The following is a 72,089-nucleotide window of genomic DNA, read 5'->3' as shown; positions in this document are numbered from 1 at the left end:
ATTTAAACCATTTTGTAAGATTTAGTCCAGTACAACAAATTGCAGTACAAAACAATCAAATTAAGCACATCATCAAAACTCAAGTAAGCTTCATTTAAAATATTAAAAATGGGTCAACCGATCAACATAAAAAATAAGCTTTAGATATGCGCTTCAATTGTCTCCTATTTTGGCGTTTTGGCGTTTCCTCTGTTTGTTGGAATGAAATTAAACAAATTAAATCCCTGGTAAATAATTTCGGCACTTAAATTAAAAGAAAGTATTTTGCAAACCAAAATAGCCTTTAGGAATAAAAATAATAGTCTGGTCAAACTTTTTGAAATTACCTACCACTCTGCTGATTTAGTCGTAGGTTTAAAGTTCTGCAGCCATTTTTTAGCATTACATCAGTTAATTCTATCATCTTCATCCATAGGAGGATTGCAAGGGGCCCAGATCCAACCCCTGTTGACATTTATTCCATCACAAGCTGACGCATGCAGGGAGCGAGGAGATTTCACGAAGAAAAGCTCATCGCAACAGTGATGGCCACAGCACCGCAATATTGCCCACAGTGGTGCCAGTGAAAGAAAAATAAGTAAGAGCTCTCTTTTTGAAGACCAGTTTAATTCTTGCTGTGAAAGCAAATAGAAGACAAAGACGATGGAACGAGGACAGCTTCTTGGCTGCATGCTTGTTTTTTGGCTTAAGATTAATCATGATGTTCAAAAAGACTAAATGATGAGCAGCAGAAGGAAATACAGCAGTGAGTTCTGCATCCCACCGGCATACATTATATATATGCTGCTCTAATTTAGCTCTATATTACTTAGCTGAGTTGTACACAGCACTTGCAAACTCATTTAATATTTTGTCATGTTACAACCCCAACCATCTTATCATGCTGTTATATGAGAGAACAACAGAGAAGTGCCTAATTGCGAAGTGGAAGGAAATTGATACAGAGTTTCCTAAATTTATTACAGGTCAAAATTTGAAACGTTTGGTGTTCATTTCTATCTATTTACTATAAGCACTACATAACATCCAATGCAATCAATAGCCTTCAGATGTCACATAATTAGTCTAGAGAGTCATTTTCCTGAGTTTTCTGCAACATTCTATGGAACGTTGGTGCCAGAAACTGGTCAAAGTCATTATCTGATGGGTCTAACTGTGATATGTATAAAGCTTTGTAGAAATCTCAGAAGGTGTTGTTTATACTTTCAGGATCATATAATGTATTCCCAGTTGAGTCTATAACTGCAAATATAGTTGTTTTTTTCCTTGTTTATTTTTAGCTGATTAGCTAAGAAGCTTCCTGACTTATTGCCATGTTCGAAAATTTCTATTCGAATTCCTTGTATTACAATTTATTTTGCTATTCAATATATTTGTTTGGATTTTACCCAGGTTTGCCTCTTCCTGGGAGGCTTCTAGTAACTTAATTTTTTTCTTCTAATCTTTTTGTTTTCTGTCTTGTTTTTATGAGATGAGAAATAAATTATTTTACCTCTCATCACTGCTTTCTTTCCCTGCCTCCCAGAGGATAAATGCTGATGTCCATGGTAGATCATTGTGCTCCATGTATGATGCCCACTCGTCTTTAAAATATTTGATAAATTCCTCATCCTTAAGCAATGATGTATTAAATGCCCAGCTTTTGTTTTGTGGGTTACTTTTTCATTTATTAGGATAAAAGAAATAGGAGCATGATCCCTGACAGCGGTATGATGTATTACAGCGTCTGAAATGTCAGACAGCACAGGCTGCTGATTAAGAAATAGTCCAAACGAGAGTAAGAATGATGGCCGTTTGAAAAGAAAGTATATTCTGTACTGTTAGGATGAAGAGATCGCCATGCATCACAAAGACCATAATCACTCATGTACTGTTTGACTACATTTAATGATTGCCGACTGCACTGAGCCCCTGCTGTATTAAACCTGTCTATTTCTTCATTTAGACCAAAGTTGAGAGTAATCCAGGTGATATGAAAATGCCTGGAATAGTTTGTAAAAGAATTAGGGGTCATCACCATTTGGGCCATATGTACTGACAATACATAACTTTTGGTTTTAAATAGATATATTTATTATTATGAATATTCCCTCAGGGATCCATAATTTTGTCTAATATTGTCAAACTAATGTTTGTGTGGATTAACATTCTTACTCCTCTTTGTATAGAGCTATAGCTGGTGGAAAAAATGTTAGGGAACTCAGGTGAGTTAAAATCATTTATAGTTGTAGCTGATTTATAAATTTCTTGCAATAAGACAACATAAATTAATTATCATGTCTGTTTTCTTATAAAATGTGCCTGACTTTTGATATTTCAGCATTTCCATTCCATTTTGAGTATTTGGGAGTTAGTTTTTGTCTATGCATAATTTTAATGGAAATGTGTAATTTTAATGGAAATGTGTAATGGCCAGATGAGTTTGTGTGCTTGTTTTTTTTTTTTACTTTTGGCTTCCATGTGACTTCATGCTGGTCTCTATTTGATTACTTAGAGATCAACCAACAAATGTTTGTGTATATTTTTAACTTAATCTGATTAATTCATGATGCCTGTTGATCAAAACCCTGGCAGCTCACGCCCAAAGGCGTAAATGTCGGTCACACATGACGCAAACAGAGAAGTCTGACTACAACAAGAAGACTTAAGAGAATGGCACAGTAAAATATTATCTGATCATTTATTCACCAAATAATGTTTTCACAAGGTGCTTGCTGAAAAACAAAATTTGGATAAAGTATTTTGGACCAGGCCAACCAGAAATAAAAATCAAGACATCCAGAATGAAACTGTGGATGGAAGCCGGTGCTGAGCCAAACACAGTTGACTTGCCAGATTTTATGTAAGAAATGCTTTTTAGTGTTGCCACTGATGTTTTGTGGACCACAGCAGGGTTTAGAGTAGTGTTGTGCTGATGCCATTTTTTGGCTCCGATACCGATACCCGATACCTGACTGTGGAGTATTGGCCGATACCGATACCATCTGTTTGAAATTAATGTATGTGTGTATATATGAAGAACTGCATACTACATAGGGTAGTAGAACTTTTTATTGCCTATCTGGAATAGGTGACAATAGTTGAATAAACTATTGGCTCTCAAAGGCCAAAATAGTGCAACATTTGTGAAATTATAACATGTATAATAGTAGTGCAACAGTAAGACAGTAAAATCACATTAATAATTGAATAATCTCTTTTAAACCCTGAGTTTTGGCTCTCAAATGCCAAAATAGTGCAACTTTCATGAACTTATATAACATATATAATACTAGTCGAGAGAGAGAAGGCTGCGTTCAAGTGACATACAAACATCAAAAGGGTATCCGTGCCTATTTGTTGGTACTCGCTGATACCGATACCACCATTTTAGTGCTGGATCAGAGCCCCGTCCGATACTGGTATCGGTATCGGTGCAACACTAGTTTAGAGACCTTAAACATCTCTTTGAAAAAGGCAAACTTGACCCTGCTGCATGAACATCGGGACTTTAAGTTCTTTCTTGAACTTTTTCTCCACATCTGGCTACATGTGGGCCTCCTCTATGCCAAGCTCCAGATGAAGAACGTAGACTCAGTCCACAACGAGGGAGCAACCAGAAGGTCAAACAGGACATACCAAATATCAGTGATAAGTGTCCCTGTTAGTAATCTGATGTTTTTCATCATCATCTCTTTCACCTTTGTGATTATTATTATGACTTCTCTTCATCTTTCACAGAAATTCTCTCCATCCCAAGGGTGAGCAAAGCAGTTGATGGTATCGTCAAAGTGTTGCAGAACAGGCGCCTTTATGTTGCAGAAGTCTGTCACTGTCCATGTTTTCCACGTTGTGGCTGTAACACAAAAAGTTCATATGATAGGAACAGTTTTGCCTGGTGCTGCATGTTAAAGAGTAATTAAGGCAAGGAAAGTTACAGCATCACATTTATAAATATAAGGCAGGATTATTAGAGAGTATGTGGGAGTTTATGGTTACAAATAATGTCTGTCAGCATGAAACATCTGCTCTTGCAGGCAAGTGAGAATACAATTCGTGACTTATGATGGAGCATGATAAACATGCAGAGATTAGAGTCACACAAGGTTACTGAGGACAGCTGTCAAGCCATAGGAGGAAAGATTATGAGGTGGCTCCCATGTGACCAATCTGCAGCAGGTAAGATCTGACAACATGAACACTGTGTGCTGTCTCCAAGGAAGCATTTAATCACAAGTGATTGGAATAATTAGATGTGCACCGTTATGAACATATGAACACATAGTCCGTGTTTTCTTTCCCCCAATTGTATTATCCCATTTTAGCGTCCCCTTGACAACTGGAAGTGCTGTGATTGTGGCTCTATTAAAAACATTTCACCAATTCACGCTCTGGATCAGATCATCCTAGGACACATCATAGGGAGAGACAGCTGAGGATTTATGGAAATGGCACTGCATGAGTTAATTTAATCAAACCATTCAAAATATCAAAAGTCTGAAAAACACAGAAATTCAGTTATGACTCCAATCTCCCTGAAACTCATAACCTTTCAGAGCTTTCGTTCGCCACCTGTTGCGAAATGTCTGACAGGCCTTCTCTTATTTTGCTTGTCAAAATCCTCCTGAAATAAAGTTAATGCTCCCTTAAATTTTATTGTTGGATAAATCTGTCAGCATCCTTGCATGGCCTCCCAAGCACAGATTTATTTTGCAGCCTGCTGAGTATTAAATAAATGGGAAACATTTTTTTTTAAATGGTATTGTGTGTTGGCATTGTGCCAGCAAATAAAATTCAGCCCTGTGGAAGAACAGCTGCATCTCTTACAACAGCCAAGCTGTTTTAGCATGCATGTTGGAAATAAAGGAGCACATCACTATAGCGTGCTTCTACTTAGGTTTATCCCCATAATAAACCGGGCTTACAGTGCAGTAGTCTTTAAGGAAAAAAAAACAATTAGAGGAGCTGAGGGACAATAAGAACCTCTAAAATAAATGGTTTTCTGGTATTTAACAAGGCAGACTCTGAAAACTGACTGAAACTGTGAAGCTTTTTATTGTTAATTGCTCACATTGCTGCATGTGATGACTCACTGGTGCTGCTGCAAGGAGGTTCAAACTGTGAGTGGTACAGAAACATCTTCTGAACAAGTCCTCTCTGCAAACTAAACAACAAAGATTCCTTCACCGCATCATTAAGGAAAATATTCAGGAGTTTAGAGCAACAGATAGCTTTGAAATGTGTATCTCTATCGGAAATCAATATAAAGCCCATTGTTGTGTTTCAAACCAGCTCCAGAGATGAGCAGAAAAGCACAGCGGTGGCTGCAAATTACCTGAGCTGCTGTACCTGCAGCGTTAGAAAATGTGGAGTCTGGTGGTTAGAGAAAGCCATCAAAAAACAAAGTTGCCTTACTGTGCCTCTGTGAAGCGACCTTTGAGAAGAGGATTATAGTTTTGTTTGGGGGGGGGGTTGGCTGTTGGCTAACTTTTTATTCTTAGGTTTTGCTTACCACACGGTTACAACTATTGGGTTTTAACTTAGGCTTTGACTGACTGCTCACTGTAACCTTATTTTAAAGGAAATTAACTATGGGAATATCATATCATTCTCAGCTATTAATGAATTGTTTTCTACTGTGTAAAAGACCTGCATTGATGTTTGGTTTGAATTATTCACAAATTTCTTCCCAAATTCACTCAGGACGAAAATTTTACATAGAGGCTCAAATCTGCACATATGCCCACACTAATCTTTGAGTCAATGTGCCTCATCAAGTAGCAGAGAAACCACGCGTTTTTGCAGCCATCTACAAGCCCCTAACATTTCTGGCTTGACATTTGACCACTCTCTTGGCTGAGTTTGAAGAGCTCGTATAAGTTGACTGGTTTTCTGGCGCAGACCAGGTTTTTAAGCACAGTCCATAATTTTTCAATAGGGTTGTGGGCCATTCCAGAAGCTGAATTTCAGCCTGCTTGGATATGCGTGGGATCATTGTCCCAATGGGAAACTCAGTGGCCGCTAAGGTTCAATCATCTGACCTAAACCACAGAAGTAAGGAAATGGGTTAGGATATTCAAAAACAATCAGGACTTAAGCCTTTCAAAGACTGAATAATGCTATAATATAATAATAAAAAACACCTAGCGTTATAGTGGAGAGGGCAACACTTGGCTAATTTTCTGGAATAACTTATTGGGACATACGTCACAATTTTTGTCACCAAATCCAAACCTTACTTTAGATATCTACATTAGCATAACATAGACCTACTGTTAGAAGTTGACAACACAAATGCTACACCAGTGTTTTATTGTCAGATTTAGGAAAATTAGGATTATGTTTTATTCACAAAGGCTGCACAGAGGGGCACTCGCGTAAACGTCTTGATCTCGCTGGCTGAGTAAATGGCTGCACCATTAAAGAAAGTCTGTTCCTAAAATAAGTACGGTCTGCTGTATGTGTACCCGGTAGCTGTTCCTATGCCGAGAATGACATTAGCCACTTGAAACATACTGTCACAGCAGAAAGGAATCCTGAAGAATTATAGATTTCCGAAGAAGACTCTCCATAATTACGTCAACGAAGCATCCCCCCCCCCCCCGCCATCTTGCTACTACATCACTCCATTCACTTTGGTCACTGTGATAGCGAGTTCAGAAAACATTGAAAATCAATTGTCTAAATGCCTACTGATATATAATGCTGCAAATTAGTCTTGAAACAATTCTTAAAACAGTGTTTTATTTTCCCCTCTGCTTTACATTATGAACTGGTTGTTTGAATACATACCATATGTTCTTAATTAGTGTTAAAGCTAATTTATTCTCTCTCCCCCCCCCCCCCCCCCCCACTTGTCATGTCCAGCTTCATGTCAAGAAAAATGGTGCTCTGGTTTTCCATAGTTATGCCACATGTTTGCTTTACCGAGGGAGGCTTCACGCATATAAATCCTCCTTTGATATCCATATTTTGATGATTTATTTTATTGCTGCTAAGGTTTTAGGTACTAACTGATGGTAAAATTACAGGGGAGATGGGAGGAGGACTAATAAGAATATTGTAAAAGCAAAAAAGAAAGGACAGAGACACAAATAAATCATATAGACACAAATTACAAAACCTAACAACCAGCTGCTACACAAAATCAGAGCACAGAGGTCAGACAGACCACCACAAGGACACCATGTATCCATCCAGAGGACATCAGAGGAGAGCCCAGGACAGAGCCATGGATCAGAGGCCCCCCAGGAACCGGGGCCGACAGCCTACCAACCCGGGCCAGGCCCAGGTCACCCAAGCCCGAGTCAAGGGGGAAAATCCGGGGCCCTGCAAGGGTGCATTTTAACTTGAGGGTGAAGTATTCTCTTAATAAATTCTTGTATTTGGAGAAAAGTTGGTTATTTATGCTGCATATGTGTGCAGGGCCTGTTGTTTGAGAATGCCAGTGCGCAAATTCATTCCATCAATTAATAACAGCACACCTCACCTGGGAGGTATTCATAAAACAATAACTGACAAAGAGCTCTTTGGCTATTATTTTCACATAATTAGGCGGCGACCCCACTTGATAATTACTAACTTTGCTTTTAATTGCCTTTGGCACTTATTAATTCATAGGCAAACCACAATATTGTTGCACAGCACATAAAACATGCATTGATTTAATGTTATCATTTTACACAGTCGCCGGCAGCTGTATCTGAAGGAGAAATGTACAGCTGGTATTGAGTGGTGCCTGCATAGCATTTTACTCTTGCTTTTAAGTGATCCCTTGTGTTTATTATATCATTGAGAAAATGGCAAGATCAATGTTTTCTGCTGCAGGTAAGCTCGCAAACATTCTTTAATTTTAACAAGGGCAAAAACTACATATTTTAGAAATAAAATCAGTAGGTTTTGCCTAAAAACGGTATTATGAATCTCAGTGTTTCAAAGCAGTTAAAACCTTTTGATCGCTCAGGTTTATTATTTAGGTCTATTGAACAGTAGGCCTGAACTGTGGTTTGATTTTAGGGCAAAACAGTTTTGCTGTTACTAGTTTTACAGTATTGATGATTAACTTTAATTTTATTTTACACACATACTGAAATATATACACACATTTTCTTTTTCGGGGCTCCCTGTCAGTCAGGGGCCCTTGAAATTGTCCAATTTATACGTTGCCCCAATGACAATAAACAATATACCTATGAAAAGCCACATGGTAGAGCAGGCTAACATCAGCTTTTAATAGGGCTCCCAATCTGATTCCAAGCAAAAATGATGTGCTTGGCCTAAAAGACAGGTCTGTACACAGGTACCAACCAATTGAAATTACCGTTTTAAATTCTTATAAGATGGTTAAAGAATTAACCAGTTAAAAGTATGTTAATTTATCATTTATCATTATTTCAGTGGCTACAAATTACATCTGGCAAATGTGTACATTTTAACAGAAGAGCTATATGTGTTGAGTACAATTTCATATTTTTTTATAAACACATAGAGATGTTGCACAATTCCAAATACCCGTTTAGGAAATAGTCATTATATAGCAAAAAAAAAAAAAAAACCTAAAGCGGATGCATGCAATGTAAAATATTAAAAATAAATGAAATGCAAAATAATCAGCCAATGTCTTTATCATAAAAGGAGGGATGTTAAGTTTTCAGCAACAATATTTTGCAGACCTTCTTTTTGCTCTCTTGTGGATTCTCTTTTGTACATCTGTAGATGTCACTGTAACGTTGTAAGCTAATCCCATTACCCCTGGCAATGGGGGCTTTACCCCTTGAGAGTACACATGCCCAGTCTCCTGTGATTTTCAATTTCCTGCTGAGTTTCTCGATATTTACTTTAATCTAACCTCTATTTCAACACAACCTTTGTGTAATACCAGACAAAACATTAAGGAGATGTTCTGACAATCACAAAAGAAGCAAAATAGTCAGAGCGGATGCAAGAAAGGGGGAAAAAGAGGAATGACACAAGTGAAAAATGGTCACATCTCACAGGAAATGTTTAGGACTTTGAAGGAATAGATGGAAAAAGAAAATGTGCACTCCCTCGGTCAGACTGAATTCATTTCTGTCTTTGCAGTAAGCCGGAGCTGAGAGTGGTCGGGAAGCATTTTACCGAGACGTAAGTCTGATGTGATTTGTAATGATGGGATACTTTCTAGCGTCAGCGACGGGAACATTAGCGTTGAATCTAGATTCTCAGAAAAACACTCAGAATAAAATGCGGACTGTAATAGCCATTTCATTTTAACCGCTTGTCAGTCTGTATCTAGATTACAGTTCAGGCAAGATGTTTTAGGCAGCATTTGAGCAGATTACAAAAATGTGTACAAACTCAAAGCAGCGTGGTGGAAATCCACTTTGTTCGCTCGCCTTGGTTTTTGTTTTTCTTACACAACCGTCCATACAGATTTGTAAGAACTGTGCTCGTAATGTGATCAACTGTGTGCACAGGTTTGCAAACAGACTTCATTCTGTTACAGAGCAATGCCTGGAGCAGGTTTAGCAGCCAAAGCCTCACTGATTCTTACCTCCTGGAAAGAATCACAATTACACTTCCTTGTATGCTTAGTTTTAGAAATCACTGTACCGACTAGCCAAAACAGCCGTAAAGCAAAGTGAAACCACTTAATAGTTATGATATCACCCAAGTTACCTCAAATATTGCGGATCACCCGTTCATGTATCACCAGCCCTGAACAGGGTCACTGACAATTTTATAATTTTGGAGAACCTTTCTTCTCGGGTATTGCACTTCTAGGCAGCTACATACGAGTCTAAATTGTGCTTTTCAAAGTACATGTTTAGACTACATCAAGGTTTCGTCTCATTGGCTTTCAGCGTGTGCAGCAAAATTAAATCTGTTATCTGATTATGGTTTGTTTCGTGGCTATTTAGCTTAAAACTGAGAATGCAGCATGTCTAATTGTCCCACATCACTGAATTGGAAGTCCTTGATTTCTGCAACAGATTAAGTTAAAATGTAGTATTGTAAGATATTTCACCAGAGCATCAATTCAGAATAAATCCTCCCTGTTTTATTTTATGTAAACATCTCAAATCTAAATGCACAAATTTATCATTGTTGGTGAAGTTAATTACCCTTCTAAACATTTTGGAAAAAAACTGTACATTTAGGTAATTACTTTTTTTTTTTTTCAAATTAAGATAACATGAAGACATTTGCAGAGAGACATTTATTCCAATTTTTATTTATTTAGCCTTCATTTATACAGGTTTTACATTGAGATTCAAGATCTAATTTTCAAGAAAGACCTGTTTGATAAAACAAAACAACAACAAGAAACAATTTCACAAACACAATAAAAAAAAAAAAAGTTATTTAAACATTTGACTCAATCAAATAAGCGAATGAAATATGACCTAAAAATGTCAGCCTCCATTTTTAACCATCAAATTACAGATGAATAGAAATGGCACCAATTATGAATGAATATAAATCCCAAATTCTATAGACAACCCTGAACAAAACAAGAAATTTGTATTTTTTTAACAAAATAATTACTTTAAAACAGAATACACTGTGTTACACTGACTGTAGAGATAATTTTCATCCTAATTAGCACATTTAGGTCATAAATATATATTTAAACAAAGAAATTAGAAACATTTTTTTAAAATTAATCTTTAATTTAACCATGATATAGTTCCACTGAGAATAAAAACCTCTTTTTCAAAGAAGTCCTGGCCTAGAGGCAGCAACAAATAGACACACAAAAAGTAACATGGTAAAAAGAAAACAACAAGCTATGAAAAACAGGTACATGTTATTGGATCAGCCTGAACAGGACATATAGTGACAGAAACAGAAAACAAATAATAGATCAATCCACCTCTCACAAATAATAAAATCACAAGGTTGCAGCGAGGTGGAGACCCAGCTCTTCCTCCAGTTAACCTTCTTTATGGGGCTTTATCTCCCGCTCTGTGAGATAAGACCACAGGAATTTAACACGGGAGATACTGCGCGGCTGCTTCCCTGCCTTCTATGGTTATCTTCACACCACCTCCAATAACAGGCTCAAATTGCTTAAACGAGCTTTGGCCTCAGGCAGATGAAACGGTGCGGGAGCCTTTTCCCACCATATCTGAAAACAGAACGAACATTATAATGAAATAACATTTTTACAGGTGATGGCTGAGAGACAACGCTATCGTGAAGCCAGTCCTGATGACGTTGTTGTAAATGTTGTTGCTAAGAGACATCTCTGAAAACACACACTATAAGCAGACCCTCATTATATGCATTTTAACATCAGCATTTCAGTATTGAAAGCGTTTATGCTTTATCGGTGGTAAAAAAAAAAAAAAAAAAAAAAAAAAAGAGCAGTACATGAAGAAGTTGATTTTTATAGTCTTGAGTTTGTGCTCTGTGACAGTGCTAAAATGAGTTTAGCTTGCCATAATAGCTGAAACTAAAATAAAAAGGATACTGGGAAAGCTGTGCACTAATCAACAGAGAATGAAATTATGAGGTTGCTGGAGAACACCAGCAGTGGTACAAATTACAAATTTGTAATGTTCCCCCCGCAGGCGGAGACGGGGGAGAGCATATTTAGTTTGTTTTGTTTTGTTTCACTTCATTTTCAATGCTAATTTAAATTTGTGTTTGGCAAATCTAGTTCAAATCGTGATCTCTTATTTTCCACTAGCTTACGGCCCAGGCAGAGTATCCTTTAATATACTCTGTAATGCTTTATAGAAACTGAACACATGCAAAAGCAGTACCATGCAAATGTACTGTTTCCCTTTAAGCTTTCCATATTTCGTTGTGATTCAACCACAAACTGTATTGTGTCTATATGGAAGTTTAATGGGACAGAAGAAAAATGATACATAGTACAAGATACAAGATAAAAAAAAATAAAAAAAATACAAACAAAAGTTAAAAAAGTGTAGCAGACATTCGTATTCAGCCCCCTGAGTCAATACTTTGTCGGGCCTAAATCTGCAATCACAGCTGCAGGTCTTTGGCAGTATGAACCGTCTCTTCAAAATAAATCAACGTTTGTCAGATTGGCTGAATGAACATCCATTTTTAAAGTTGTTGCAGAGATTCTTGATTGAATGTAGGTCTGAACTCTGACATTTGGAACACATGAAGGCACCTTAATCTAAACCAGCCCTGCATCTTTAGTGGTTGTTGTCCTGCTGGAAGGTGAACTTCAGCCCAAGTCTCGTCTTTGCAGGCTTCCTTCCAGGACTGACCCGTGTTTAGCTCTATCCATCTTGCCATGAACTTTAACCAGTTCGCCTGCATATCATGAAAAACAACCTACCCACATCACGATGCTGCCACCACCATGTTTCGCTGGGATGCCGTCTTCAGGGTGTGGAGGGTTTGCCTCCATACGCAACATCCAAAAAAGTTCAGTTTTGGTCTCATGTGATCAAAACACCCAGTTCCACATATTTTCCATTTCCTGTATGGCTTGTGGAAAACTTTAGACAATACTTCTTCTGACTTTGTTTTAACAACGTCCTCTTCTTAAAGGCCAGATTTGCAGAGTGCAGCAATAGTTGTCCTGTCAACAGATTCTCCCACCTGAGCTGTGGATCTCTTAACACCTCCAGAGTTACCATGGGGGTCCTCTTGGCTGCTTCTCTGATTGACGTTCCTCTTGCTCCCAGTCAGTTCAAACAGACCGGCATGTCTTGGTAGGCTTGCAGTTTGCACCGGCTGGCGTGTTGTTAAAGCCTTTGCAGAACAGCTGCATTTATACTGGGACTGAATTATATATAGGAGGACTCTACTAGCTACTTCTATACGTCTTCTGCCAGTTGTACTGCAATTTATTTATGGGTATAAGAGTGAAAGCGTATCATTGTGAATTTATAACACACCTTTTGTGATTCTGTTTGTAAAGAAAGTTGTGGGCCGTGATGCATTCCCCTTCAGCTTCACAATTCCTCACTATTTTGTGCTGACCTGTCACATGACAACCTAAAAAGAAAAAAAAATCATAGTTTTATGGTTGTAATATTATAAAATGTCAAAAGCTTAAAATGGCATGAATACTTTTGCAAAGCTGTCTTTATAATAAGGAACAGGAAACTAACACTATGATTTAAATCCATATTTGCATTCGATTATTCTCTATATACAAAAAAAAAATGAAAACATAAATAATAGCAACAAAAATATAAATATTTTTTTTCATTTGTGGTGCCAGAGGACATTATTGATTGGCAGCTTGACAGGAAGAACGACAGAGAGGGAAGGAGATGAAAAGCAGTAAATAACCTGAGATCAGAAATCGAACCCGGGGCAGCCGTGTGGAGGACTGCAGCCTCCATATATGGTATGCCTGCTCTACAACTCAGCCACAGGCTGCCTGTATATTAAGTTTTTGAGGCTGACCTGTATTATTGACAGAGGAGAGTGAAAAGAATAGATTTATAGCCTGCACTATTTACCTGTGACTAAATGTGCATACAATAATGGATGTAGCAGCGGTGTATGTTCGGTTACATTTGCAGTAAACAAAGAGACTAGTTAGTGTAAACTGACTTGTGTCAAATCTGGTTCCAGAAACGTTATCAATAGTTTGTTATGAGTCGAGGCGGAAGGATTTGCCACATTTGTATGTTTTCAAATTTCAAATGCAGTCATTGGTAATAGGTAAGATTTCAACTTGTCTTAAGATTGACATTTAAAAAAGAAATTATTTGTAGTTTAAACCTCCCAACCATGTAAAATGGATCAATATGTGAGGATTACACTACCTCAGTCCAGCAGAAATAAATATGCCTGTAAGGAAGCCGGTCCCATTTTGATGTCGTAAATTTGGCCGGAGGACAGAAGAAGCGATGCAGAGGGGTTTTACGTATCTGGGTAATGGTACATGGGTGCTGCAAGCCGTTTGTTTTTAATTTTGCAGACAAAAGGTCTCTCAAGTCATTACAGCAAGCCGTTCAGGGACTCATTCTCAATTCTTCAAGTTAAAGAGGCTATTAAAAAGAATTGGATTTTGTAATTCAGTTTTGAAATCTGAATTAGACGCAGGGTACTTTGTGGGCAGACTTGAATATCCTATTGCCTCTGAAAGAGCTTGTCACAGAAAAAGAATAATCCCTTACTTGCCAAAGTAGATGAAAACCTGTGATTTCAGTGCTCACAAAAAAAGAACAATAGTTTGTGAAATATCATTAGTAGTTTGAATTTGGCATACAGTAATCAATTCCAGCTCCAAGTGCTTTGTTTGAAATGCGAAATGCCATCACTTCAGCAGGAAGACGCTCATTCAAAATATAATCACGTCCGATGTTAAATAAATAAGTTTCAGACAGCCACTGCTCAGTCAACACAGCTGTCTGACAAGTTATTTCAAAGGGGTAAAGCACAACTGTGCTAGATTTGTGTACCAACAACAAGCAAACAGAAAATATAACTTTATTCCTCTATGCTTGGGTAAATATCTTCAGAGGAGGCCACAGGCTTTGTCTTGTGACAGGATGAATGTTGAACATTAAACTGGCTGGAGATGCAGAAAAGTAATGAGCTGATCCGCTCAAACCTGCAAACAGCAGTCTGAATATTAAACAGGACTAAATGTCTCCACGCTGGTAAGTGTCTCTACTCTGTTTCATTTCACCTAAATAGCAGGTTTTAATCACTCTGGGGTTTTTCGGCTAACGAGGGACATTTAACAAAACTCGGTTCCTCTCAAAGCTCCAACTGCAGAAAATGAGTCTGATGAGCGAATTGCATATTTGAACCCAGCATCTGTCGCTCGGCACTGAATCCTCATAAACATACCTGATGTCTTTCTTCTTTTACCTAACATATAATTAAATGAGCTATTTTTAGCATTTTAAGTTGCAAAAACATAATACCAATTACAATTACTATTTTTAGAGGGAACAAGCAGACCTTACAGCTGTGTGAAAGTAAATTAGTTGCAGCGTTATGTAACGATATTAGATCTTTTGTCAGATAAATTGTTCACTAATATCTGAAGATTTTATTATAATTTTTTTCAAACAATATTTTTATTAGAACCAGTTGAGCAAAATACAACGTAGAATATGTAATTCTTATTGAACATATTCACCTTTTGATACACATAGCATGTGATACTGACAAGACAAAAGAATATGCAGAGAATAGAAATACAATACACAAGTTTATGGTTATTTTTTTAAAACAAAACCAAACACCCTCCACATCTCAGCTCACTAAGGTCAACACAAAAACCTTATCAGACATATGCAAACATATGCATAACCAATGAGAGAGATAATGACAGTGACAGACAAAACCACTGAATTTGAAAAAGAAGAAATAAAACATTGTAATTTTTTGTAAAGCTTTCACAGCAAAAAGGGAACTAAATTAAGTAAAATGTACTTGAACTTAGTGTATGTGTCCTTGATTTTAGTTGGCAAGTGTAAAATAGGAACAATTTATATCCAACTTATTTCTAGTGCAGTATATCTAATTATCTTATTTTAGGGTTCAAAATACTCATTCCATTGGCAGATGATCTTATTTAGCTGCTCAAATCAAAAACAAATACAGTCATTAAAAAAAATACCTTCTGTTCCCTTTTTGCAGTGTTTGTGTACCTCCTGGTAAAATGTAATTTTGTCAAGTTTTATAAAAAACATCACGTCTTTAAAGCCACAATGATATTTTGGGGGCATTTTTCAGACTTCCAATGTAACAATGAAGAACATCTGGCAATTAAAAAGTAAACGTGATAATATCCTTTTCAGCAGAATTAAATGCTAAAGAGAAGTCAGGGATAAGAATGTATTATTTATTTTTCAGCAAAAGTCGAATTTCTCTTATCAAAGCTGCTCAGTACAAAAAAACAAACAAACACAACAAAACAACCCTCCAGTCAAAGAGGTATCAACTAAAATGCAAAACATATATTTGGATAATTAGTCGCTTTCCCAATTCTCAATTATCTGATAATGCTGCTGAAATGGTAAAGGGCTTTGGGGTCGTCCGACTTGTTAAAGCGCTATAACAGTACAAGCCATTTACCATGTGAAAAGACGGGTTTGTAGTTGGTGGCAGTGTTGCATTGCAGCAAGAAGGCCCAGGGTTTAGATTGCAGCCTGGGGTCTTTCTGCGTGGATGCTTGGTCATCCTGTGAGTTTCTACGTTGCCCTGTGATGGACTGGAAACCTGTCCAGGGTGTTCCCTACCGGTATAGACGATGGATGGATGGATTTTTGTTTACTCCAATGATCTTTGCCTGATATCAACATTTATTTAAACAGACAGGTTTAAGTATGCCAAAAAAAGGATAAAAAAATGTAAGGGTGTGAATACTTTTGGAGAGCAGTGTAGCAATACTTGTAAGTCCTGAGGAGGAGCCCAGCAAAAACATTTCACCTGATCTGAATGTTTTTGTGAAATCAGCTAATTTGGCGTCTGTTTCAAGCAATCTGTTGAGCATCAAGTAATAACAGGAAAAAGCCCAGAGTGTGGGTGATTACTTCTTGCCAAATAACTGGGAGTCCTGATTTATCCTGCATTATTGCATCCAATAAATCATCCTGCCATCCAGCACCCGTTCGGGTTGAACCCACAAAACCACGGCTTTGTTATTGTTCATATTTTGTGGAAAACGAGAATGACACACCCAGCACGGACAAGCGGGTATGGAAAATGGATGGATGGATGAGAATAGCACTCGCAAAATCTTGCTTTTTGAGTAACATATCCTTGCTGTTTGAGTCACAAAATGTAATCCTGTAAATGGCTGTAATTCAATCTGTACAATTTTACTCTTTCCTTACTGCCTGCTAATTTTTTTTTATCTCGTAGAAGGTGAAGGTGTGAACAGACAGATTGCTCTTTCCAAAAAAAAAAAAAAAAAAAAAAATCTTTGGAAGAGTTTTCCTTTATTCAATTAGTTTTTTCTATGTGACCTGTGAGCATTTCAGGCTTCAGGGGACAGACCAGACTGCAAGAGTCTGGCTAAAAGAAAAATGAAACGAATAAATGAGGAACGTTAACTGATATGCGAGAATATATTCCTTATATGCTGTCGTACGGTTGATGGTTGTGACTTATCGGCGTTAGCTGCCTGTTATCTGTGTCCTTTATGCCTCTGCCTCATGTCATTGTCATGGTTGCTAGGATTTCTTCGGTATTTTATTGCATTGATTTGGCAGAGGTCTCCTTTTTTACTTTAAGGAAGAAAACCAATGCAGTTCTGGTTGTTGAAATCGTCTGCTTCATCTCAGCAATGCAAATGAAAGTGTTATTCATACTGAAGCGAAGGCTGATTATGTAACCAAAGTTCAGTGAAGTTCAGAAGAAAAGAAAAGAAAAAAAAACGGATCCTCTGTAAAATGTCGCTCTTCACATTGATCCGATTTGGTCTGTCAAAAGAGCTCGAACGGTTGACGCAACCAATAACCAGAAGAGAAGTGGAAAATAAATATTTCAGTGTAAGATGGGGTAATGGAAACATTTCAGTCACTCATATTACTTTTGTGGATTTTTAGATGTGGATGCTTGAGAACTAAAATAGACAAAAGACCAGAGGACTTCCAGTTTATACATGGCTCATTTGCATTGGTAGTTAAGCATATGTATCTATTATGGTGCATTGTATTTAGCAATTAAAATGAAATCATCATTTGAAAACCCTAACTTAGCATTCCCACATTTACTGGTAAATTATTTTTTAATATAATTACAAATTACTTTTAGTGACACGGCAATAGTTCAATTAACAGAAACCATAATCATTTAAGCACTTGTTTTTATTTTCTGAAAAGTTTCTGCAATGTCTTTTAACAATGTTGACACAAACAGTGTTTGATTTTTTTCATATTTTGTCATGTATCAATCATGAACATCATCTGATTTAATTCAGATACAATTTTGCATCAGATCAATACAGAGTAGAGCTTGATTATGAATCCTCAAAGGTTTTTACCAAAAAAAATCTGAAATGGGAACGCAACTTTATTCATTCTTTTTCTGTCTTTTACCCCTAAGTAAAATCCAATGCATACAACCATTTTTAAAATCTGTGTGCAGTTTATTCTCAGTATAAATCCAGTTCTGCGTTGGTTGGAGAACATTAGAGAACAAACAGCATCATGAAGGCCAAGGAGCACAGCAACAATTTAAATTCAGAAGATAATTTATCAAACTCTATTTATTTCTAGATTTTTTTTTTTTTTTTGTAAAATTGGGAGTCACTGAGTGGACTTACAGACAAAACTTCTGTAAATGCTCTTTACTGGTAGCAGTTTTTATCTTATTTTGGTGCCTTTTCACTTTCCATGCCTGTCCTTCAAACAGCTGGTGGCATCGAACTAATAGATCAATGGAGTTTATAGGTTTATTATTTCGTTGAGCCAGTGCAGTCGCCTGCAGTTCACTCCAAGCTGTGTGAGGGCCACACAAAACACGAAAGAAGGTGTTCTGACCAAAATTGCTTTTTTTTTAACTTAGATACAAAATGCCATGTGGTTAAAAACACGCTTTGAAAAGACGAGTGAGAAAGAAATTTCAGATATGCCCCAAAAGAATGGCAGCTGTAATTGCTGGTAAAGGTGTGATCACGAACCGCTAAGTCGCGGGGGCGGAGTACATCTTTTCATCAAACTTTTAGGTTTTTGTTTGTTAACACTATGAAAACCGCAAATCATTTTCCTTCAGCTTCACCACTAGGCAGTGCTTTGTGCTGATCGGTCACATACAATCCCAGTAAAATTCAGAGGTTTGGGGTTAGGGAAAGTAACAAAAGCTCACAGTTGAGAGTGTTGTTGCAAGGTTCTGTGTGGCACAAAGAAATTACCATGCTATAGATTCCCACAGCCCTCTTCATACGTTCATGCAGCGTCTGCTTCAGCTTCCGTCTCTTGATGGATGGACATACAACGTGTAATTATGGGCTGCCTCCGTGACCAAGATGACTGTCATCAAACCCAGAGACGGACGCCTTTGGTTGCATTGTGAGTGAAGTTCAAAGGCCGCTGCAGGGACCATGCATGTCTACCAAACAAGGAGCATGAAGGTAGCATGAAGTCGCCCACTGACACAACCCAACACTAGTGCTTCAGGGGGAAAGAAAAAAAAACTGTAACAGGAATAATATATAAATCCAAACAGACTAGAATGTGCAGAAAGCAAGCAAAGTTAAATGTTTTGCTGAAAATAATGTTGTTCAGACAAATTGCCCTGCAGCTGTTAGAAATTGTGATTGGGCCGCACCAAGAAACACTGAGCAAATTATAACAGATTGTCCCATAATCAAACACTATAGATACACTGTGTTTTACCTATGTTTACCGAATGCTTGTAGTCTGCACACCGCCCCACTCCGCACTCCATAGATTACAAGTCAGCACTGATTAGCCAGCTGATTGGTTAGAAACGGAGGCCTGTGTGTGAGACAGATGCTCGGTCTTGTTGTGAGATATGCCAAACACGCAACAAGGCAAACATTATGCAAATGTGTTTAATGGTGATGAGGAAAAATTAGAGAAGCCAAGGCTGGACATTCCTGCAGTCTTTCTTTTTGGCGGTGAAAACGCTCTATCTTCAGGATGGACTGTGAGTTTTAACTACATCTAACTGTTCCACGCACAACAGATAAAACACAAGGCAAGTTTTAAGGTTAGCATTTTATTTCTACACCACTGAGAGATTAGGGGGCTGTTTTTTGTGCATTTTCTTTCATTTTCTGTGAACTTTGTTCTTTGCATACGGGAATTCCCAGGAAAAGAAGATTTACCGTTTAAAATAATTATTGTGTCATTACTCATAAATGTTTTGTTTTTGTTTTTTTCTTTTCTATCAGATGTCAGGCAGTACTGCAGTGTGGACGTTTGGGACATTTCCCTGTATTACTAAAAATGGTCTTGACCTTATTATTTGAACATTTATTTCATGGTTTATTTAAAAACATGAGATGAACAGATAGTTTTACTTTTGAGAAGAAAGGTCTCATATCTTTGCATTTGACATGGTTTTCATGACCTTAACAATTGTCTTTCAATAGCTGGTCCAGGATGACGACCAAACAATGTAAACTTTGATAACATGAGTCTCCAAGCTTGAACCGATACAGGTCCTGTTTCAACAAATCCTCTATTTTCACTTTGCTGCAATGGGCATTTGTCATGGCAAACATACAATTACAGTGCTTAAATCTTCATGTTTATGTTTAGAGAAGCCAGAAGAGTTACTTAATGCCACATATTTTGGTTTTGGACAGAAGAAAATGCCAAAGAAGAGCCCCTTTCGATTAATATCAAGAATATTATTGTGCCGCGTTACTTTTTCCGGTCTTTAAGGATTCATTTAAGCTGTTCTTTTTCCAAGACGGGATGATTTTACAACATTCAAATGCTATGATTCTTCAAAAACAAGAACTAGGTGAACAAGTTTTATTTTATTATGAATATCTTTAATCTGCACCTCCACACTTAGATATACAAGGTGAAATATAGAACTATAGAACATAGATCTTTCCTGATACATTACCTGAAATGTCTATTACTAAGCTGCACCTCAACCACAAATTGTCGCCATCAACAAAATGTTGGAATATTCTGGCTGGACATTTGACCATACTTCGTAGCAGAATAGGTAGCTTTTATTGTTTTGTTTGGTTCCTTGCCACAAACTCTTTCTAATCTCAGTCCACAAATGCTGGTGGTACCTGCCTCAGTCTGGCCACCAGTAGCAGGATGTTGCCTGCCACACAAACAAAGCAGAGGGCTGGATGCCTGCTGGGGGTTCTGGGAGGTTTACTCCTACTCTTGAGTGTTGCAAATATCTACCTCTCTCATCTTTCTAGAAACTTTTTACCTTCGGTGACACAACCAGACGATCTCTCACGCACCCATACAGATAATCCAAAAGGCTGAAACTCATACAAACACAAGTTCATATTTAATTGATGTGTCCGGCCTACTTTAAGGCCAGATGCAGAATTTACAGAAATAGTTTTTTTTTTTTTTTTGTAGAGCTAAACTGCACATGTAGACAACCAGCTCTCTCCATGTGGTATCCCTGAAATGCCAAGACAGGACATGTAGCGTGTGAATTTAGTTGAGGTTGGTGTCATTCCAGAAGCCTAAACTTAGCCTGCTTTATCCCGTCCAAAAAACAGCTTTGATGTGTGTTTGAGATCATAATGCTGCTGGAACACCCAGTTGTGTCCACGATTTAGCAACCCGGTGGTGTTGGAGATGTTTGAGGTACCACTCCTGCGTCAGTATTCTGTTTCCTGTGTGAGGGTTTCGGAGCCACTGACAGTGAAACAGCCCCACAGCATACCTCTACCACCACCATGCTCAAAATGGAACACTGTTTTTAGGTTTTAAAGCCTCACTGTTTTACTTCCAAACCTAGATCCTGTCATGTGGCTTGTCCATTTGGGGTAACTACAACCTCTAGTTGAGCTTGAAGGTGTTGGTTTAGGATCAGAAACCTCTCAGTCCTCTGCAACATTAAACTGGTTTCACTGTGGAAAGTGACACTGGTGTTGTACCATCTTCCAATTTATGGCAAACATGAATGCGGGTGGTTTCTGAAACTCCTCACAAATTTCCTTATATCTGAAAGTGACGAGTTTCGGTCCACGTGTTCCAGCTGGACAATTATCACAAACACACATCAAATGGTTTCGGACTGGATAAAGCAGGCAGACGTTAAGCTGTTGGACAGGCCCAACTTCAACCATAACATACCAAAGGATTATGGAGTTTGCTCAAAAGCTGCGCTCAAGCCAGGAAACCAACCAGCTTAATTGACAGTAATAGATGTCAGGCGGCCAAGATTATGCCAGAAACCTGTTGAAGCCTAACCAAGAACAGGACAGAGCTCTATCAGGGACAATTAACCAAATATCAGTGAGGCTTTATGTGTTTTAGCTAGAGAGGATGAAGTAAAAAACAGTAATTATGAAATGTCTTTAAACTTGTAAAAAAAAAAAAAAAAAAAAAAAGAGCAAATCAAATAAGTTTTACCTACAGATGAAAAATAGCCTTTGGGCTAATTCTGGCTTTTTTAACCTATGAATTGTGTTTTTTTTAAATGCACTGTCTCCTTTCAAATAAATAAATCAAATCAAAATCAAATAATAGCCCCTAATTAATTATATTCATGCCCATGATGAATGGATTTAAATGTCTCTGCAGCTTTGAGTTAAGAATTCATATTGAAGGGTTCATTGGGGTCGTCATGAGAAATATTTTCCTTTTCCAACTATTTTTATGAGTAGAGTAAAGCTAGATATTCCTGTTTTTCTCAAAGCTGTCAACCCTATGTATATACAAATTTGGACAGCATGCAATATAATTTATGGTAGGTTTGATTTCAAATTTCAAGCCAAAGTAAATATTATCTAAAAGCGAAGATGTCTAATAAAATGGCACAACAAAGAAAACACCTACGTCATTCTTGATTCCAGAGGGGAAACATCTTCACTCATTTCCAGCTGAAGCAAAAACTACTTTGCAGGGGTCTTTTTTTTAACAGCATCACAATTTCCTTCCTTTTACCCTTGGCCCAAGGAAATTATGAACCTGTAAACCACATTAACCTAATGCTGGAAGCAGCTGTTTGGTTAGCGGGCAATACACGGGAAATTACACAAAAAAAGGAGGAAAAAACAGAAGTGTTTACAGAAGTCCTGCCTGTAGGAACAAACACTACCTCCCAATTTAAAGAAAATATTTAAAAAGATTTCTTTAGAATTTAGATGTTTACGCTGACCATATATTTTCTAAGAAAGGTATTCCTGACATGTGAATTTTTGCACATTTGTCAAGTTACAATCACAAAGAGAAATATTTGCCCATCCTTTGCCAAAAAGCTCAAGCCCAGTCAGATGGGATGTATAGCATCTGTGAACAATAATTTTCAAGTGTTGCCACTGATTCTCATGTGGATTTACGTCTTGACTTTGACTAGGCCATTTAAACCATGAAGATGCTTTGATCTAAGCTATGCAGCTGTAGCTCTGGCTAAGTGTTTCGGGCTGTAGGTCCTACTGGAAGGTGAAACTCTGTCCCAGACAGTTTAGGTGGATGTCAATGTCTTAAAAGGTTTCCAGAACTACTATAACTTTCATTTGAACTGAACAGTGCCCTTTGAGATGTTCAGAGCAAGAGATGTTTTATCAACCTAACCCAGGTTTACTAGGCATGTTTTTAGCGCCGTTTCTTTCTGCAAATTTAGGTTAGGATTATTACAGCTAAGGGAGGGTGACTACAAATGCTCGCCAGTTTCAACACAGTTTCACTTTCAAAATGATGTACTACTTTGTGCTGATGTATCACAAAATGTGATTTGGGCTTTTAAATGTATAAAAAAAGTAACAAGATGTATCAAAGTTCAAGGGTAATGATTTTTATACTTAAAAACTACAAATTGCAATATATTTGGCTTATTTCATTATCTTTCAACTGTGAGGAATCGCTCACAGATGTTTCAGATCATCAACCACATTTAAATATTAGACAAAGATCACTCAAGTAAACACAAGTTGCAGTTTTTAAATGAGTGACTTTATTACGACAGAGAAAAATCCAAACATATCGGTCCTGTGTGAAAAGGCCAAACCTGGACCAGTGGTGAACCTTCCCAGGCGCCGTCAGCTGACCAGAATTACTCACCAACGACTTTTCTCAGAGGTCACAAAAGACCCCAGAGTATAATCCAAACCGATTTAGGCCTCTCTTACCTCATTTAGGGTTAGAGTTCACAGTTTTTCCAGAACACATCGTGATGACCCACAACACTTGCAGGGAAATATTGTGGACTGAAGAGACAAAAGTGGAAGTTTTTTAACGGTGTGGCCCATTACATCCAATGTAATGGGCCACATTATATTAGATGTGGCCCATTTTTTTGCTGTACTGTGAAATCACTGTTGCACTTTATCCTGTAATTTACTTTATTCTGAAATCTACTGCAATTCACTGACATTTTCAAGCTGTATGCAAACAAAATTTCGTTCTTTACGCACTCTGTGCATACAAAATGACAAATAAAGTTGTCTAAGTCTGAAATGAGCAGCAAAATAGGGTGGTGTTGTGATGGTCTGGGACTGTTTAGCTGCTGCAGGACCTGGAAGGCTTGCTGTGATAAACAGAACCATAAATCCTCCTGAATTCAACCAGAACATCCTGAGGGAGACGGCTTGGCTGTCTGCTTGGAACCTCAAGCTGAAACACACTTAGGTTCTGCAACAGGGCAACAAACCTAAAAACACCAGCAAGTCCACCTCTGAAAGGCTGAAAAAACACCAACAACAAAATGACTCTGGAGTGGCCTAGTCAAAGTAACCATCCGAGTCTGATTAAGATGCAGTCGAATGATCTTAAAAAGGCCGTTCCTGCTGGAAAACACACTAATGTGGCTGAATAATAACATTTCCACAAAGACGAGTAGGCCATAATTCCTCCACAGCGCTTTAAAAGACTCATTGCAAGTTATCGCTTACACTTGATTACAGTTGTTAGTGCTAATAGTTATTAGGTTTTTAGGGCAATCTCTTTTTCTTAAAGGGCCAAGTAGCTTTGGAATTGTCCCCCTTTGTAACAAATACCTCCATTTTAACACTGCATTGTGTGTTTACTTGTGTGATATTTGTCTAACATTAACATTTATTTGATGATCTGAAACAGGCAACAAACATGTCAAAAAATAAGAAATCACAAAGGGGTGAAACATTTTTTGCTCACCACTGTTTATAGTCTGAGCTCAAAGGCAGATCTTGCAGATTAGTCCAAGAACACAAAGTTGTGAGCATTAATGATCCTCTGTATCACACTGATCCCTCACCGAGACATAAAGATCGGTCGCCCTTTCTTTGAAGCAGTGAATGGGGGTCAAGGTTCCCACAAAAGGCTGAAGTTTGTGTGGATATAAGGTATGTTTAGGTACAGTAGACCAGAGATTCATGAGATTTACTCTGGACGGGTGATAAGATGTCCTGTTCACCAGTACCACCCAGACACAGACAGATAAGGTGACTTTGAGTCAGACGCACTCAATGGATCGCTCCCAAACAGTGGGCTATGCTGGATTGATGAGGTCTCCCTCTGCTTCACTGCTGGGCAAATCGAAGCTTTCATCGAAAGCAATTTAGTCTTGTCTTTGGGTTTCACTGAAGAGTTACAGTGCAGCTTAAAACGGCAAAGACAAAATGTACTACAGTGCAGGAGGAACAGACTCGCTGGCAATAGGAATGAGGGGTGTGTGGCTCGTTCCCTGTTCATATTAGACTCTACTGATATTTGTGTGTCTGCTTTATCTGAGGAGAATCGCGGCAGACAGACCCGCCATGCGTCTGACTGCAGGCCAGCTCTGTTTTCAATCAGGGTCGGCTCCCAGAAGGGTTTCTGCCAGCTCTCCTGAGCACGCACACATAAACACTCCCTCCTGTTCCAAAGAGTTTACACTCTGCCTTGTCCTAACTTGGGGTTTCCACGAGTGCCGCGTTTATTGAATTAAACCGAGCCCGGTCTCTTCTCGTTCAATGAAAACAATCAATTTGAAAGGCGCAAATTTGCTGTAAACTTTTAAATTGCAAATGGCACCGGAGCTGCGTGCAGCACAGCTCCTCGGCAGAGTTTTTAAAACATGTGGCAGACTTTTTAAGATGGAGGTCAGAGATTAGCAAACAGACTGACATCCAGCAATTTGATGTAAGAAAGAAAAATGGAAATGTGCCTTTTGGAAAAATACTCAGTGTTCATGCCGTTTTATTTCGGTTTAGGCTGCAATTTACAGTGGTATAAACGATGGATTAAGAGGGGGAAGAAAGACAACTTCAGTGGAATAAAACGGCAACAGAAAAAGTTGTGAGCTGAAACATAATTCAAATTAGCTCGAGTTTAATTTTTAACCCGTTTGCTTCTGGTTAAAACTCTACAAACAAAACCTCCAGCATCAAACGTCCATTTCCATGTAAACTACTGATTTTACAGCCTTTCCTGTTTTGAATAAAAACAGTAAAAAAACAACAGTAACAAAAAAAATCAGCTCAATACTGAACACATGACAATGACTTATTATAAAGTGCTATAAAATTTATTTCAACTTCAATACAAAAGTAACAGCAATATCTGAAAAACAAACAAAAGCTCTCGTCCCTTTAAACGAAGGAAAACTTTACTAACATCTCCACACGCCTCCTTATGATTTACGCCGTCGCTTTCCCGCAACAGGTGACATTTCTGCACTACTGCCTCTGGGGCTGGGCGGTCGCTTCTGCATTGAAGACTTCCCCGTGTCTCTGTGAAGGAACACAGTCAGAGAGGGATTTTATTTATTTATTTATTTTTACAAAGGACAAAGATGAAACAATAAATACCATCCTAAACTTTAACGTAATCAAATGGGATTATGGATGACTAACACAAAGTCATTCATAATTGTCAAGTGAAATAAAAATCATACAGTTTTCAAAATGTTTGATGAATTAAAAAGTAGAAAAAAGTGTGTTGTGGGTTTGTAACTCAAGTCCCTGAGAAAATGTTTTGTAGAACCCTCCCCCGGCTACAATAAGAGGTGCAAGTCTCGACAAGCTTTGGCTTTCTGTCCATAGGTCAAGCTCAGTCGGACTGGAGGGAGGGCATTACTTATTGAAAATCATCATTCAAGTTTCAAGTCTTGCCACAGATTAAGCAGTTTTAGGCCTGGAGTAGACAGTGGTAATAAAACAAAAACGCTTCAATCCATCCCTTTGTAGCTCTGGCGGTATGTTTGGGCACGTTGTCTTGCCGACCAGAGTCCCTCCCCCCCACCAATAGTCCTGCATTTAGCTCCATCCATCTTCCCATCAGTTCTGACCAGCTTTACTAAGAAACGGATGCCCACCACCATATTTCGCCATTGGGATGGTTCCCACAGAAATCACAGAATTTGGTATTTTCTTACCACGTGTCTGCTCACAGAGAGAGCTTCTGAACATACAACTAAATGACAGAAACCCAGTTCTGTAAGATTAGGTGTGTGCTTTGCAAAACTGCTGGTTCAATAGCACTAAGAAATTTTTAAATCAACAGCTTCTGGACCGTAAGTTTTGGATAAATCACCGCATAAAAGTCACAACATTACAGGTTCTACTAAACTGAGGAAGAAACTGGTGTACATGATTAAAATACCAATTGTCTAATTATTGATTCAGTCACTGACAAAATGTATTGGAATTGAAAAACCCTGCTAATTGCTGCTTCATAAAAATTTATTAACTAACTCTAACCTGGTTGATTAATTAAATTAATCTTTTATTGCGTCCCACCACTATATTAAACCATTTCTGATTTGCCACTTTAGACCCAACATTTAATTGAAGGGAACCAGATGATAAATGTACAGAAAAGTGTACTGACTTTACAAAACACATTTTGCTCTATTTTTTTAATGGTGAGACATCTTCCCTGTTCACTAATTGCGTTCTCTGCAATTGCGGTGCATTGTTCCCTGCTGTTGTGCCTTCAGCCATGTGGGATCAAATCAGACAGTAAGTTTAAAGCCACTGAAATGTGAGACTTTTTACAGACACCAAGGGACTGCCCATCACAGAAGGGGTGCAAACACTGCTCAGTACCAAGCCCCCTCGGATTTATCTTCCTCTTTATCTGTCAGGGTGCCTAAACATTGGGACACCCCCCTCCACACTGGAGCCCACAGCTTTGCAGGAAGCCATGTTGCCACTTCCCCAGCCCGAGCGCAACCCCCCACGTACAGCTCGTCCACGCCTGGTTTCCCAAGCTACGGCTGTTCTCCTGTTTGAACCGGATGCCCAAAAGAGCTTTTGCAGAAAATTAGCAGGGAAAGTTTAAAATGGTTTGCTTTTAATGTGTTTTGGCTAAGCTACCCGTTAGTGATCTTTGAAACAATGCTATGCTGATATGTTTGGATGTGTTTTACAGTTATAACAACTTTATTTCCATAAGGGATATATACAACGATGGGACATTAATGTTTGTGTGTTTCGGTCTGCTCATTACAACAAAATATAACCATATTACCCAGGACTTCCCATATTTTGGCCAAATGTCCCAGATTTGACACTCATTTTCCGGTACTTTCACTGTTGCCTGCAAATTGTATGTACAAAGACTATATTGCACTTCACGCTTTCCTATACCTACATAAGGAAGTCAGATCGAATCAGGCAAGGCCCCCAACCCAGCTTACAGATAATTTACTTCTACTCGAGTCCTAATTATTTCCTGGAGAAATAATTGCATTAATAGAAATCAAGTGTCCTAAAGGTTATAGATTTTCACTGAACAAATCATCCTCTAAAATGTTATTTCCCCAAATAGTGTTATATGTAACTCAAATTTGCATTTTGGATGGGTTGAACATACCAAATGTTCTAAATTAGTTAAACTACTTTCATCTCATTCCATATTTTTAAAGATAAACTTTGGTTCTCTAACTTGGATCTGCAGTGAACCAGGATTCACTGAATTATTCTGATGATGGTTTTCAACCATTTTAATTGTCTTTTTGTTTCTTTAGTGTGTACATAGTTCCTTAGCTTATTTTTATCTTAAGTTTGCTTAGTAATTTAGTTAAGCTTCACTAGCCTTGTAGAGAGGATTTGTTGACTGAAATGTAGTGTTAATTCAGAAAAACAGCATTCTATAGTGATGTTCTCTGGATGTTCATTCTATTTCTATTGATACATGAACTTGAAGAGAAGTTGTCACTGATTTATTCTATATGTGTGCAGTGTTTGCTGTTAAAAGAATGCCAGTGCTCGGATCACCCTTTCAACTAGTGTGCTGAGATCAGCTGTTTGAGCTTTTATTCACCGGACAACACCTAACAGACAAGAGTTATTTATTAAACATTAAGTAATTTAAAACATGCTTTATAGCACAACACTGTACACCTGCTTCCTGGTTCCTGCACCAACACAGCAAAAAATATCCTGGTATCCTTTCACATCAGCTGTGCAGAGCCGGAGCCGTGTCCTAAAGCCTTAATGGCTCGGATTTAAGTTAGTTCTCAATTAGAAATGCATAACCAGACTTCCGGAAATTGCTTGTTTTTTTCCCCCCTCACATTTTAATCACTTCTGAGAATCAATTATTCTCTGCACACATGATTAATTTAACCATTACTATTTCAATAGATTGAGTTTAACAAGCATTTAACATAATTGGGATGCACAGCGCAAACGGAAGACAAAAATAGGTTTTGCCTCAGCCTCTTCTAAGAAACTTCATGTAGTTAATTACCACTAAAAGCTCATTTACTTTGACAAAATATAGTACAAATTCTGCAGAGTATTTGCCACACAGGAGAAAGAAGGGGCCACGCAAGAGATGTTCAACAAATCATTCAGCTGCAAGAGAGATGAAAATTAAGTTTTCTTTGGCAACAGACAACTTTCCAATAGTTACAACATGGCCGACGCTAAAGCAGCTGTTACACTGTTTCCTTATCCTAACATTGTTGAACGGCCAAATAAAATGATTGATATGGGTCTAAACCAGAAGAAATGAAGCGTAGTTGGTGGATTATGAAATCCTGTTAAATATATGATAGGTCTGTGTTGCCTATGATATACCCGTTATACTTAATGTATAGTGTAAAATCTGTCATGTGTTCGTGCTTCAAGACAGAACAACTTAATTTTTGCCAGGAGTCATTATTTTTTCAACGTATAAGTAATGATTGACAAACCACGCTAAGAAAGAACCAAACTAAGACTGGCAAACACAGAGTATATAAGACGCTATTTTCCTGAGAAACAAAAAGATGATGACTGCGCCCACTTTGAAAACAACACAGAACTTGTCAAGGTGCAAAGTCAGCTTGGGGCTATCGTGTGAGCGCACGCTGAAACTCATGGAGGTAAACCACTCTCAGTTCTGGTGACTGAATACAAAAAAGAAATTAAAAAAAAAAACTTCCTTGACTTGGTTCACAGCTTTTCAGTAAAAGCCAAGTCTGAACCCAACAGTTCAAGATCACTGGCCTATGCAATATTACCAAGTAGGCCTGTCAGAATAACAATTTTGCTGGATGATAAATCTTCCTAAATATTATTGCGATAAACCTGAAACCTTTTGTAATCCAGTCTCAGAGAGGAAAAGGAAACACAAGGGGAAGCAAGCATGCATACACAAGTTATCGAGCTTAATTAATCATATGATTAAAAGCTATCGTGTGATTAATTGATTTATTGATTATCATGACAGCCCTATAACCAAGTGATCAAATAATTAATCGATCAGAAAGTAGGTCAGACTGCCCTCCCGTTGGAGCCATTTCAAGCATTCTGCATCTAGAGGTGAGTGAACATTCATCGATATAGATGGAGTGTCTGCATAGTGTGGCAAGGGATCAAACAATGTTATTATATCACTGCAGATGTATTCAAGTACTGCTCCAAAATTGGGTATATTTTGAAGCAGTGACACCTGTGTGTGCTACACGCCGATAAGACATAACATAATTACTGACAGGTGATGTAAACATGGATTATCTCTATTATGGCCTCTGTTAACATGTAGGATCTATTAGGTAACAGGCAAAATTTTTGTCTCTAAAGCTGATCTGCTAAACGAGTATGCTTGAAAAGGGGTAATTTGTGATGCTCTAACAAATAGTCAGACCAACTCCATAACTATAGCTGGTCTGTCCAAGGTCAGTAGTGGTCAGGATCTATAAAAACTGGTTAACATTTATGAAGAAGTTGATGCTGGTTCTCAAAGAAAAGTGTCAGAATACACAGCACATCACAGCTTGTTGCGTATGGAGCTGTACATCTACAAAGGAGTCAGGGTGCCCTTGCTAACTCCTGTTCGCATGTAAAATAACTAACAATGGGCATATGGGAATAAGAATTAGGTTCCGTCATCATAGTGGATGTTCCTTTGATAGACAGCACCTAACCTTGTTGCAGACCATGTACACCCTTTAATGGAAACAATATCCTCTTGGTTATGGTTGTAATATTATCGCTCCATGCCGGTGGATTCCTTGCCTTAAGCGGTCACGGTTGTTTTGCCAAAAAGTATCAACCGTTTGTTTTAGGGTTGGTGGTCATAATGGCTATGCCATATCGGTATAAATGGGATGTCGGAATTGTGATGCTTATGCCACAAACACTGGTGTACTAGGTAGAAATGGGAGGGGGTGGCAAGCATTTCCTTAATGGAATAATCATTTATCCAATGAACATTGAGTCTAACTAGTCCAGCCAATAAGCAGCAAGAAGAACTGGTTATGATTATATAGAAGGGGAGAGAAGCAAAACTATGACATTGGACATCTTAAAAACAACCAATCTTCTTTTCAAATAATGCTGTTACAGCTTAAAGTATCTAATTTTCCAGTGTTATATTTCATATACTGTGATGAAATCTTTAGACATATGTAGTTCATTTGTTTTGAAGCAAACTTGACTGTTCAACTGAATTCTGTATTCAGAAAACGCATCTGGGCTCGGCACACGACACCCTTAAATAAACAGTTTCCCTGCTGCTCTCTACTAAGTCAATGCAACGAGGTCCCAGGTGGGCTCCAAAGTTCAGTGTCTGTGTCAAGCTACAGATCTATTACTGACTCAGCCTCGACTTTCACCGATCTTCACCTTCAGATAGATAACATGGCCTAGAAAACCAAAGGGGACCCGTGAAAGCAGTGTTTCATTCGTTGAATCACTATCAGCTGCACATTTGGGGGGTGGGGGCGGGGGTTCTCTGTTCAGCTGATTCTATTATAGATGTATACAGCTCCCTCCAGCCTTAAGTAATGTCTTTAAACCTTTTTGTCTGAGCTCTTTGGATGGGGAAAAAACACCATTCCTGTGAAAGAATTTTCATCAGACCAGGTGTCAAAAGTAAAAAGAGGTGTAGGCATCCGCGCAGGGTATGCTAGCGGTAGGCTAAGGACAGAGGATGGAGCTAAAACTGTACATGTTAAAAAGAAGATTCCTTTTCAGGCAAGTTTCAAAAGCACTCTGAACGGTCAGCCTAATACACTGATGAGGCATTCAAAGACCTAATAGTACTGGTGAATTACGAATGCACACTGGTCATATATTTAAGGTGAAAACTGGCTAAACCAAACTTAATATCAGGGTCACTGGAAAGAGACCTTTGAGATGTCAACATTGGTAGGAAAATAAAAATCAGATTCCCAGACAATGGTTTCCTGTTTGTATTTGGGTCCACTACATTGCAGTTAGGCTGCAAAAAGCAGCACGACCAACCCCAAGACGTGAAGACTGTGTGTGTGTGTACTGAAAACAACACCGCCCAGCTAATATGAGGATATGATTCAGTGTCCTCGACCGTGGTTCGCAAGTGAATGAGCTCCAGGTCGGCGCAGTTATTTATTTGTGTCCTTTGGGGGTGAGCAGATATGTGACGGTCTTATTGGACTGTCAAAATCGTTTGATTGAAATGACAGCAGTCTGGTAGGAATATAAATGATTTTACAAAAATTGTATATATATATATATATATATATATATATATATATATATATATATATATATATATATATATATATATATATATATAGATGGAATGAACAGAGCTGTCAGTCAGAAGAAAGCTTATTAAAGCTATTATTTGTCCATGGAGATGCATGACCTTTAAGATGCAACGGCAAGATAACTGTTGATTTTTAATTGGATCAAATAACATCAGATAATTACATAAACCGTCAGACAGACGATAAGAAAGTTCTGCTATTTTTTATAACAATTTGTTGATGGGCATGACTTGTCAGATAGCAATGTTGGGGAGGTGAAGCTCAAGGATGAGTAGGGGAAGCTTGGGATTCACAAAGCTTTCACCCAACAAGCCTCCGATTGGGCCCCAAATGACTGCAGTGACTGAAAACGCCACAACGTAGCTTTGGATAATGAGGGCAGACTTGATTGTTGGTTTATTGCTGCTGGGCTGCAAGGCACCCTTTGTTGGGGCACCTTATACAGAACAATCTAATACTAAAAGGAATAAACCACCGTATGAGCCTTAAAGATTACAAATGGCACATCTTGTTGTATGCATGGAGGCCTGTTTTTCCACCTGCCTCTAATAGGTAGATGCTTTCAGGAAAAAAAAAAAAAAGCCCTTAAGCTTAGCCAGAAGACATGAGAGGAATAAGTCTTATACAAACTGAGATAAGTTGTAAATTGGCCAAACATTCCTCATCGTGGAAAACTTGTACTACTTTAAATATGCACAGGGATGGGTATCTAATTAGAACCTGTTCTGTCTCTCCTTCGAATCACACTTCTTTCTCCAATTGTCAGAATGAAACTGTCGATTGCATCTGATCGAAACAGATGTTATATATAGTCCGTGCTCACTTAAGTGGCATTAACAGTGTTGGTTTTGCTATAAATAACAAACATTTTATCAATTTTTATTATTGATTCAGTAAAATGGAGTGGCTCTAAAGAAGATATTGGATGAATACCGTGGCATCTTATCCTAGTGCCAATGTGTTGATCATTTTCTTCCGTGTTTTAGCTTCCATTCTGCTAAAAGCTTACGTGTTTCATTTAATTAAAGGAACGTTAAATTCTGGGCTATTGCTAATAAAAAAACAGCACTGAAGAATTAATGTTGAACATGGTGGTCAAGGTACTCAAATAACACTATAATATATTGCCTTTACGTAAGAAATTAAACTAATTTATTGGCATCCTTAACAAAGATGTGTAAAAAACATTCAAATAAACAAATCTTTTCACTGCAGTAGCATGTGTGTGTACGGTGAAACAATGTTGTGTTAGTTTTGTGTATGTTTTGGATTATTGTCCAATAATCTCATTATTTTCATAACCAGAAAATAGAACACTTTGTTAAAGGAAAAGTAAATCACTCTTGAATGTGTTATTTTGACACAGTCGAAGTGTATTTCTTTCTTTTTTTGGTTTAAGGAAAATTATAAGAAAATAAATTTTTACGGAAAATGTTTTCACCCAGTGCAAAACCTTTTCTTGATGCATTTGCATGTACAGCATCTAGGCATAAAATCATCAAGTTGCATGCAATCCTATTAAAACTATCAGGTTCTGTTTCAAGTATGTATAAAAAAAAATTAATGCATCAAACGTAGTATGTTAAAACTATTTTCTAATGCTTCAATTTATTGCGTTAGACAAAAGATTTAGAGACATCCAGTAATAGGAGAAAAGCAAGAACTCACAATTTAATTACTTAATTACAGTGGTCAATTTTGAGGTATTGCTTTATGTTTTTATTTAAAGCGAAATCTGTTTAATGGGAAGTTCCGTTCCAACATTTGCTTTTCTCTGAAAACTGGACTGAAAGACAAACCACCAACAATAACAATATGTTTCAGCAAGCATCCAGCAGAAACATAACATTTACTAATAAAATACAAGTTAAAGCTACAGAAGACACTTACTCAAAGTCTAGGGAAGATTCTGGACCGAAAATGTCTGAAATAGAACTGAAAAGGGAGAAAGAGGAAAAAGAGACAGAGAATAACAAGATGTAATTTACGAGCTTTGTTTGCTGCCCTGAAACAGGAAGCATAATGATCTGACTTACACCTAAGTGGCTCTAATCTATGAATCAGACCACATCTTTTAGACACAGAAAGGTTTTTCCCCCCACGCAGAAGGACTTTAATAAGTCCAATCGACCTATTCGTCACAGGCAATGCCATTTTAACCACAGTTTGAACAAAATGTCAGAATGAACTACGTAGAAGTGATAAGAAAAGGAAAAACGTAGTCACACTCTTATTATAATTTCCTTTTTGACTTTGATATATCATACATAATCCACTGAAGTCAGCAAAGTCTTGCTAAAATGTTCACAATGGTTTAGAGCACAGCCGAATTACAGGAGGAGTACCCAAGGCCTATGGTATTTTAATTAGGGGCAAATATGCATATCACAAAGGGGTGCCTGGACTGCACAAAGTGCTTCACACATCCTCTCTTTGCCTTTAGCATATTTGGTGATCCTCTTTGTTGCTCTGTATTGCAGCATAAAATGTTTTGGGGGGCAATAAAGTGGGAAGGCGATAGTGTCATTAAGAAACTGCAAATGAGCTCTTTCAGTGCCAGAACAGCAGACCAGAAGTAACTTTGTTGGGATAGAAATAGTGAATTTTGTTTCTCGTCCCTAGTAGCTGGATAACCTACCGAGAAAGACATTAACACTTATATATTTAACCCTATAAATATCGATCTATTGCAAGTAAAGTAATTATCGCAACATTCACCAATATTACGGCACGTTTTTTCATCATTGTGCAGGCTGCTGCTAATCTGTAGCCTTAGGTTGGAGAAGTGTGCTGGTCATCTCACTAATGACACTATTTTTTTTTAGATAATATTTAAATCAGTCTCGATGCTTTAACATGCTACCCCTTTGCTGACTGAGCGGATTCTAGGAGTCAATCCAAGATGCAGCATTTCAATTTATGCAGTCTTACTACAATTATAGAGCCTGAGAATATATGCCTGAACTCTAATTCATTAGATGTGGAATAATGTATAGACTGTTTTAGAGCAAGATTAAACATGTTATGTATAGTATAAGGCGTTTAAAGCAGTGACTGTTCTGAGGCAGATTACAGTAATGTAGTTAAGCTGTAAGACTGAGAAAAACCTCTTAGACAGCAGATGTACATTTAAACAGCAGATTTGTTTGATTACTTCAGTACTCAGTTGAAAACAGACAAGAGGCAATCAGTATTAGCTGAATAGCATCATAAGTGCTGATGTGCTCTGTAATTTGGAGCTTTATTTACCTTAGATTATTGTAATTACTCTCTGAGCAATAATTGAGCTAAGAGGAAATAATTGCATGACTTGACTGTAACACTTTGCATTGCTGATTAGATGAGAGAAGACAGAGCTAATTGGCTCAGAAGTATAAAAGCTATCTGTAGAGCTTGGCTTTGGTTCTAAAAAAAGAGCACATATTGTTTTCTTTATAAATGGTTAATTAAAGGTATGCTTTTAATTTTAACGGTGTGTCTGTAAAGTAGTGCAGTTCATAGTTTCTATCCATTCATCCAGAGTTTACTTCCTACATATCTGTTTTTATTAAGCGGTACTTTGAAGCAGATTTTGACTAACTATAAACTGCTGTTAAGCTGATGAAAGCATCACTACATGGCTTAAAGAGATTTATTTAAAAAATGTGTGTTGTTTTCTAGGAGTCTCTCACAGATCCCGTTGGAATTTCTACTCTTGGGGGAGCTCTAATCAGCAGAGGATCATCCTGTAATAGACTCAGTATTTAGCAGGATAACTTCTGTTTCAGACTGAATGAAGATTTGGTTAAAAAAAAAAAAAGAAAAGAAACCAGGTGACGGTTGCCTGTGCAAATTCTCAGTTATCTGGGCCATTGCATCAGCAAGCAGGCTTTAATCAGAGGCAGCCGGACTTTAACTCAGTTCTTTTTGAAAATGTTTCAACACCTATCCAGGAGTCTTCGTCAATTCTGGTGGCTCGCACTTGACCAACCTGTAGTTGGTGCCCTGCTGTTTTTAAGGACATGAAGGGCCACTCTCCTAGGTGCAATCTAAAGCCCCTCCTCCCCCCCACATACTTGTGCAGACATGAGTCATGTCACTACTACTTTAAAACCATATTTTGAAATTTCAACTTTGTTTAATGATGACTCAAATTGGGAGTGGTGCTATCTCAGCTCATACACCGTCCTCCCGCAGTTGTCAGGTGTATATGATAGTGGTAGTCATTTTTGTTCTTTTGTCTCCCTTATGTAGGCAGCTGAATTAAAATAACTCAACATAAACCCCAAGCTCATTATAGCAGCAATACCAATAATCAGTTTGATAGTAATGTTATATTATTTATGCCACAGTAATAATAACAATAAGTAGTAGTATTTTTTTTTTTTTAAAAGCAATCTCATCATGGTATAAATTTTACAGTATTGTCTGTTTTCATAACAGAGTACCAAGAAACAATGACAGTTTTGCTTAAAGTCATCACAATTGCCCCGTAACCAATGCCTTTTAAGAAAACAGCCTACAATTAATCTAAGATGGCTTATTAAAGCGTGTATATATATATATATATATATATATATATATATATATATATATATATATATATATATATATATATATATATATATATATATACATATATTCATTTATTTGGTAATATCTCACCTGCTGATGGACACATCACTAAAGCTGGGACTGGATGACAACAACAATCCTCCTGCAGGGGGATCTTCATCATCTTCAACCTTCACGACCACATCTACAGTTGACACTGCAATGTCATCTGAACAGGATGCAAAATACACATTTTCATTACAGACTTCCCAGTGGGTAACTCGCCTCCGAAACTCAAAAAAAAGGTTGGTTTTAATGTAGACCTATTCAGTCAGGGTTTCAGCACATTTGAGTAAGTGAAATGTGAAGAGCAACGTAGAGTTCGACGTTCCAAGGTGCCTCGCCCAGCAAACCAAAAACCCTGTTGATGCTGTGTCGTGAACAGTGTTTTATTTTTCAATAGATCGCACTCTTGGCTTACAGTATATGGCACAATGTCTGGTAATGTGCTTTTTCCAAAGGGATACATTTGGAAAGAATGAACTAGTGAGTTCTTTCTTAAAGATGATGCAAAGTAATTCTAGTAAGTTTTAACTGGAATAAGACAACTTGTGATATTGGGTTCAATTATTATACCACTTTATGACATTTTTGCCGTTAAGTATAACAATCATTGTAGCAGTACCGGCAGAGTCTGATGTTTGGGCTTCTTCTTTCTCCACTTTCACTTCCTGCCTAGCAGCAGATTGGCGGGTGGTCTGCAGTCGGCCTCGGACCTGTGCAATTAGTCGGGAGAAGTCACTGCTGTGCTGCTTTCCTGTGGACACAAAGGATATATTATAAAACATCACAAAAACCGGTGGGCATTATGTAAAAGTACCATGCCTCGTCTGTCAGTGCTATAAATGTAATGCACCTGAATAATTGAAGTGAGAGCCACATGGCTGAGCTGACCAGGTGCTTTTAATGTACTGCTTGGTAAAGAGCAGACTAAAACAGCACACAGTGATGCATTAAAGAAAACAAAATTAGAAGTTCTGAAAAACTTAAACTAATCCTGAATGTTGAATGTAGACTCATATTTCAATGTCAAACAACTATCTGTAATGCATCAGTTCAATTGGATTAATATTGATTTTCTTTCTTTTTTTAAACCTTCAAAAGGTTGATAAGATGAAAAGACTGATTTCCCCCCGCCCCGCCTTGTCAAACAGAAAAGATTTATACAGGTTACAATACGAGAAAGAGTGAAAAAGTACAGAGTACACTGAAAAATGATTTGTACCTTACAGATTTCTTTTGTTTTTCCATTTTTCTCCCACTTAAATGCTTGAGATTAGACTAACCAGAGTAAATACAAAAACATGTAAATGATTTTCTATTTGAGGTGAAAAAGTTACTTGAACCAACCTGTGCCTATGTGAAACAGTACCTACTACACCTAATAACTGGGTGTGCCACATTTTGCAGCAATAACCGCCATCAGGGATTCGTGATAACGGGCAATAAGTGTTTTAAATCACTGTGAAGGAACTTTGTTTCCCTCTTATTTGTACAATGGTTTTAAATCAGCTACACAGGAGTGTTTTTGGGCATAAAAAGCATTTTTAAAGCTTGGTTTCTGCTCGACACATCCACGAGGTCCGTGCTGCACCCAACTATGGCCTGCTCGGAAACACAGAGCAGACAAGAAAGAGCTCCTTCTGGTGGAGGTTCATTTAGACATCTTTATGATTCAGCCCATAAAGATCACCATGATCAACAAATTATTAATTCTTGGACAGAAATCGCTGTCAAGAGGCTGGAAACAACTGTGTTTTCTACCTCTAGGTGTAGTGGAGTGTAGTACGTTTGGCTTAGGAGCACAATGCTGCCCTCTAGAGTCTAGGAGAATAGTGCTACTTTAGAGGAAATGCAGCACAGAGGATAAATGCTGCAAAGCCCTTCTAAGGGCTGCAACAATGAATCGATAAAATCGACAATTAAAAGCATTGACAATGAATTTCATCATCGATTCGTTGTGTCACACGATCAATGCGTCACTCGCCATGTCGCAGAGCCTTTTTACCTCACCAGCATGAGGTCGTCAATGCTGGCTGACTGCAGAGCGACGTAAGCAAGGCGGTATTTTCAAATACTGCTTTTTTGTCGTAAATTCTACAAATGACAACACAGAGAACTTTGCTTGAACTAAGTCCTCAAAAGATAGGGAGCACTTTGCGCTTCACAAAACCAAAAAAACATGTGAGATTTGACATGGCGGGCTGAACCACCATGGAGTGATGATGAGGGCGATGGGAGCTAAACAACAGGGTAAGTCATTACAATATCTGATGTTTGTTCTGTTTCAAAGTGAGGAAACCCCGAGAGCGCTTGGCTTGCAGGCTGTGAGCGGAGTCCTGCGCAGCCGAAGTCGTGCTTCTGGGTGCAACTCTGCCTGATAGCTCGTCTAATGCGGCTGTTAGCTTGTTAGTTGGTTAATGACAGGAGCTTATTTACGTGCGTAACATTCCCTGATTGAATTGAAATGTGTCCGGATTAGGGCGGTCAGTTTTAACACGTTAATAACGCGTTAACTTTGTTAGACCATAACGCCGACAATGTTTTTTGCCGGCGTTAATCGCGCATCAAAACACACACTGTTCCCTAATGTGTTTTTCCCCGCAGCTCTGTGGACTGTTTTTTTACCCTCTGCACTTTCCGTAGTTTCAAGAATTCTACAGACAGTAGCATAAACAGACCCACGCTCACTGTTGCCAAATACTCTTACTTTATGCGACTTTGAGCTTCCTTTTTCTAAAGTCGCTTATAAATTTCATGAGTTGCAGTTTTTTGGGCTTGTTTCTGAAAGTGACGTTTCAAATTTGGGCTCTAAAATGAGTGACGATAAACACGAGCTGGAGTGTATCCTCCTCTATAATGACATAGTAGCTGACAAACGGTAGTAAAGACAGAGAAAGCTGAAAAATGTTTAATTGTTTGACAGCACTAGTTCGGATTAAAAGAAAAGTATTCCGAAAGCACAGTTTATAACCAAAATAAAATTATGCGATCATGACGTGCTGTTACTTGAGCTAAGCTTTATTCAAAGTAGAAACTCTTTGACATTAGCAGAGTTGTTGAATTTCTATAAAGTGACCCAGAAGTTTTATACTTCTAAATGTGGAAAAAAATCAACAACATCAACAACATAGATGTGTGTTGGTTCTGATTGTTCTGAGCGGATAAAATAGACCTGCAGCAGGTTCTGAGATGGTTGAGAACTCCTGCTGTTGCTGTTGAGAGAGCAGGAGGAGATGATGATTATCCCAAAATATTTTGTGCTGCACAGCGCTGCAGCCCTATCCTCCACATGCATACGCATTAAGTTCATGAGTTAAGTGTTTAGATGGAGCTGATCGGATTATGGATCATAAACGAGCCCTCTCAATCAGAATACAATTTAATTTTGATGGTGATAATTTGGTGATTAAGCTTTAAGTTTTAATTTGCTGACAAAGTCTGAGTGAAGGCACTGAATAGGAGAGAGGAGCAGGTTTCTAAACTAACTTTTCAAGAATCAAGAGTCTTTATTGTTGTTCTGTAACCATAATGAAATTTTGGTAAGACACTAAGCATAAGAGCCAGATCTAAATGTATAGAGCATTTATAGAAAACTGCAACATAAGACTCCCTAAAGAAAACCCCTGAAAAACGTAGAACTCTCAGAAGAAATACAAAGCATTAAATATCTAACACCCTTTTTGACTCTTCGAAGAAAAATAAAAAATAAAAAGCGCAAAAACATTCTTGGAAGAAAAATATATTCAAGGACAAATGTAGCATGTAGTATTTCCATAAAATGCAGCTTGTGTTGAAATAGGCTATGAAATGGGCTGGTGGTTTATTTGATGGACAAAAGTGGTGTTTTTGCACTGATTTCATTGTTATGCCCAAATATTTTCCCTAGGTGCACTGGCATAAGGGTGAGGTTCAACCAAACCACATTTGACACCGGTTTTACAGATGCACTGTTGTTGTGTTAAATCGCTGTTCATATAGACAACATTGACTATTAAATAATTTACTTCCAATCTAATAAACATTTTTTGAAGCAATAATATTTATTACCCAACGTTATTGTAACAGAACACCAAGGTAGCAACTTATTTGTGTGCTTATTTGCTCAGTCAGTCAAAATGTTTTATGTTGGAAAAAATAAATGGAAAAAAAAATATTAAAAAAATGTGGCCTATTCTTCGATTAATCAGAAAAATAATCAACTGATTAATCGATTATTTAAATAATCATTAGTTGCAGACGTTATGTCTGCACGTCTCATTTCCGCATGGAACATAAACCAGCCTTAAAAAGGTACATAGGCACATTATAGGCTTATTCTTTTTAATAAAAAAGCCCAAAAACCATTTGATCATGATTAAAATAAGGCTATATACACCAAGCATCCATCCTAATAGTGTTTTGATGTTTGATGTTTTGCTGTTTTTGAGCCTAAATGTAACCCCTCAACAGGCGCGATGAGTAGATACACACAGACGTGGCACCATCTACCGGCAGTACCGCAGAACTATCAGAAAGCCAGATGGTGACTAATAGATCACTTATAAATAATGCTGGACTGAGTCTGACCAGATGCAATGCCTCGCGGTAAAGCAGAAACTTGACGTGATTGATGACCAACTGTTATTAATTAAATAAACCCATCTACAGCAATTCTAAGAGCCTCATATCAGAACATCAGAAATTAATTTCCCGTTCATGAACGGAAGTAGGGACACAGCATCAAGGTAAGAACCAATCAATCAATCTATTTATAATACTTAAGACTGTAGAGGCTAAGAAGAGCATTGCTATTACTCTTACCACAGTGTTAATAACGATGTCTGCTCGTGTCAATCAACTCTGCAGTCACATCTGAGCCTCTGCAGCTTTAACTTCCGCTTTAGTGAGCACCTATGTTCATACTGTATTCCAAGCGCTATTCCAGTCTTTTCCCTCTTGGAATCATTTTATTTATTTATTTATTTATTTTATTTTTTTACACTGGATCTTGGACCTTTGTTCATTGTTTCCATGGATGCCATTTTGGCCTCTCTTTCTTTATGAATTTTCAAGGGGAACCGACAATTACCTGAGACAAGGCCTTCAGTGCTTTAGACGTTGTTCTGGGTTTCTTTGTGATCTCCTAGATGAGTCTCCAAGGAGCTCTTGAAGTAGGCTTGATAGGCTACCTATTCAAAACATTTGTGTAGAATGGCTCTCACTATGTTTCACTGGAGTCTAAAAGCATTAGAAATTGCTTTATTACCCATCTCCAGTCTTACAAATAATAATGATTTTGTTTTTAACTAATCAGGGCATGATACCCCCAATGCATTGTGGTTGTAGAGCAGTAACGACACAATGGGGAAAAATACAAGCAATGATTAAAGGACCTATTCCTGACTTTATTTTTGTCTGGTTAAGAAAAATGCTTTTTAGGAAATTTCTTATGAGTTAAAAGACATATGATCATAACAATTAACTAATTGATTGTGCGATCCAGCGAGTCCAGGCTTTTTTTTTGTGGTAGGAATAAGCAGTGAACTGGGGACAACCTGGGGCTACTTACTCTGCCAATGGCACAACGAGGTGCGGAGCCGTTGCTGAGCAACATCTCCTCCAGCGTCGCGCACGACAGGGTATGTAAACAGAATAGGGGGTAGAAAAAAACTACTACATGCTTAAAATTAAAAAGAAAGTTCAGGATTGTTGTTGGACCTAAAAATATATAAATAAAGCAAACAAAGACCATGATTAAATCAAGTATTTTTCTCCCACTCTACCTATGCACAGAGGCAACTGATGCAGTTCAGGCATCTGTCAAAGATGCCTCTCAGATGTTTTCCAGATAGAGTATTTCAGTCATGTTTTATCCGGAAAAGACCCTGGAGCAAAACAATGACACACTAGGAGATTAGGTCTCTCCGGCTGGGAAGGTCATGATCTCCTCTATGAAGGAGCCCGAGTCTGCCTGCATGAGCCAAACCAGGATCCAGACAATGGCTCTCCAAATCTATTTAAAAGAAATTATATCAAATGTGACAATTGGCCTGCTTTTTTTATTAAATGTACCATTTATCCTTAGTGATGGACTTCATCTGACTATTATTTAAGTAGACTAAGGTTTAAATAAATTAAAATAGCCTGATCTGTGACTCTTTTTGATTAATGAACATAAAAATGTATGGGACACAGCTCACACTAAACAGTCATTTTTGTTTTGCACCATTTCGACCCTGGCCTTAAATATTGTTAATGAATAAAAATAAATAAAAATACACGTTTCCTATCCCAGCCCACCCAGGTGTATTCTCCTATGAAACAACCCTTAAAAAATGGGCAGGTGAATAGAAGTGAAATACAAAGCTCATTGCAATCTAGAAATGAAATAAAAACAACAAGATAAATACATGATGTGACTTTTTCATTTAGAAGTTATGAAGTGACGAACAACAAAGCAGCGTTTCCTCAAACACTCAACTTATCAAGTCGATCAAAGCAGAGTACCTGGCAGCTAGAGAAAAAGGGAAATACCTCAGCTGTCTAAACCTCTAAGTCAAATTGTTCATTTCTAAAAGTTTACACTCTGTATGACCTTCCAAGGCAGCCTTTGGCAACGCTCATCAACACACAGACGTCTGATGTGATAGAAAATCTAAAAGCAGCAGCTGTTGGTCGCTTCTCTAGCTGGAATTAGTCGTGGAAAGTTGATTGAATGACGGCTGCTGGCTGTGATATGCAAGGAAACATGCCGATTAGCAACACATCATCCTTACATAACAATTACTGCATGAAATTCAATTTACTGGGTTAACATAATGAAGATTTAATGTTGCAATATTTTTATAAACATAGATCAGGGATAGCATTATGAAAAACTGCCTAGTAGTGCCCCTGTGCTGGCAAAACAGCCTTGACCTGTCAAGGTGTGGATTCCACAATGGCATCTGGCAACAACATGTTAGCAGCAGATCCTTCATGTCCAATAAGTTGTGAGGTGGATAAATTCGTGGATCGGTTTTGTTTGTCCAGCACATCCAAAACATGCTTAAACAGATTGAAATTTTTGGAATTTGGAGGCCTTAAATCCAATTTGTGAACTATTTTTGCGATGCTTCCTGGCAGAACATTACCCAAAACATCATACTCCTTCCGCTGGCTTGCCTGTATCACACACACAAGGATATAATATGTGATGTAAATACATGACTCACCAGAAAGCCCACCTTCTTCCAAATGAGTTTTACAAATCGCATTCTTTGCTAAAAGCTTTTTACAGAATACATTCTCTGCGTTTCTTGTCCCAAGGATGCATCCTTCTGCGGAAGGCCAAGAATATATCCCACAATGCATTGGGCCACTAGTAGTGGTAAATAGATAGGTGAGTGCAGGAATTTATTCTTTTTGTACCAATATTAATTTGTTACAAAATGTAGTTTTAAGATGTTTTCAGGTGAGAAAGTAGACCTCGATACTTCAACATCTATGCGGTAAGTTCTTGAAAAACGAGCCTTTTAAAAGTGCTACAGAGTTTTCAGAGCACCGGTGCCGCGGCGCCACCAGACTCAGCAGGCGGTATGAGTGTGTTTTCTTCTCTAATCGCAGCAGGATCTCGGCAAATCTGTAATTTTTATGTTACCTGTTAACTGTTTGTAGTGTTTGTGAGACTTAATGCATTTGAGCATCTAAAAAATGTTCTTAAGAAATGGTCTTTTGAGGGGAGCAAAAGTTTAGATTTTGTTTAGAGAACATTCATGCTTCACTAGTAACAAAAGTCTGAATAGTAATATATGTGGTAAACCACCATTTATTTAATGAAGTTGTTTAAATAAATTTAAAAAAAGAACTTCAGATCATGATTTTAAAAGGTTCTAACTTTGTACTGACACTTCTAATTACTGACCTCCTAATAACGGATATTTGATATCTGCCAACTTAACAAATTTCCTTGTTTCATTTCACTATCCGATATAAATATAAAAATAATCACATTCCTAATTATGACACCAGTTGAAATAATTTTGAGTGTAATTCTATTTGTCATTATTAACATGTTTTTTACATGAATTACCCAGCAGCAAGTTGCCGAAGGGCGTCCAATTAAAAACCGAGCAATCTAAAGTCTTTCATCCTGAATCTTCAAGTTCTTCAATGTACTGCATGTTTGTTAGAAGACGGCGTTCTTCAGCACCAATGCTAAAAATAATCGGGTCAGGAAAAAGGCTACAAAGTGCTGATGGGTTTTGTGTTTGCATGAGTATATGCTGCTTTCACATTCCTATTTGCTCACTCACCGTTCCCCGCGCCAGCAGAATGAGTCATCCACATCCTCCTCTGATAAATCAAGAGGTTATCACAGCAGAGCAGCTATTAATAGAACCCACCTCCTGTGAGTCTCATCCATTCCTCACACACTTTTAAAGTTAGCTCTATAAAGTTATTTTCAACAATCTTTTTATCCAGTCCAACCTGACTTGAATTGGGATTTAGATGACGTCCTCCGAAGGCGCCTTTTTTGTTTAGCTTTAAGGTGGAAAAACGGTCTGCCATTAAATGCAGTTTCAGACAATTATCTAGACATTTCTCAAAAAAAAGTATAAACACAGTTTTTATTTCATCACCCCCCAGGTGTCAAAAAAAAAAAAAAGCTATTCATCTGCGTCGAGTTTTGTATTGCACTGATAAAGGGTATCGCTCCAAACAGAAGCTTTCCAGACTGATTAAAAGTTTGGACAGGGTTGTGTTACAATGGTCCTGTCTGAGACGTGAAATGGTTTTATATTGTGAACATGCAGGTATTCAAAGGAACAGTGCACTTCTCCGCTGTATTACTATGCAGCACTCTACTCAACATAAAACACCACCCTGCTGTTTCTCTGAGGCTCTCGCGCTACAATGGACGAGGCAATGGTTTATTTTCCAGCTGAACAAGCTGCCGGCAAGAGCACCAAACACAAACACTGCTGCTGATAAAGGCTTGTGCTTTAGGAAACTGTCAAAGAACTACTCAGTGTCAAAATACAGTAAATCTGCTATACCTTTACGGCTCAGCCCTGTGCCCTGCTGGCAAACTGACACCTGAAGGCTTACAACCTGAGTCACATTGCCTGATGACAGCTCTGACCTTTCTCAGGAGAAATTTCTACAAATCTGAGGAAAACGCCATTACAGGTTGATGATCAATCCTCACCGTAGACAGTTTGCATAAATATTAGACACAGGATAATATACAATGCACAGAAGAAAGCCTAATTGAAAAGGCCAAAATTGAATTTCAATTGATTTGGGCACTTTCACTTGAGCTGTTCCACTATATATCAAAGTAGTTTTAAAAAGTCTGTTTGGTCCTGTGATTTTCAAATAATTGTGTGCACAGTGTCATAAGAGGAGATTTATTTGTTTGTTTTTTTTTCCTCTCTTAGCATTAGCTAATGTATATTCTTCTACTGTTGCGAGCTGGCCTTTTTTCAGCAACACACTTTTAACAAATCAGCGTTTCCACGGAGACAGGACGAGCCGAGGCCGAGCTCAAGCCCAGAGGAGCGTCTGTCCGGCCGCCGCAGCAAACGCGTAGCAGGAGTTCCTTCCCTTGAAAGTTTCGGAGCAAATAGTGCTGCCTCCCAACAAAAAGACACAGGTACAGGACCTGTCTGTGTGTAATCATCACAGTATACGGCTGCATGACGCAGCGTAAACGTTGGGAAAACACAGAGTGAGCATAAAAAGAGACAAGGAAGGATACTTGCTGTTAAAGTCAGTCAGTCGTATGAAATGAACAAAGCCCTGATAAATCTGCCAAAGGATTGAGCTCCATCCTCGCAGATGATTTGGTAACGCTGCTTGTTATCCCATGCAAACAACTTTAAATATATCCATTTTAATCAGGGCCTAAATCAAGAAAAATGCTAGGACACCAGTATCATAGCTAAACAAAACGCAGTTTGTTGATGTTACAGATCGCAAATGTGTTTAAGATGAAGATAGATGAAGCATTAAACGCAACCTAGACTGAGAATGAAAAACCTGTGCTGACATTCTAATAAATGAAATCAGCACAGATCAGCAACCCTTAAAGAGTCTTTCACAGCCACCTGTGCATTCTCCACCATTTCACTTTCTCTTAACAAAATCGCCCATAGGCTGGGACATTTCTCATGGAGTTTGAAGGCAACAAATTGAAAACAAACAGACGAAACTGGTTGATTTTATGTCATTGTAAGACAGGTGTGGCAGCTCACTCTCAGCGGGGCTTTAGGGAGCCAACGTCAGCAGTTCATTCAAAGTTAATAAACACTAAATATCTCACAAAGGAACGTTTATCAGGAACTGTGGCACACAACAGCCTGTAGGTTAGTGTTATACCATCCACAGACAGAAGTGGAGGGTAAACTCTACAGCTGGTAATGGAAATGATTTAATAGGCTTGTATAGAACTAAAGGCACTGCTTTGGGTGTGTATACGGTGTCACCACAGAGAGAAAAAGAAGCACTTACTATAATTAGAATGTATTTCCTCAATCTCTTTCTCAGACGTACTCTTTGAGAAAAGCATGACCTGCAAGAGAATAAAAAGAAAAATCACATTAATAATTGCATTAATCATTAGCCGAAGTAATCGCAAAAACATTGGCACTCAAAACTTTGCGAAGTAAAAATTTAAACTTTTAGACAAAAGTTGCAACACTTAAGAAATTGGAACAAATGAATGTTTAGCACAGTTTCCCTAATTGTGCATTTGGTACTAAATTACTACTTTTTTCTTCAGTTATAATTACTCAATTGCCTTCACAGCTGCATTAAGTACTGACTCTTATGAAAAATTGCCAAAACGCAGAAATAACAGATTTAAAGCTCCCTTTAAATCAATAAATACTCACAGGTTTAGTTTTCTCCTGCAGCTGACTTCTCATCTTCTCGTTGGCCTCCACCTCTCGAGCGATCTCTTTCACTGTTCACAGCACAGAAAGAAACTTTTCAGTCACCAGTTTATGTAAAATGCAACGGTAATCTATGACATTGCAGTGCAAGCAAGAAAAACAACCAGGATGTGTCCAACTTCACATTGCCTTGCAAAAGCATTCATATTGTATATTTTCATGTTACAACAACAACTTTAACTGTATTGCTTGGTGATTTTATTAAATAGGCGGACACGATGTATTGCTGAATAGTGAGGTGGTAGGAAAATGTATTAATTCCAGTATGGGGTTTTCAGCAACATGTTTTATGATTAATTGCCTCACAATATAGATGGTGTCATGAGGAAAGAAAATTATGGGAAAACACTGAAGCAACATCTCAATACATCAGCCAGGAGGTTAAAACTTAGGTACAAAATGGGTCTTCCTATTGGACAATGACACTAAGAAAGCCACCAAATTAGGTCTGGGTAATATATCGAGATTTAAAAAACATCATTAAAAGAGAAATGAGAATATATCATTTATATTGAAATGGTCTATGTTGCATTAGAATTATACTTTTGTGTATTCCAGTGGGTTATTTTACAGCTGTGTGTCATATTTATCTACAGCTGTTTGTTAAAAAAGTGCTAGTGAGATATTTGGGATAAAGCTTTGATTCAAAGAAGCCTTTTTCTAATTACTTTGTGAAAATAAAATTCAGCCTAAAAATATCAAGATATTGCTTTTGGTCTATATCGCTGAGCCCTACACCAAATTAGTTATACAGTTGCTTAAGGACATACACATTTATGTTTTTTTAGGTGCTCCATAATAAACACCTGATGTCAAGCCCATAGAAACTTCCTGGACAGAGGTTAAAATCTGCGTTTGCAAACAAAGCTGGCTACAAAGCTAGACAACATAATACAGTTTAAATGCAATGCAAACGAATATTAAGAACTGTATTTAAAGTGAACTTGAAAAAACACAAGTTTAAAAGTATTTTTTTTAAACCACCCAACTCAGTTGCACATCTATTTGAATCTGAGTATGCCACTTTAATAACTGTACTGCATTTTTTCATATGATGTAAATCTGCCCTTTCTGTAAAGTCTCATATATTTTCACCTTGCGTGAATCTGCATGCTTCCATTTCTCTGTCTCTCTTCTCCTGGAATACCTGAATTTCCCCACTGAAGGACAATAAAGGACACATTGTGTTCTGTTCTGAAACCAATCGCTCATTATTCTGCCGCTTATCACAGAAGTCATTTCAGCACTCCTAAGTGACCGAAAACAAGAAATAAATGTGTCTTTTCATACAGTACACATAAACATCTGGTTTCAACTGTGTTTACAGACCAGGCTGTCTCACCTGATTTGGGATTCAAAGAGTCACACTGTGAGTTATATAAGTGGATAAACTCTTGGTGCCTTTTGATCAGCTGGTCCCGAGAACCCTGCATTGACAGATGGCAGTCCCTTAACCGCCTCTTCAGCTCCTGCATTGACAGGAGATTGTACACCAACTTCGCCATCGGACGCACGGTTGGGCCTTGAGAGCTGAAGGAGACGAATAGTCAGTTTATGCACAGTAACAAATGGTATTATTCAGCTATTACTGGGATGCTGAGGCTCATTATTGATCTTAAAATCATGTTGAAAATTCAAGGTTAATCAAATATACCACATATGTTAAAATTATACTCTCCAATTATTATTCATAATCAAGATACCGGCTATTAATCATAATAAAAGGAGGGTCTAAAGTATCGTTGTAGTAACTGAAGGCCATTGATGCTTTACAAATCAACAATCAAAACGGTTTCAAGGGCAGTTTCAAAAAGATCAATCACTTTAATGTCACGGACTGCATATTGATGAAGCCTGCAGCCAAGATGGGGTCTGTGACATTAACTGCTTTTGTAGTACCAGCACTGAAGGTTGCAAACATGAGATAATCATTTTCCTAACTTCATCCAGAACAAAGACAAAGACGCTTTCACTAAAAGGACAGAAGAGATTTAAAGTCAGCTGAACTCGCATCCGGCAAGAATAAAAATGAGACTATAGATGTTTTTACTCATTCGTAGCCAAAGTCAGGCAGGTGACATTAATGGGAGCTAGTTTAAAATCAATAAGAGAGAGTGCAATGCAATGCAGGCCTATGCAGCTGATGCAAAAATGTTTATTTTTTCCACATTGATCATACTTTTAACCTTTGATGTCACTTATAAAGAAAGAAATCAGACCATTTTACAGCACATAAAAGCACACAGCATGATTTCATCAAGCAACTTTAGTTACAAATGTGGTTCTGCAATGCACCATATCATTTCAACTTCAATTAAAAAGAGAAAAAAAACGTTTGCCGTTTAAAAATTGTTCTTTAAAAAAAAGTAATTAAAAAAATCAATCAATGAATTTTCTCAGATTAATGTTACAGTTTATTTAAAATATTTCTTATAGTGAATTTATTTTTGTCAGGTTTTTACTAACCTTGGACTTTCTCTATATTTTATTGTTCAACATTATATAAAAGGTGTCACTATAGCATTTTTTCACTCTGATTCTTCAGTAACAGCTTCCCTGTTCATGAACCCTACTTGGACTGATGCAGCACATGAAGCAACGCTGAAATACAAACTTTATCCACTGTATTGATCGGGAAAGGCAACAAATGATGTACACAGCCATGCATCAGACACCGTGTTAAAACAGCAATAACATTGTTCATCTGCTTTCAATGCAACCTGAGCACCAGGATTCATGTGATTATTTTGATGTCAGTCCCCCTACTGAAAGCAATTACCTCAGCAATGAATGGCAATGGCTTCCAGCTGCAGCAAAACCCTTATCCACAAAATACAGAAACGCTGCTCCAGAAGAAGCAAACCAACACAGCCACGAGTTCGTCATCATGTAAAATCCACTTTTTTAGTCCTTAAATACATCTTGTTGTGTACTTTGAGTCTCTAGGAGTGCCACAACTTTTAATTTAGTCTCTCCAGGTGCTGTGTAGATATCTTTATATTCTTCTTAGGTCATATTCATATTCAAATTGTTACATTTTTGCAGTTTCCTATTAAGGTTTTTTGAACAATTCCGTAATTTGCTGCAGAGCTATTAAAGAATGTCATGGACTCCCGACTTACCAATTTCGCGAATCCTCCATTTTTATTTTTCACTAAAATTATGTAGGTCTAGCTCAAGGATGCCAAAGCTACAAGTAGATAAGTCAAAATGCTCACTACTACAGACATGTATACGTAGACGCCTCATAGGGCGCAGGTTTGCACGTCGACGTCACCGCCATATTGTATGTGGCAGAAAGTAGTGAACATCTATGTTTCCTGTATATATGTTTTAAGCATTCAGATAGAAAGATATAGATGGATCTTACATATACTTGTAAAAATATATATAGATTAACTGATTGGCAGCCAGATTGGCTTTTGATCGATGTGCATATATAGATTTTGAAGTATTCTAAATAAATAGGTGCATATATATATATATATATATATATATATATATATATATATATATATATATATATATATATATATATATATATATGTGTGTGTATGTGTTATGAATACAAAAGTCAATTGGTTGTTAAATCTAAACATTGTGGTCTTCATTATTTTATAAAACCGTGTGAAACTTTTAAGATCTGGTATAGACACAGATAGCAACAGACTTTTTGGGGGAATATTAAGGAGATAAAATTACTAATATGAGAAAAAAGTCATAGGAGAATAAAGTAAAAAAAAAAAGACAAAAGTGGTAATATTATGAAAACACTTCATATTATGACAATCAAGGGGGAACATTTCCAGAATAGTCACAATTTGCATAACTATCTTAGTCCTGGAGTAATAGGGCCAGGTTAGATTCTTATAATAATTTTTATTCTTTACGAGAATAAAGTCAAAGGGATACAAAAATAATATATATATATATATATAATATTACGAGTATAAAGTATATTCTGAGATTAAAGTCCCTTTGATACTGTTTAAGTGACTGAGTCTAACTGCAGATTTGCCACATTTAACATGGCGGACGCTCTGATGCATCCACAGCAAAGGCAGAACCCGCCCAACGAGGCGTTTACGTATATAATGTCTATGCTCAATACCCCCTAATTCACTCTTCCTAAAGGTGGTAACATTGTTGTAATTGTAATAGTTCAAGAGTTTGAATATTTTGGCAGCATGAGGAACAATTGTTGCATTTCTGCTTTAAATACAATCCCTTTACATAAGATGTGTTCAGGAGTTTTTGTTCTATAATATTCTAAATACCATAATACCGTCAGAAGGCATTAATTAGCCATACTGTCTGACACCTGAACATGGCCATCCTGCTGTCATCCATTTTGCTTCCACCAGACTTATAAAATGCATTTTAATTGCACTTTATTTATTTTACTTAATTGTAAAGCATTATATCTGGAGTCCTTTACCTCCTCAGGCTTTCCTTCTTTTCCCCACGGGAAAGACATGTGTCCAGATGTTTGTTGATGAAGTGCTGCGGCACACTTACGGAGCACACGGGGCACTCAACTGAAAAAAACAACAATAAAATAATAAAATGGTTAGGATGAAGGCTTTGTTAGCATCTTAATCAACACTCAACACTAATTAATCATTTCAAATTCTATTATGCCAAGTTTGATTTGACAGCACAGAGCCTAAATAATGAGTCTTAACTCAGGTCTTAACTTATTGTTGCCAAAGCAACCTAGGTTAATATGTAAAATTACTCATTTTAACCAGAGAACCATGATTAATGATTCTGATGAAGTGAATCTCTAATTGCTCAACATTTCTAACATCAAATTAATAAAACCGCTTACTGACAAAGAGTACCAATTAAATCAGCTCTTTAATTAGGGGATATTAGGTTTATTACTTACAAAAAGCATATAACTCCTTAAAAATAATCCCTAGAAACATCTGAAAATTCATGCAACAAAACCTAAAGGTAAAAAAATAAAACCACAATCAGAAAGCCTGATTGAAATGTTCGATATGCAATACTCCCTTAACTGGAAAGAATCATTTATATTTAGAGCTGCACGACACACTTAATTGCAACCATCTTGAACAATGCATTCAAACTCTGCTGGCTAATAATATATAAGACCTTTCGGATGGTCTTTCATTACCTTTTGTGCCCACAACAGGAATAGGTCTTAGTAAACTAAGATCTAAAGGATCATGGCGTTAATAAGAAAGAGAAAATTAAGAATATGTGGATTAATTGCGACTAACATCTGATACAGTTATCTCAACATTTAGCAATAATATTGCGTTTCTGTTTATCTAATGTTGTCCAGGACTATTTGCAGTCATGTATAAACGTACACAACAAATCAAAAGTATGGACTCACCCCTTGTCGTTCAATGGATTTTCTTTATTATTATTACTTTCTACATTGCAGATACATAGTGAAGACATCAAAACAATGACTCCAAACTATGTAGGATTATGTATCAAACAGAAAAATTGTGAAATAACCAAAATAATGGATTACTAAATACCCCACTTTGTTTTGATTACTGCTTTGGTCACTCTTGGCCTTCTCCCGATGAGCTTCATGAAGTTAGTCACCTGAAATGGTTTCCCAACTGTCATGAACGAGTTCCCAAAAGTAGTAAGAAAAATAAAGAAACCATTGAATGAGCAGGCGAGTCCAAACTTTGACTGGTAGTGAAACTTTATCTATTGCTGCAAAACTTAAAAGATTAGCGGCTAGCAAAGGAGCCAACATGTGGCAAGTAAACCATTTTATATATACGTTAATTAAATAGGCTGAAGTTGAAATGCCCATACCTGACCAATAACAAAAAAAAAAGTATATATGCATCAATAAATCAGCCAGAGATCAGAAATGGGACAATCTTCTCTCTCCCTGAGTGACTGATAGGTGATCAGCAGGTCAAATCCAGAAACGCCTGTCCCCCTGCATTGGATGCATCAAAACTAAGAAAAATGCTCTTTTGGTCAAACGGAAAACACATCTACCAACACCTTTCACATTTATGCAGTTTCTTTGTTTGTTTCATGCAAATCAGATAAAGATTAGGGACATATGATTGGATGCGTAACTGCAAATAACCTTCTAATTCCCTAACTTTCTTTTTGACTTCAAACCATCTCCTCAATTAAAAAACCCGCAGCACATTTTCTCTATTATGTCATCACGCTGGTCAGACCTCAAAGAAAACTCATAATGACCAGAAAAGGAGCGATCTGTGCATCTCAAATGAAACATAAATAAAAAGTGCAATCATGTCATTTTCTAGAGGTTTTGAAATTTGCAGCCCTTCTCCTGTATCGAGGGCTTGGGATGGTATCATTAAGTGTATCTGCAGCTCTAAATGCGCCTTGCCATCACTTTTTCTTCCATTTAGATATAGTAGCTTGAGAGGCAGAAAAGTGATCTGAAAGGGAGCAAAAAAAAAAAAAAAAAAGCTGCTGAAAACGGGCAATGTGTTCCTGGTGATGCAAAGCTAAAATGGCTGCACCTTTGATTGTGGGCTTTATTTCTTTTGGCGGCGATGAGGACTGCGGCGTCTCAAACCCATGAGCATGAAATGCTGTATCCTCCTGTTTCACGGACATCAGAACCTTGATAGATGGGTCGTTCACATCCACAGGCTCTTCCTTTATAACCACTGACATCTGAGCTCTTCCAGAATGTAGGTCAGAGCCCTTCGCGTTGCGGCATGGTGTTCCCAGTACTTCTCCCCGCTGAACATCCTGATGAGTTTCTTTACTGGGAGGTGTTCTGGGCTTCTTTTGGAAAAAGTGATTTAAAATGGAGCTGCTGGACTTCTGGCTCTTCTCCCTGGGAGTTTTGCATTTGACAGCTGAAGCTGGGGTCTTTGGCGATATTGGAGGAGATTCAAAGTTAGCTTTTAACAACTGTTGCCTGGAAAAAAAGCAAAGAAATGAAAAACAGAATGTTAAACTAAAAAAACATATGCATATTTTAGTAAGGGTAACAGAGAATCTCCAATAAACATATTGAGCCCATCTAAGAGGAACTATATGCAACAATAACTGATGGTGACATTTAAGAGGGCGCTTTAAGGAAATTTGCACCAGCTCAGTTATTCTGCGGCTCATCTGCTGAACGAAAAAAGGAGACACTTTGGCCACCGTCTTGGAAAAGTGGAGAGCAAACAAACTGCAGTGGAGCCATCGCTTGGCAATAAAGCGGACTCAATGAGGTGTGTGATGTTCTGCTTTCCATATTTAAAACTCCTTGGTGCTTACTGTTCCCATTAGAGCAGGTTCATGCTCATGCATGTGTGTTCCCAGAGAGTACACACCAAAGGCCACTGTGATGTGGAAAGAGGCTCCTCCCGTGACACATTTCCTGGTAGCATTCATCCGTAACACTTCATACGATCAGACAGGAAGAGTGTATAACACCCTTACAAAGGAGACCAAATTCAAAATGAGCGATGAGTTGTCTTATAAGTTCCATTAATACGTCCATGCAGGGATTTAGAATCCATTTACTTCTAATGATGAATTCACTGTTATCAAATTGTTGTTTTTAAACCAAGAAAGGCTAAATCGTTTATTGGTAATACAGCATCCTATCTGCACATGTGTCCCTTTAGTTTTTATCCTATTGATAAGACTATTTCCCCAATACTTCCTCAGTGTGTCTAATGGTTCTCAACACTACAACACAAATAGTGTTCCCGTGTTAGTGTCAGCAAACATCAGATCTCCTTTAGACTGCAGTTTACTTCAGACCTTATGGGCAAACCTGGTTGAGGTGTGAGTCTATACACAAAAATGAATTCCACTATTTTTAACTAGCATAATATCATCATGAAAATTTTTGAAAAACCCAACCTTTAATTTCAGTTGACAAACATGTAAATAAAGACATATTTTTTGTATGAGAAAACATGTGTAACGCAAATACATTAGCATTTTTAGGTATTTTAAAGAGTACCTACTGTTATGTCAAAGTTCTGAAGGCCTTTTATAAAGCCCATTGTGCAAGGTATAAAATGAAAAGAAAATTAACTGAATTGTGTCCTATTGTCTTATAACTTCTTTCAAAATCTTCTAAGAGCTGATAATGGTCTCTTCTGCACCACTATGATAAAAATTCAGAAAAAGAAAAAAAGAAGTTCAAAATAAATGTATATATTTAACAAGCTGCAGCTCTCAGCATCACTGGAAAAGCCCCAGCTGTGACTGGCAATGTTGGAGGCTCCAGATTTAAATTATCGGAATAAAAATGCATCATGTAAACAAGTAAATCAGAATATTGTGATCAGATTAAGATCAATCGGAATAAAATTGTATTCCGAATGAGAGAGTTGGTTTATGCCGATTGATAATCCAATCAGTGTGCAAATAAATGCTTGTCAGATTCAAGTTATTCCAAATGTGGCAAACTGACCCGAGTGCGCAAGCGCAGCAGATATAAACGTGATGTATTTCCGTGTTGATGAGTGGCGGAAATACGACGGGAAGCAAAACTGTAGGGGCTAGCGATACAACCTTTCTGTTCGAAAAAAATAAGAGCTCAAAATTGTTGCTTACTCAGTAACGTTTCAACCGTAATTAGAACTTGGTGCGAAAATTTGGCGCTTGGAAGACAAACTCGTATAACACTGCTTTGTTTGCTATTATGTTGTTGTTTAGCAAAGACAGAAGTAGTTCTTCTTCTGTGGATTTTTAGGGGAACTTGATAAGGGCGCATGTCAGAGTGGTTCTATTCTAATACAGCCAGGTGCATATACACGCACATTATGATCGGATTCATTGATTGTGTGCCCTTATAAACGGTACAATCAGATTATTTATTCTGAATATATTTTAATCCGCTGGGTGTTCTCCTTTGTGATGCTTTACCAGGCCTTTACTGCAGCTGTCTTCAGTCGGTGCTTGTTTGTGGGCTTTCTGCCTTACGTTTTGCCTTGAGCACATAAAATACATTCTTGATTGGGCTGAGATCTGGTGATTGACTCAGTTATTGCAGAATATTCCACATATTTGCTTTAAAAAACTCTCAAGTTGCTTTTGCAGTATGTTTTGGATCATTGTCCATCTGTACTGTGAGGCGCCGTCCAATCAACTTTGCTGCATTTGGCTGAATCTGAGCAGAAAGTATATCTCTATACACTTCAGAATTCATCTGGCTGCATCTGTCTTTTGTCACATCATCAATAAACACAAATGACCATGCATGCCCATGCCATCACACTGTCTCCACCCTGTTTTACAGAACACATGGTGTGCTTTGGATCATGAACTGTTCCAATTCCCCTCCAAACGTTCTTCTCATTCTGGTACAGGTTGATCTTAGTCTCAGCTGTCCAAAGAATGCTGTGCCTGAACTGGGCTGGCTTCTTCGGGTGTTTTTTTGGCTAAGTCAGTTCTGGCCTTTCTGTTTTTGATGCTGATTAATGGTTTGCACCTTGTGGTGAATTATTTGTATTTACTCTCATGAAGTCTTCTTTTTATGGTAGACTTAGATACTGATACACCTACTTCCTGGAGAGTGTTCTTCACTTGAGTGGATGTTGTAAATTTTTATTAACCGTGGAAAGGATTCTGCGATCATCCACCCCTATTGTCTTCTGTGGACATCCAGGCCTTTTTGAGTTCCCAAGTTCACGAGTGCTCTCTTTTTTTCTCAGAATGTCCCAAACCGTTGATTTGGCCACTCCTAACATTTCTGCCATCTCTCTGATGGATTTATTCTTTTTTCAGCCTCAGGATGTTCTGTTTCACCTCCATGAAGAGCTCCTTTGGCCACATGTTGTGTGTTCACAGCAACAGCTTCCAAATGCAAACGCCACACCTGGAATCAACTCCAGATCTTTTAACCGCTTAACTGATGACAGGTTAACGAGGGAAGAGCACATGCAGTCTTGTTATTTATTTTGCACTCTTCTGAGTCAAGTGTCCAATTACTTTTTACTTCCCTTGAAAAAGAGGCGGCTAAATATTAAATACCTCTAATTCCTAAACCCTTGCTCCAATTTGGATGTGAATAGTCTCAAATTATAGCTGAGAGTCTGCACTTTAAGCCCGTATCGATTATATATCCTGAATATGTTCTCATAAACAGCTAAAATAACAAAACTTGTGTCACTGTCCAAATACTTCTGGGCCTAATTGTAGACTTAAGACACCTCCATCTGCCTAAGCATAAATTACAAAAATGCTGCATCTACATTTATTTGATAAGTATTGGTGAATGTCACTAAGAATTTGTAAAAGATAAATAAAAGTTGTTCATATCCCTGGAAGATTTATGTTAAGTATTTTTTTTATCATGAGTCAAATTGTCAAAATATCATTGGAAACATCCAAAAAGCTGGTCAGCAGTTATAAGGGTTTAGTTGCTGAAAACACAATAAAATATTCTTCCATTGATTATTGAGAAGGGAATAAACAATTTCAGATGCCATTTTTATTAAACTTTACACATTAAAAGAGAAAATTTACTTTATTTAATAGCAATACTGCCTTTGATACAATTCCATTGTTTTTTGAGAGATACCTATAATTTCTTAGACAAAATTTGTTGTGGGACAAAAAAAAAAGTAAAACTAACTCCACCAGAGGTATAAATAAATTTGTATTAATTTGTGTGTATATATATATATATATATATATATATATATATATATATATATATATATATATATATATATATATATATATATATATATATATATAAAAATTCTTTTTTTTTATTATTGGAGTTAACTGAACTCAAAGTTGGATTTTTATAAGGGCAAATTTCAGTATATTTTTCAAGTGCAATGAAAAAGACACTCTAGGACTTTCTGAAACTTTTAACAGTGGAGCCAACAAATGTGTTGGGCATGATATATGAAACATCCAAGAACGTAAAAGGACTACACTTTTTCATTTTTAATGTTACTGTGGCAGATACTACTGGATGTATTTGGAGCTCCTTTAAAAAAAATTGCTTTAATTTGAGATGAACTTATTAAAAATGTAATCTAAGTTTAGATCAGCCCCAACTCATTTATTTCCTGATAATATATGATTTCATCCATAATTCATTACTGATGAGCAGAAAGTGCTGATGTGCTCATTATTTCTGAAATGAAGATGAGAAGTATCAGCAGAGCCTGTGGCTGTCGTGAATTACAAGTGTATAGTCATGTACATTTTCAGAGAATAGCAAATTATTATTATCATCAATCCATCTGTTTATAACCCACTTAATCTGTACAAGGTTGGGGCTAGTGCCTACCCACAGTAGTCATTGAGCGAGAGGCAGGGCAGACAGGTTACCAGTCCATTTACAGGGCAACATAGAGACACACAGACACACACATACACCTAACAGCAATATAGTTAGACCAGTCATGTTCTTGGACTGTAGAAAGAAGTAAGAAGAGTACCCGGAGAGAATTTGCACATGCTCAGAGAGACCATGCAAACTGCAGCAAGATCCCATGCTGGGATTTGAACGTGGGGCCTTCTTGCCTCAAGGCAACAGTACTACCAACTGTGTAGTCTATTATTTTTAACAGAAGGTTTTTTAGAAAAAAAAATCCATTCTTAAAGAACAGAAGCCCAAACAATTATTGTGAACAATGGTAGCTACTGAGCAGTTTGTTCTTGCAAGCTGTATCCATGTGCTGGCTGATTGTCTGATCAAGAACGTTTATTCCTAAAAAGATTTGAACATATGTATAAATACATGTAAAACAAAAATATCAATACAAGCTAATAAACCGTTTTTTTCCCCCTCCTTTGCAAGTGTAATGACTGTATGCTGAAATAAAACATTAAACGTGCTCTTCGTAGTATATAATAAGTGGTGGCTGATACACAAAAATGTGCCACTATGGTAACAGCTGTTAGGCTTCTACTTTAATGGCAGTAAATCATGGCTATCATCCAAAAACTACTTAATGCAGTATTTTCACACTGAGAAGCTTACAGACAGAGGAGATTCCTGAACAGGAACAACCCCACTGAGCAAGTGTTTGAAATTATTATCCTAAAACCTACTCTCCACTCATTTGTTCCTACCGCAGGCAGAAACTAGAACCCATAGAATGGGCGGTATGGCCGTAAACCACGCAAGCTTTTAGCACCTAGTATTCCCAAGCAGTCTCCCATCTAAGCATTGCAAACGGTCTGGCCCTACTTAGCTTCCAAAGTTAGATTAGTCTTGCAAAAGACCTTCAGTAACAATTCAATTAAATTTATGTATGCAGTACAATTCATTAGACGTCATCTCAAGGCACTTTATAAAGTTAGTTGAGACAGATTGTGCTGACACTCCCATAGACTTAAGGCTGGTTCACACGGCAGGAGTTTGAAATAACCGGAGTATTTTCAAAGCCTGAGAGACACCACACGTAACAATAAAAAATCCTAGATATGTGTGGTGTCAGGTCGGACGGCAAGCTCAACACACCACGCACGATCTCAGAGGGGGAAATCTTGCGTATCCGCTCAAGAGTTCAGAGTAAAAAAATGGACGACCAGGAAGAATAATGGCGATACTCTGTGTGGAATAATTTTTCCAGAGAAAAAAAATAACAAAAAGAAAGGTCGTTGGTTAAACTGTATGTAGGACAGGTCTTCACGGGCTTTTAAAAAAGGCGGAAAAAAAACATGCGCAAACATGAGACGCAAGCACGTCTCTGTACCTCCAGTTTTGGCCGCTTTGTCACGTCATGTTTCTCCATCTTGGAGTGAGACTGACCCCTTTCACACCAAATGTTTCTAATTTGATGATCCTCTTGCAAAGTATACAGTTAGCTTTGTATCTTTTTCTGGGGACCACTTCCAACCAAGTGCAAATATCCCTGATCAAACCAAGTGTCGTTGAAAACGTAATGTTGAGTATGGGACCTCTGCATGTCGAGTTGGGTAGGTTTACGCATGTTTTGAGTAAATCCAACTGAGTCTAAGCATTAAAGGCTACATTTAGGCTATCACTTTTAGTGTCAACACGAATGTTAAAATTTCCCACTATAATGACCCTGTCAGTATTTAACCCTAAATCAGATAAGAAGTCTGAGAGCCGATCTAAAAATTGAGAATAAGAGTTTGGATGACAATACAAAAACCTGAAGCGGATTTAGTGCTTTGCAATTTGGACAAGGAAAACTAAAGTTTACACAATTAAAAGACTTTTTGCTATTAATTGGCCATGACACAATGAACAAATTGAACAAAAAATGGTTTCTACTCCTTGTCCTTGCCCAGTATTTTGAGGAATGAAAAAAATGTACATAACTAGAAAAGGTTAACTCATTTATGCTAATATAATGTTCTCGCTGAAGCCATGTTCCTAAGATAAAAAAAATTCAGTCATTAAAAAGAGCTATAAGTAATCCTGACACCTTGTGGCTATAATCACTACAACAGCTAGCCAATCACAACAATCTAATATGCCAGTTTTAAACGGTGTGTTGCTGTCCGAAATGTCAATCATTCTGATGTGCTCATGTAACGTCATTGTTTGTGCTCATTCCTTCCTGGTTTCCGCTTGCTAGATGAGCACTTCTAGTGTTTATGTATCTGGTTAGCTTAGCGGCTAAGTTAGCGGTTAGTCATGTGTATGAGAAGAAGAGGAAGAACTCAGTGAGTGGATGGATGGATGGATGGATGGATGGATGGATGGATGGATGGATGGATGGATGGATGGATGGATGGATGGATGGATGGATGGATGGATGGATGGATGGATGGATGGATGGATGGAGCGAGCAAGACAATAAACATGTTACGCTAGTTATAAAATGTACATGAAAAACCTGGAATTTACTAAGCTGGTTCTAGGTGGAAAAAGATCTGGAGGAAACCCAATAACCATTATTGCTCAATGTCTTTTTTTATTTTTAATATATTTGTGCTATTAATTGATATTGCTTTGTTTTAAGTGTTTGTCTCTCTTATCCTCAAGCATGAAAATAAGCTGAAAGCATTCTTTCTTTAGGTACAGTGTGTGATACGACATTAAAGTGTGATAATGTTGTATTGGTTTTGGCTTTAAAAATTCAAAATATTCATGCCATGAAGGAACACCTGTATAATTCAGCGTTCAATGTGCACTTACATATGTCTAAATAAAAATAGCACTTCATGACTGCAAAAAATTTCCCCTCACAGATAACCAGAGCTGGACAACAGGAAATTAAACACTGGAGCACAGAACGGCAGCGTAATTCGCTTATTCATAACCGTGATGACGATCAGAGGTTCTGCTATCGGCAGGGAGACCATTCAACGTGTTGATTATGTGACGTGATTGATGGAGGAGACAAATATTGCAGTTAATTGACCGATAACAGCACTATAGCATTGTCTTAGCCTTTCTACTACCTGAAAAACTAAAGACAATATGAAAGCCACAGTTCTAAAGATCAGCATGAGCGTTTTCTCCCAAGGGACAGCGACAAATGAAGAGCAGAAAAGAAATCATTTGTATTTATTTTTATAGAAACTGATCCCACAATGTGTAGTAAAAATGTTTGAAGCTCTACAATTAAGAAAACATTTTTGTTCTTTAAATTTGGAAATAATTTCTAAGAGAAATATTACAATAACTTAAACTTAAAGGAGAACGTAAAGCCTGAGGCCTACGTAGCCAGCCTATTTTTCTATCTCACTGGAAATAACCATTTTTCTGTTAACAATGTCACGCTCCATGTAAGCAGGCCAGCATTTATCAGTCTGCCAAAGACAGGCAGTGACTGAAAGCAGATGGGAAGCTGCTCCCGTGAAGCAGGTGTCAACTATAACAAGACAATCTGGTCTCAGGCTATTTTTTCCCCCTACACCATCCATGTCACATAGGAGAAAACTCAACTTTAAAGTACAGCAAAGCTTCTTGTAACCCAGCAAGAAACTGCTACCCGTATTTGTATCTGATGTAATAAAAACATCACCCTAAAGCTACAAAACACACAAGTGTGTGTACAAGTATATTACAAAGAGAATCTCAAAAATGACCTGACATTCTCAGTGGATTTACAAACAAAAAGAAAATAAATCAGGTAGATTACCAAAAACCAATAACGGTTTATTTTTCCTTAAGTGCCATTACCTTGGGGACACATTGAGACATCCCGTCAATAACTGTGTAATTTCACAAAAATCACCATGGTAATCATTTTCCTTCTCAGGTCTTAAGAGCCTTAAAAGACAAATAGAAGAGATATTGAGGCAATGCCTGCGTGTTCGTAGAGAAGTCGGCCAGATTTCCTGCTCTGCTGCTGTTTTTTCTGCCATCCCTCCTCTAGAGAAGCGGTCCTCAACACGCCACCAATTCCACAATTCTGAGCAATGATCGGAACCCGAGAGGTGAATTTTAAAGCAACAATCTGCATAAAAAAAATGTATCAGCAAACTCCTGCCGATGTTTCCCCACATAGATCTAGTGGAATAAACTTAAATTTGGTTCATCGTTTTCTCCTCCCATGCAGCGGGTCAGTGTACCTCGAGCTGAGCTTACCCACTGGTGACCCACCCCCCTCTGAAGGAAGAAATAAATGAAATCACTCCAGAAATAAAAAACTAAGCCATGCCTGGCTAAAAACAATAAAAATTGTTTTGATCCTTCCTCCACAACTGCGCCGGCTCTGTCAGAGGAAAAAGCATTAGAAAAGGAAAGTAAAAAAAAAAAATCCCTTCTGATGATCCTGTGTGCAGTGAGTCTTTGTTGCAGCGAAAGCTTCATTTTTCCCTAGACATGAGAGCTCACTTCAGATTTGACAAGAGCGGTTTCTAACCTTGCAGCCTGGAAGTTAACGACCAAGTCATCTAACAGCCGGTTGTTTCGTAAGTCCTGCTCTGTCGTTTGCTAAAAGAGAGGAGAAAAGTGCAGCATTAAAATACAGCTTTAGGAATTAAAACTGATGACACGTTTCACTAATAGAAGACATGAACTATCGTAACTTAATAAAATTCGTAACTTAATAAAATTCAAAAAGTGAAACTCAGAATCATAACACACACACACACATTTCAGATATTTCCCTTTTCTTCTCATGGTTGATGCTTATTTTGATCATCACTGACTGTAGAGACTTCACACTGAACCTCAAAAAAACCTGGATTCTGGGCCTTTCCACCCTACCTGCAAACTCTGGGGCCTTGACTTCCAAATGAAATGCAAAATTGACTTTCATCTGTGTGTGGTGGCTCCTTAAGTGCTGTCTACGTGTTGTGAATCTTCGCCGCATTTTTTTTTTTTTTTTTTAACAAGCTTTGCATCACAAATCCTCTGAAGGCTCCAGTTATCCCTGATGCTTGTGCGTTTTTCTCTTACCACTTTTTCCTCCACTTCAAATTCCCATTAACATGCCTGCATGGAGCAGTGTGCGAACAGCTCGCTTCATTAGCATTCACCTTTGTGGCTCACCCTTCTTTCAAAGGGTCTCCGTGACTGTTTGATGGTCAACCCAGCAGTCCCCCCACCCACCCCCCACCCAAGATGACATACCATTTCAAAATTAACAGAAATAAATTACTGATATATATCAGTGTGTAATAAATCTATATTATTTATGAGTTTCACTTTATGAATCAAATTAATTAACTAAATTAAGTTTTGAAATGTATTATAGTTCACTGAGATGCCTTTGAATTATCAGATTTTTTTTTAGCTTATATAAAAATTTAATGTGCCATTCCTGCTAGGACAACTTTTTCTCTTAATATGCAGACATGACTAAATATCTAATTCACACTCATACTTACCGAGTTACAAACCGGGCAAAGCAGCTTGTAGGAGAGAAATTTTCTGATGCACAGCGAGCAAACTGGAAAATGAAAAACAAACAGACTTGTTCTTAATCTCAAAGCAAACAGATCCACATTTTTCCCCCCAGTTTTTAATTGACCTGGTTAAACAAAAGCCAATATAATTTTTTTTTTAGCATGGACATTTGTCCAGAGCCTAAAAATGAATACTCCATTGTGGGCTTGTGTATTAGATGCATTATTATTGTAAACCAACTTATACATGTACACTAAAAAAAAAAAAAAATCTAACTGTTTAGGGTTTCCATCCATGCATTTTCTACCACGCCTATCCCTTGTGGGGTCGCAAGGCTTTTTAGAATTGTTAACCTAATTTTTCTCAGTATTTTTCCTCATTCAAAAACAACTGTTTTAAAAAGTGACATTCCTGCAAAATAAAAAAAAAGTTTTCCTTGTTTTCCCTTTTTGTTGCAGGACAGCAAAATATAGATGGCATGTCCCCTAAGAATTTACAATTGGCACAGGAGGTGGATTTGTTGCAAAAAGAAATGTTTTGGACACTAAAGATTTGACCTGAGATTTGGTCACCTGTCTGTTTTTTTTTCCCTGGACAGCAGCCTTCCTGTTCTGATGTAGTTTTGCCACTGTGACTGTGTCTTTGGTAAATGTTCGACATTCTCTGACAGATAGTGAGGTGTCACTCTTCAGCACCAGGTCATTATACTGCAGTGACTCATTCAGACAAAAGAGTAACCCCCCCCCCCAGCCCCAGTGGAGGTTTGTCAACTTGTCAAACTTGATATAAAGCTATTTTTAGAAGAAAAAAAGATTTTGAAAAATGAAAAAATGCAAATTAAGAATTCTTTTTTTTTATTCACTGTTTTTTTTTTTATTCACAATGAAAAGAGATTTTTTTCCAGTTGAACACATGCAGTATCCTAAACACTAACACCCCTGGTGAAGATGTGTAAAAAGTCTAAAAAGAAATGCATATTGTGTTGGAGCAGCATCATCTCACACCAAAAGAATTCAAAGAAATAAAACCTTTTCATTTAAGAAGATATACTCTGTAGGAAAAAAAATTATTATCATTTTTAATAACATAAATTAAATTTACTGGTTTGAAAACCACAGACACTAATAGTAATTTCTTTAAAATCAATACAATTAACTAAAGAAATTTCTCATTTATATTTTTTTTATTTTGAAATTGACAACATTGTGTATGAAGTTTAGTGATCTTGTTTCCCTGGGGTATATACAGCTGAGACCAGATATTTACGTATACTACAAAAAGACAAAAAGAAATGTTTTTTTTTACCATCTTACATTATATTGGACAATACTTTTCCTGTTTTAGGTCAGTTAGGGTGACCGAAATAACTGTTTTCTAGATGCCAGATGGGACATTTGGTAATAATGTCTTCAATTTCGAGACCATTATGCCTTTAAACTATTTGGGAAAGCCCAGATGATGACGCCATGGCTTTGTCATATTCTGGTCATTTCAAAGCATCTGAGTTAAATGGGTGCATTTTCTGGCAACAAATCAAAAACACTGCTTCCTCGTGGCTAAGATCAAAGCTGATCATTAAGAGAACTCTGCATCTTCAAATATCCAGTTCATCCTTGGGTAGAGGATGCCTGAAGTTGCCATGTTAATCTGTTCAAACAATTATATGCAAGTATTGACAACATGAGAATGTGCAGCCATCATAGTTTAGGAAGGATGCAACTCCTGTGTCCTAGAGATGAATGTCTTTTGGTTTGAAATGTGTGCATTGACTCCAGAAGACAAATCAAAAGAGCTAGAGAAGATGCTGGCTGAACTTGGTCGGAGAGTGTTTCCATCCATAGCGAAACGAATCTTGTACTCAGATGGACTCAAAGATCACTCAAAAAGGGAGAAGCTGTTATTCCAAAACCAACATATAAGGCCGAATTAAAGCTCCCAAATGAACTCTGAGACAAATGCCTCCATCTTTGATACATATCCTGAGGAATGATGACACTAAATTTAAATGTTTGGCCTATTGTTACACTTGGAGAAAGCTTGCAGGTCAAGCGACTCATTCCAACTTGGGGCATCGTCATGCTGTCAGGGTAATTGGCAGGAGGAGGAACTGGAGCACTTCACAAAATAGATGGCATCATTCCATTTCTAGAACCACAGGTTGAAATATTGAACCAAAATCGGAAGTTCAAGCTTAGGGACAAACTGTTCTTCTAAATGGACACTGACTGTAAGCATACCGCCAAATTAGTTACAAAGTAGCTTAAGACGGGAAGGTTGATCTTTGGGAGAAACCGTCGATAAAGTCCTGATCTGCAGGGCACACAGGTCATTTTTTATATGCCTAATAGAGACAGTCACAGACGTCACCGCAGGCATTCAAGTAACATCATCAGCAGGAAGCGCTGAGAAATCGCCCATGGAGGAATGGTCAATGAGCCCTGTCTGTGTTTGCTCCAATGTTATGGCAAGACTGAATGCTGTTATATCTGCAAAAGGAGGCCGTAAAAAAGGGTCACCAGCAGGATCATCAGCAAGTATATATAACCCAATGATATTTTTAAGCAATTCTTTTAGATTTTATGCCACTTTGACCTCACTAAGTAAATGTGCTTAAAGATTTACTAAAGTAATGCTCCTGCTTTAAAAGATACATTTATTTCAAGGATTTTTACACATATTTACTATGGGTGCCAATAATTGTTTTTCTTTTCTTTTTTAGCTCCACAATGCTGGGCAACGCTAAAATGACTATAAAGATGAACCAAAAATAGAAACTTATTGGAGTGGTTGCTGTAAAGTGAAATCAAATGTAAGAAATAAGTCCACTGCCTTTATGATGTACTTCTTTAATCCAAGACTCACAGAAAGGTCTGAGACTCAAACTACGACGATGTTAAAATGTTATTTTCCACGTCGTTCTTCAATTAGCTAAACTGTCTCAACAGAGGTGCAGTTTTGCATCGAAGCTCACACATTTTCAGACATTTTTTTAAGTCTGAGTGAGATGGAACATTACACTCAGATTCACTCTGCTACTTGAAACTTAAAGCAGATGAAAAGTGGAAGAAGAGCTTCTCTCATCTCTGTGCTTTTAATACGGAGAGACAGTAAATGCGAATGCATTTGACTTCAGGCAAAGCCCCACACATCATTTCACTGTAGCCCTCAAAAGGCTTCTGCCACTTTGTTCTCCATCATAGTTGTGTTTTTCAGTCCAACCAGCTCAAACGCTCAATGGGAAAGCAGTTTCTGCTACCATTTAAAACGGATTCCAACAGCTCTTTAAAAAGGGCACAATTTTGCATGACTACGGAAGTCCCTTTGTTCAACTTGAACACTAAGTTCTGCTAAAATTGCACAAGAACTGCTTGGACCACAGCTGTTTTAAAAAAAAAAAAAAAAAGGTTCTGCTTAGCACTTACAATTGTGGGAGCACTTGGTCATCATTGTAATGTTGAGGAAATCGAAGCAAATTGGACAGCGCAGCAGGGTATCAACGTTCTGTGGAGGAAAAAAAATGCATCAAAGGAGTAAAGAGATTAACAAAAAAAAAGAAAATACTGCAACACAAAGGTTGATAGAACTAACGAAAAAGGTTAATGTATGTTAAATTCAACAAAAATGACTATATATAATGATCATTCTCATTATAAATACCCTTGAAAGATCTAACCTGCTTCAAACTACGCCGGACCAATATCCATGTCACGATATATTTTGCTAGACGATGCATTTTTCTACAAATTATTGAGATAAATCATATTACTGTCATTTGGACACCTTTTTTCAACTAATATGCATAATTAATTTCAATAATAGCATAATAATGCAAGTATATGCTCTTGACCTACCAGCTCAGACAAATTAAGCCCACATTTGGTTTAAATCCAAGAAACTCCCACTCTGCAGTGGTCGTGTTTGGCTTTCACACCAATTTAATTTATCTTCAAAGCAGTGTTTCTCTGGCTCTCCCTTACGAGGCTCAAATGTTAACTTTAAGCATGTGCCTACCTGACACACGCTGGGTTTCCCCCACCGTAGCCCCGCCAGGCTAAGCATTTGTTTGTTTATTTATTTTAAATTTATCGATGTGTGAGAACAACTTAACATGGTCAGTAAAGTTCCCATCTGGAAGAAAACCTCTCAGTCAACCAAGCTAATGTCCTAGCTGTTATTAGCTTGACGCACACTACGGTATCTGGTTAAGAGCAGCACCATGCAACACTCCTCTTCATGCGTCCACTTCCCTGTTCAGCAACCCACCAGACCACTACCGCCAGGATTACCCTATTTTCTGTGGGATACCTTGGCAAAATTTAACCCCTTCTACACTGAAAAAAAGAAGGGAGGGGTGAGCAGACACCGATGCACCGCACTGCAACCATTTAGTATCCCAACTCAGAGAGAGGAGACAGAGACACAAGGGGAAATAAGCAAGCATGCATACGCCAATTATCACAATTATTTTAATTAATCGTGATTGAAATCAATCGTGCAATTAATTGATTTATTGATTATCCCGACAGGCCCATGGACCAATAGTGATTTCTAGATTTCTTAGATGTTTAACATTTACTCAACTCACATCCAAGTACATTAAAGGACGTGCTTTTTGTTGACATGTTTAAGGGCTGAAAAGGGTTGAAGATTTTAGTTTCGATAAACTTTATGAACAGGGAAAAAGTAATCAGACCTGTCAGTATTTGACCAGCCAATCACCAGACAGGAAGGAGTGCGGTAAAACTGTCCCCTTTCCCTCACTAGCTGATGGACTGGAACACGTTTAATGTAAATTTCCGAAAATAATTACTTTAGCTGATGGCTAAGTACCTGTATAATTAATTGTTAAAGTTTATGTAATTGTTAAAGCAGTTTTTAATTAAAAACAAAACTGTATGAAAACAAATAAGCCTCCTCTAGCATAAGTTGACGACATAAAAATATATTTTATTAAATTTTACTTTCAACCAGCTTTGTATGTTTGCCATGAGTTAAAAGGTAGAGTGGATGATTTTTCTGGAAACGTAGGTAAGAACCGCCCAAGTGCCTTTTTGAATAACTGCCCATGCCATCTTACCTACTCTTCAACCCGTCGTAAAAGAATCCCCCAAATACATTCTGGTCTTATTTCTTTCTACTGAGGTCTTCCTCTTTTTCTCATAAACATATAAGGCAGTTTACGTCTTGCAAAGATTGGCATGTGGGACAACCCATAGATAACATGGTGATCCCATTGGAGCACGAAGCCGAAAGAAAATTGTCCACTATACCTTTAACAGAAGGGAATTAATGTAATTAACTGAAATATTACAAAGCATAATTCAGCTTTGCCTATGTGTCAAATTACAAGAAATTTCATATCTAACACCTCTTTAGAAGACAAATAGATCCAATTCATGTCACCTATATATTTGAATATACAGAACCAGGCAAATAGAGTCCAACACAGTCTTAACTATTATTACCCAGAAAAATCAATGTGTTTTATTGTTCTTTTATCATATATTGCCTATTGATTAAACGTTATGTGCAAGGGACCCCAGCTGATTGCATAAAGTCTCCAGCATCTTGTGCAAGCATGAGGTAACAGTGGAGCGGAGCCACTCCTTTTTCACCACAAACAGCCGGGCCAAGCTCATTAAGCTGGGGTAGGTTTGGATGCAGGATTTATCACAGGACAAGCTCTATGTCCTGTTATTTAAAACAAGTCTGTGTATTGGGCAGAACGGAAAGTGCAAAAACAATAAATAGGTTTTAATTAATTTGGTAGCTGGAAACAATGGCAAATTAAAGACCACGGCCCTCTTGATAGGTTCACTGGCCATTACCCATGCAGAATGCGACATGGATCATATGAATGTTATCCAAATGATACAACTGTGTTGTATTGGAATGAACTGGGTTGCTCTGAAATGACTGAACTGGATTCTGAATAATAAGATGTTAGGACGGTCTACTTGTCTCGTAAAGACAACAATGAACGTGAATCGGCATACGAACTGAATAGTACAAAATCTACCATTTGCATTATAGCGATTACTGTTCAGACATGCTACCATTATGTTTTAATTTATATTGTTCTTAATGGTACGTTTACAGCCGTCAGGTTAAAAGTGTATAGGTGGGCTTTGATTTATGCCAACATCAACGTTGTGTAACGAAAAAACACACACACATTATGTTCTAATTGTAAAGCTAGATTTACACACACACAAAAACAACAACAACAATCTTCCGTGTTCTGAACGGATTATTTACGCGTAGAAGCAGAAATGTTTTTCGGCTTTTTGTTGCTGTTTTTGTTTTGCATCGAATCCTTTCATAGACCTACAGCGTTATGAGGGGGACACCGGCTAGCGCTAGTTTTGAAATCAAAACACGGAGACTTCAGCCCAAACAACGCGATGACTCACTTTCAAACACGCGAGGTTGGGCGGTAGATCCTCTTCGTCATGCTGGGCCATGTCTCAAAAAGAAAGCGGACAGATTTAAGGACAATTTTAAGGTACTTTACTTTTGTGTCTGTTTTAGCAAACTCCCGCTCAGTGGGACGCGAACTGACGCTAGTTAACAACTTCCGTTGCGTTCACGGTCACTGGGACATCTCATACATTCCCAGAAAAAAACGCCTCTCACCCTTTTGTTTGGTTGGGATTTCTCAAGCTACATTTTAATATTTTACACGTTTGTTGTTGCTGTTTTGGGAGGTTTGATTTTTGGTTAACTTTTATTTGTAAAAAAATAGATAAATAAAAATAAGATATACTTTGCTTCTCCACTGAATAGAAATACATTCTTGACAAACATGTAAAACACCTACACACATATGTTTTCAGCACCCAAACGCAGCACAGAGGTATGCAAAGTACGTATCGATTTCCAAGATAATGAGGTGTTACATAGTCTTTACAGGTGCATCTCAATATTCTAATTATTCAGTTCAAAATGTGACAGAAATTTATTACATAAATTCATTTCAACATAGTGATGTGTTTTTTTCTCTTAATTAGCTACTGTGAGCCGCTAATGAAAACCATGAATTATTTTCCTCATAACATTGGAATATTCTAAGACAATAACATTTTTTTCTTAGTAGAAATGTTATGTTATAGCCATGTTATGATGTATAGAGTAACTTAGAAGACTACTGAGATAATTTCTAGTGAACAGCCACTGTCACCCTTCCACAAAGAGGCCAAGCCACAAAATTGCATTGCTGAAAAAGTTGGCTGTTCACAGTTTCAAGAATTTAATTGGAAAGTTAAGTGGAAGGAAAAATGTTGAATGGAAATAGTCCAAGTTGCTTGAGTTCTAGTGGGAAGTTTGTACAATCAGTAATGATCAGGGGAGCCATGTCATCT

General features: G+C 37.6%; 1 protein-coding gene across 2 annotated transcripts; it reads right to left on the bottom strand.

Annotated features, from left to right (window-relative positions):
• Positions 1 to 25,817: 25,817 nt before the first annotated feature.
• Positions 25,818 to 71,312, bottom strand: rad18 (RAD18 E3 ubiquitin protein ligase). Of its 2 annotated transcripts, XM_036152109.1 has the most exons (13): positions 71,142 to 71,311; positions 68,151 to 68,229; positions 64,710 to 64,771; positions 63,740 to 63,810; positions 54,491 to 54,897; positions 52,423 to 52,522; positions 49,327 to 49,514; positions 47,925 to 47,995; positions 47,542 to 47,602; positions 37,691 to 37,822; positions 37,117 to 37,234; positions 34,363 to 34,407; positions 25,818 to 26,236 (listed from the first exon to the last, which is right to left on the bottom strand). In XM_036152109.1, the coding sequence occupies exons 1-13, from the start codon at positions 71,190 to 71,192 to the stop codon at positions 26,137 to 26,139; spliced, it is 1,485 nt and encodes a 494-aa protein (XP_036008002.1). In that variant the 5' UTR covers positions 71,193 to 71,311; the 3' UTR covers positions 25,818 to 26,136. The 2 variants fall into 2 exon arrangements, with proteins under 2 accessions (XP_036008002.1, XP_036008003.1); XM_036152110.1 differs by lacking the exon at positions 34,363 to 34,407 and having other exon boundaries at positions 71,142 to 71,312.
• Positions 71,313 to 72,089: the final 777 nt, after the last annotated feature.

The sequence above is a fragment of the Fundulus heteroclitus genome, chromosome 20, assembly GCF_011125445.2.
Source record: "Fundulus heteroclitus isolate FHET01 chromosome 20, MU-UCD_Fhet_4.1, whole genome shotgun sequence".
NCBI lineage: Eukaryota > Metazoa > Chordata > Actinopteri > Cyprinodontiformes > Fundulidae > Fundulus > Fundulus heteroclitus.
Note: the sequence above shows the minus strand (reverse complement) of the source record. Positions and strands in the feature narration are given on the sequence as shown.

Coding starts and splice junctions, on each gene's coding strand:
- rad18 (XM_036152109.1), bottom strand. CDS start 71,192: ATGGCCCAGCATGACGAAGAGGATCTACCGCCCAACCTCGCGTGTTTG. Junction 47,603..47,924: donor TGCAGGAGAAAACTAAACCT/GTGAGTATTTAT, acceptor ATTCTCTTGCAG/GTCATGCTTTTCTCAAAGAG. Junction 37,823..47,541: donor GGAAATACATTCTAATTATA/GTAAGTGCTTCT, acceptor TTGTGTCCACAG/GAAAGCAGCACAGCAGTGAC.